The sequence below is a fragment of the Pipistrellus kuhlii genome, unplaced genomic scaffold, assembly GCF_014108245.1.
Source record: "Pipistrellus kuhlii isolate mPipKuh1 unplaced genomic scaffold, mPipKuh1.p scaffold_m20_p_9, whole genome shotgun sequence".
NCBI classification, from domain to species: domain Eukaryota; kingdom Metazoa; phylum Chordata; class Mammalia; order Chiroptera; family Vespertilionidae; genus Pipistrellus; species Pipistrellus kuhlii.
The window spans coordinates 14981826-15053914 of NW_023425595.1; positions in this window are offsets into that span (position 1 = coordinate 14981826).

Consider the following 72089-nt stretch of genomic DNA (forward strand, 5'->3'; position numbering starts at 1 on the left):
TCCCTCCCTGGCTGGCCAACCTCCTTGGCCTCAATCGTGCATTGGTGGGGTCCCTTGGCCTGGCCTGCACCCTCTCACAATCTGGGACCCCTCAGGGGATGTTGGAGAGCTGCTTTTGACCTGATCCTGCAGGCCAAGCCAAGGGATCCCACTAGTGCACCAATTTGTGCACTGAGCACTAGTGCACCACTAGTGCACCAATTTGTGCACTGGGCCACTAGTATTAATAATATTCCATCAAACTTTTATTTCATTTCTTTGTGTTTTCTTCCAATGTAGCAGGTGTTTTTGTTCATTTATTTGTTTTTTTGGTCTCTGCTTTTCTTTAGTAAGTTCTGTGTGAAGCTGATGAATTTACATTTGCATAAGGACCTCTTCCCTACCCCTGTTCCAGCTCCAAAGATTCTGAAGTGGGAGATCCCAGGACACAGACAGAGAAACACTATGCTTAGGGGAGAGGGTTATGCTGTTTCTCTAGCTGCATTTAATTGGAAAGTTGGGCTCAAGAGAAGTTGATGTTTTAAAGACATAAGGATTTTGTTTAAATCCTGACTCTCTCGCTTCTAGCTGCATAAATGTGGGCTGCTTTCTTGATTTCTGAAAGTGTCAGTTTCCTCATCTAGAAAACAGGAACACTAATAGCACCTGCTTTACAAAGTTGTTATGAGGGTATGATGACAGTTGGTGCCTGGTACAGAGGCAACCATTCAATACTTTTTTTTTTTTAATTTCTTCTAAACATTGTACTTCCTATATGATACCAGATAATTCTCTAGCAGAGCCAGTCAGAAAACACAGATTAAAAGTTAGAAATAGTTTTAAAAATACATGCATGGGTTATTCTTGAATTTAGAATGTCAGTCATCCCAGTAAGCATTTTTACCTGTCTACTTTCTGCTCTGCTCTAGGCTGTGCTAACCATGCCCATGTTTTTTGGACACATTTACACCTGGTGGCTGAATGCACTTCACTGGTTTCTTTTTTTGGAGATGAAAGAATGGATTGAGAAAACCATGATTCTGACCTAACCCGGACAGATTTGGGGATGCTTGTTCTATGTTTCTAAGGCATTAAAATGTGAGAAGACTATTACTAAATTAAAATATTTTTCATTTTCTCTAAGCAGAGAAATAACACAGCCCATGTAGGTTTGCCTAAATCCAGAACTCCAGGAAAATACAAACCTTCACCCTGAATATTCACTCTCCTCATTTTCTTTGGCCTGACTTCAACTCTCTGAGTTAAATGAAGCCAATTTATTTGGTGAGGATTTTAATAACATATTAATTACGATCAGATTGAAATCTAATCACTAGCTCCCTGAGACTGGCAGATATTGGACTATTTATATATACTCTCCACCCTCTCAGTCTGACCTACTTTGACCATTCAATTAAACCAATTGACTTCTGAAGTTTGTTTATGAAACTGCTGGGGCATGATGACTCTTCGCGGTGTTTGGCATTTGTACAACATACTATTTAACAATGCTCAGTGCATTTCTTGAGCCCAGAAAACTGTCACTTTCTAACCTGTTGAACAAATCACAGTTGAGTGACAAATGGAGAAACAAGGTGTGTTGGTCTGTGTTTGCATGTTCACTCGGAACATATATGTAGTGTCCAGGCATGATTTCCTCATAAAGAACAAAGAAATCTTTCTGCATGAAACTTGATTGCTATCAGTCTGTAGTTCTAAATTTCACATAACCTGAAAGGGATTCGTTTATGTGATTAATTGCTTAAGTATGTTTTTGTTTATTGTTCATTTATCCAACAAATATTTTTTGAGCACCTACTATGCCACTAGTGTTGTTGTAAACTCAGGAGATAAACAAAAAAACAACAAACACCCCTCCCCCAAACCTAGATGGAACTCTTTCTGGAAAAGCCCTAGATGGATGTTAAGTAAATCATCAAATGAATGATTTACTAAGTACAATAGTGATATGTGGGATAAAGGAAAAACACATTCATTTCTTTTATTTAGAAGTTTTAGCTATTACATCCTTATATTATTACAATTTCTCTATACTCCACTGTACATGTATCCCAAGATTATGTTGTTTGAGCTACACTGTTATGCCTAATACATATAAAAATATATGAAAAATGAATTTTCAAACTTTTAAAATTATTTTCAGGTGAATAATAATGTATTTGCAATGCTATATTGTTCAGAACTGTTATATAATTACTTACCTTTTCACTGCTAGCTGAAATGTCAATAGTTGTTAATCTTATCACCAATAGCTCTTCACAGTCTCTGATACCTCTTGTTGCCATCTTATGTTAACCTCTGCTTTCTGTATTGCCATCTCAGATCCATAATGAGACTCGAGGCCCTTCAGAGGCAGGGTTCATTTTTGTGCTGGAGGGCAGATCTTGGCTCCAAGTTGTGCTGGGCTAATATGTGTTGATTTGCTGACACATTTCTTCCTATTTATAGCTTATCAATGGCTGAACATTGATCAGTGGTCAGGACCATTGTCGCCCCATCAGTTAATCAATCAAAGTAACGTGTGTTAGTTAATTAGTTTTAATTCAAAGTTGCAAAAACTGAATGAAAATCTTAAAAGGTAGTAGAATCTGGTCTTTCTGGCTCTATGACTTTGCAGGTGAATTGCCAAAGTTAAAATTTGTTGAATAAGGCTACTAACCTCATACTGCTCAGTGTCAATACAAAGGCATATTGGCTTGAGACCTGCCCACTGCCAAGGGAAACAAAGAAAGACAGAAATGGCAGCCCTGGGTGTGGACAGACTTGACTCCTTTTGAGAGGGTGGCAAATCTCGGTAAATATGAAGACTTGGTATGTGGAAATGTGGTTGGAATATGATTCCTTATTTCTCAAAATAAAATATAAAATCTCTAAATCCAATTGAGAAAAGAAGCTATTATTACAATTACACATAGGCTATGATAATCTTGGCTTCCCTACTATCCATGTAAGATATTTGTTCTAATCTGTTATATACTCAAAGACATTTTCCTATTTCTTTCTATAAGTGGCTTTATACTTGCTTTATTTTTATTTAATTCAAATTTAACTAGTAAGAGGCTTATCTTAACTTTTTAATTTAGCCATAATAGTGAGGTGGGTTGGAGCAAATCAATTTCTGCATTTACCTCCTTTTTATAGGCACCTACTCAGAGGCAGTATATTAGAAAGGAAAAGAGCTGCCATAGCTGGTTTGGTTCAGTAGATAGAGTGCTGGCCTGTGGTCTGAAGGGTTCCATTCCAGTCAAGGGCACATGCTTGGGTTGTAGGCTCAAACCCCAGTAAGGGGCATGCAGGAGGCAGTCGATCAATGATTCTCTCTTATCATTGATGTTTCTCCCTCTGTCTCTCCTGCTCCTTTCCTTTCTGAAATCAATTAAAAAAAAATAAAAAAAGAAAGGATAAGAGCTGTCATTTGCTAATGTCAAAATTTCTGGATTTGCATTCCAGCTTTTTGCTTCTATTGGCTGGTTTACTGGGAAGGTGGTGAATTTACTTGTGCCTCAATACTTAGTTTATTGGATTTTCTTGAGGATTACATGAGCTAATACATCTAAAACATTTAGAAGAGATCATGAAGAGCTCAGGGCTAATACCACTGTTGTTATCACTAATATTGCTATTATTGTATAAGATATTCACGGGGTGAAATTTTGAGGATAGCATTTCAAAGAAGAAAGAAATAGCCAGATCCTGCCCTCCATTTACTTCATCTCCTGGTAAAATACTGGACTGAGAGACATGTATACATGGGACAAAAAGAAGAATGAATAATAATGAGTCAGTGCTCAATGTGCCCAAAATAGGGCTCTCTAGTTAAAGTTGTGTTGTACAGTTGTGACATAGGAAGGATAATTAGTTTTGCCTTTCTGAATCTTAATTTGTTCATTTTTAAATGCCAATTATAATTTTTTTAAATTATCATGAATATTAAATGACTAAATGTAATTACAAATATCTGTTAGAGCATCTGGAATATATGAACTTCTAAAAAAACACTTTTATTAGAGCTGATGTTGAGGCTGTGTAGTTAGAAATTTTAATTGAAGAGAAAGTCATCAGTCTGGTGGAAATTTAAAAGTATGGATGTGGATTAGAATCCATGTTATCTGTATGCATTTTTCAGGTTCCCCTTAGTAAAGAAAATAATTTCTCGTCAATGTATTGACAAGGAAGAAATTAGTTATAATCTTTTGTCTTTCTTGAGTGCTCTGTGGAAAGTACCTTACTAAAGGATGTGGTTTATGACTTCTTGTCTCAAAGTAGCATGGGCTAGAGTAGTGAAGGGTGTGAAAATGGTGTGAAAAATGAAAAACAGTTCATTCCACTCGAGAAAATTCAGAAAAAAAAGGAGTCACGTTTGACATGACAATTGAGTAGATATCTGCTGACACTGGGATGGGTGCATCAACTTGGTACAGACCAGAACAGTGCTGAAAATATATTATCCACCCCTACCTGGTCTTGTGCCTAACTGAATCCAATGATTTTCTTAGGGTCTAGAGCCTCCAGGCAAAGAACTTATGAATTTAAGCCCATTCATACGTGGGGGTCAGGGATACCTGAACATGTATGGAGACCTATGGGGGTGGAGAAATGAGGACACAAGTACAGAAGGCTCAGGAGAGTATTCATCCAGCCTAAGCAAATCAAAGATTTAGATCAGTGAGCCAGAGTTTGCAATAGAGCCTGAAGGTCCTGTGGGAAAAATTGTTTTAGGCATAAGTGCATTCTTTTTGTATTTTAGATCAGCCAGAATCAACCATCTGAGTAGTGTGTATGCTTTCTAGGAGAGGGAAGCAATGCATCTATAAATATTAAAATATTTGTAACACCTAGATGCTCAAGCCATCTGGCTGTGGGAAAATGAGCAGAGCAGTGAGATCCAGAGGAAAAAAAGGAGAGATGTGTGCTCAAGTAGATTGGAGAGAGGTGAGCATTGGATGTGTCAGAATTACAAGTGACATTGGTGCCAGCAGCAGCCAACGGGAATGAATGTTAGTGTCTTAGAAATGGAAATAGGTGCCATGATGATGAAGAATTTCTTTCCAAAGGAAGCCACACTGCAATGCTGCAAGAAAAGATGCAAGAAGAAGCCTGGGCAGAGCACTGGAAGCAGGGCGACTAAGCACAACAATTGCCCAGGTCTGAGAAGAGTTTCAGAGTCAGGGACTTTTGTCCTAAACTGGGAGAGTCCTGGACAAGTTGCTTGTCCTAACCAAAAGGATTTGTAAAAATATGTAATACCAGTGGAAGCTAAGATTTTATTGGAGGCAGATGACTTCAAATAATTGAGGGGCATGGATGTGGCTGAGAGGCAGCCATTCAGCATGTAGAAGATATCAACAATTTAGGCCAGATATACATGAAGTGTGACCTAATACTTATAGTGTAAAATCTAGGATTATTGAGGTTGTTTTCTTCTTCACAAATATAAAAGTTGGTCCAGTGACTGGGCTGAGGATGTACTTCTGTGGGACCAGAACTGATGAAAAGGTTTATTACCTGACTATGGAAAATGCTGGTCAAGAAACCAGGCCAAGTCAGAATTGGTCAGGAAGACTAGAATCCCAGTTGTTATGGGTAGGTGAGTCTGAGGTCAAATCTGAAGCTGCAAAACCATGGATTCAAGATTGAAGACACAGAGATATGACCTTGACCTAAGGGCACAAGATAAATAGCAAACAGGTAGAAACCAATTGTCATAGAAGGAAAGGAAACAGTGTTGATAAATTACAGACTACAAGTTTTTATTTAAGTCTCTCTTAATAGACCAACAGTGGGTGGTATGAATAGGCTACCTTGATATAAAGAGCCAGAGGAAAATTCTGCAAGTACTAGCACAATGTTGGGAATGTAACAGGCTCTTAGTAAGTAATGACTTTCTTTCTTCTTTCTTCCTAAATATGCGGGACAGCATAACATTTTATTGAATTAGATACCTTGCAACTAGTTGATCTGATTCTAATCCATTCTTCCTGCTGCTTCCAGAACTATCATGTTCCAAAAATAACATGTCACCTTTTAAAAATCACTAGGTATTAATTGGCATTTAAAGGCTAAGACTCAACTAAAAAAATCAAACTTGTAAAAAAAAAAAAAAGAGTAAAATGATGGTCATCAGGGATGAGAGATAAGAAGATTAATAGTATTTTTTAAGGGTACAAATGTAACAAGTGGTAAATAAGCCATAGAGTTTAAAGCAAGTATAAGAAATATAGACAATAATATTTTGTGCTATAATTATAATTACACTAGAGGGCTGGTGCACAAAATTCATGCATGGGTTTGGGAGAGTGTCCCTCAGTCCAGTCTGGACACCCTCCAATCTGGGACTCCTTGGGACTGAGCCTAAATGGGCAGTTGAACATCTCTCTCACAATCCAGGAATGCTGGCTCCAACCACTTGCCTGCCTACCAGCCGATCACCACCTAACCATTCCCCTGCCAGCCTAATCACCCCTAAATGCCTTTCCCTGCCAGCCTGGTTCTCCCCAACTGCCCTTCCCTGCAGGCCTGGTCACCCCCAACTTTCCTCCTCTTCTGGCCTGGTCACCACTAACTGCCCTCCCCTGCAGGCTTGATTGCCCCCCAGCTGCCCTCACCTGCTGGCCATCTTGTGGTGGCCATCTTGTGTCCACATAGAAGCAGGATTTTTGACCACATCGAGGCAGCCATCTTGTGTGTTGGAGTGACAGACAATTTGCATATTACTCTTTTATTATATAGGATAATGTGATAAATATCACTGCAATAGCAATCATATTATAATATATAGATATAGCAAAGTAATGCTATACACTTTAAATTTATACAGTGTTATATTTTAATAAAAATTAAATTTAATGTAATTTTAAAATGAGAAAAAAAATAAGATTCAAAATTCATAGCATTCAAGCTTTTTAAAACTTGACCCCAGCCATAAGGATTGAATCATGCACCAGACATACCAACTCTCTCCTTTAAAAATAAAAACTCCTGTCCCATATTTAAAACACCCCATTTTTGAGAAAGAACAAATAAGAAGGAAACAATGAAAAACAACCCAAATGAATAAACTTGAAAAATAATATGAAACTTCTACAGGAAGAAAACAGAAATACTACCAGGAAACCCAAAATACAAACAAATAAAATTAAATACCATACTCTTGGAAGAAATCAAATAATAATGCTAACAATTTATATATTATTTGGTCTATACATTTAATATGATAACAAAACCAATTTCATACATCATTTTCTTACTGGACAAATTTACAATAATCTGAAAAAAATAAACAATAATATCCAGGACACCACTGGCTTGATTATGGGAGGGCATAGTCCTACTACATATTAAAACACATTAGAAAGCTAGAATAATTAAAACAAAATAGTACATTTATACATTAGGCCAATAAATGGGATATCATAGAAATCCAGAAATAGTACCAACTATATATGAAATTTTAAGTATGTGGTAAATGTGACATTGGCGAGGAAATGATAGACTGATTATTCAATAAATTCTGGACTATCTGGGCAATCACCTATAAAATAATAAAATTGCATTCATAGTTCAAGCTAAATAAACTACAGATTTAAACATGAAATATCTGCTAAAAATATTGGTCAAATATATGGAGAATAATTTTAAAAATTCTTTTTTTAGTATGACACAAAGCCCAACCATAAAAGAAAAAAATAAATTCCATCAGAAAGATGGTTGAAATTTATGTTATAAAAGCACAATAAGTAAAGTCATAAGACAAACATGAAATTCTGGGAAGCATTTGCTAATCTCATCACTGAAAAATGGCTGCAAGCTCTATAAAACTGTAATAAATGGGCCAACTGTTCAATAAATAAACAGGAAAGGAAAGGAACAAATAGTTCATAGAAAAGGATATATAACTGGCTCTTAAACATATAAAAAACTGTTTGACATCACACATCATAAAAGTAATGTAAACTAAAACTATAGGACTCTTCATATTTACCTCTGGGATTGGCAAAGGTCAAAAAGTTTGACTTGTCTTCTCATAATTCGCCAGCAGAAGTATAACTTGGTATAACCTGTGCAAAGAAAAATAAAAAGGCAATCTGTATCAAATTCCATTGCTTTATATATACCTCCCAGGTTACTAAAAGGAAAACCTTTGCAACACTCTTTTGACTGTCACCCAAGTTAATAGATGTGATTTCCTTTGGCATCACTTAATAACATACTAACAGGAGAGTCCGAGGTAGGCCAGGCTGGAGAGTTAGCTACATGGAGAGCTCCAGGAGGTATAATTGATTAGTTGAATTTTTCTGTCTTAATTCTGACCACAGCATTTCATCAGCATCAACATATGGAGAATGCCTAATTTGTGTATCCTGACAATCAATGCCAAATGAGTAGGGGTCATTGTAGTAACATGTTCACTAACTATATATAGAAACAAATTAAGACTAGTTGCTTTGCATATAAAGTAATTACAAGATAAAAACAAAAGCAACCATAGGGAGGCAGTTCCTCACACGTGGACTTAAAAGCCCTCTGCTTCCATAGCTCAGTGCCATTTCCCCTGCTACAGGTGCATGCAGTTCCATTGCTCTTCTAAAGCTTGACATCTTTGACTGAAGGCTGTGAACATTGCTCTAGCAGGAGGCCATCTTAGAATTGATCTTCAGTGGTTGTCTATTCACTGGGGAAGGAAAGATTTCCTTGCTACATAGTTCAGAGATGTAATGGAACACATGGTTCTGTGGAGGAATATGTATTTGTTTTATTTATTAAGAGAAAAAGTTTCTTTAGATAAATTTAATGTTTTTAATTTAATTTTTAAATGTTGAATAATTCTATAATAATTACAAGCAATTTAGAATGACTACATTGTATTGAGTTTCAGTTATATATAAACCAGGGTAATAAATGGAAAGCAGAAGAGGACAGGGTAGTTTTAAAAAGACACAGAAATTGGATAGAGTCATAGGCACATACAAATCTCTGTCCCCCAAAGTTGGGAGCAATGATTCATGCTGGAGAAACAATATCAATGATCAAATTTGAAGGGTGGGTAGAGACCAAAAACATCAGCAGCCCAGTGAATGTGGAGAGAGGTTAACAAGGACTAAGGCAGAAGGCAGTGAGAACTGGGCCAAAATTTGACCAATTGGAGCTTTTTCTGTGGTTGGTGTTGGTAGAGAGGAAGATGTAGAATTGGAGCAGAGACCTTTGGCCTTGGGTCTTTCACTGTTCTCAAACATTTTACCATTCTATAAACTTCATCACTAACACCTGAAATAATGAAGTTACAAAGCCCTGATCAACTTTGAACAGCCATAATCTGTAAACTCATTCACACCATTGACCATGATCTATTCTGACTTTTTATTGCTTCATCTCATTCTGAAAGGCACTGTGGCAGACCCAACCAAGATCAGTCATTCCTCTTTTGTATCTGTTTGCCCTTTAAGAAGCATCTAGCATTTCCTAGAGAGTATAAACCCAAACAGGACTCCTACCACAGCATTAAGAACTAGACCTAGAACCCCTCAAGTGCTCTACAATATAGAGTATTAAAAAGTGGGAACTTTTAGAAACTTCTCCATCTTCAGGGAAACTTCTGAATATTGGAGCTCTTTATTGCTAATTGTAAATGTCCATTCTACCAACCCAGGCACTATACTTGATAGATCATCTATCTCTGTGTCCATTAACAGGGGAGGAACATGTTTATAGCCGTAAAGAATGTTTTTGTGCAGGCTGCCTATAAATCCCTGACAGAGATGAGTCCTGATGACTAGAATGGGAATGAGGAAGCACAGGGAGAAATTCTTCTGGTGAGAGAGACATGGAGCTCATAACCAAGTGACAATCAATGGTGAATGTACCAATGAGCATTTCTTGTTGCCTTAGCATGAATTATTCCTGCAGAGAGTGAAGGAAATGACACATGTGTCAAACACAAGGCCCGCGGGCCAAATCCGTCCCGCCAGGCCTTGCAATGTGGCCCGCACCGCGCTGTCATCACTGCACTCCGCTGCGTTTCCATCACAATGACAGTTTATGACTGTTCAGTAAACCATTCGGCCCGCGATTTAGGCTGGATTTTAGATTTTGGCCCCTTCTCTGATTGAGTTCGACACCCCTAATCTAGTACCATGTAGTATTACATTAAAAAGGACATCTGACATAATACAGACTTAGATGAATGAAGGTCCAACATGCCTGGCTCCACACATAGTTGATTATGATAGCCCCTGGCTCTAAGACTGTGTGCTTAGCACTATTTAATTCACACACTACATGTTGCATTCCAGAGGACAATGCCAGAAATTCTGTTTAATAGCTGACAATCAGTATTTCTCTTGGGGATGGAGGTGGGGGATAGAATCTATTCAAGCAAATTCATCTTCTTAACAAGCTATTAGCTGATGTCTGGGCCTTCGATTCTCTCTTGGAATTTAGACTTCCTAAAGTGAAATTGACAGTTGCCCAAGTGGGAGTCCTGATTCCTCCTTCCTCTGCCAAAGCCCTGTGGATCACTTTGAATTTCCTTACTGCTGGCTAGTTTCACATGATGTTCTAGGAAATGTATTTCCTGCCACATCTTGTTGCCCTGCTCACATTTTGTGGCCACATTCTTCAAAAATCAATATTTCCTGGGGAAATAAATTCATCACAAGCCTCTTGCAATATACCTCCAGTCCATGAGACATTTGGAATGGCATCTATTTATAGATTGATTATAAATAGACAGCAATTTACACCCAAATAGATGTAGAGGGAAATCTAGGGTTTTAAGAAAATTTCCATTCACTCAGTATGCAGTCTGTGTGTTGGCTGAGTAACTCACATAATGGCCCTTTGTTAAGGTCTCACCTTATGTATTTTCCACTCAGACACTCCTAATTTGTGTAGAGCCTGGGGACTGAGTTAAGACAGGGTAATTAATAGGAGCACAGCAGCTTTGTTGGGTGGGCGGGGGGAGGGGGGGGAGGTGGAAAGGCAAAACTATTTTACTTCTTTTCTTTAAAAAAAAAAAAAAAATGTCTGAATAGTGAGACCATACTTTTTTTCCTTGAACTTCCTCACCCCCCAAGATTGCAGTATTTTTAATAAATTAAAAACATTCAGGATATGTCTTTCCTACTAAGAAAATATTATCTAAATCACAAATTGCATGCATACTTTGGCCACCCCTAAAAATCATAAATTAGTTTCAACCTGGGCTGGTTAATATGAGCTTGTGGGCTTTGGGAATGGGAGAAAAGGCAGGTAATAATCAATGGGGGACTTTGATTATATAGAGTCTAATCACTTCTGTTCAAAAAAAAATCTCATCTAAAATGAGATTACTTCATTTTGAAGCTTCCACAGAAATTTACAGTGATTAGTTCAAATAAATCAAAATTACTGCTAAGAATTGACTATTATGAGAAGAAATCTGCAGAGAGTTTTATTAAATGAATAGAATGAGTGCTGATATTTAGCTCAAACAGAGGAGGGGAACATTTACTTAACCCAGTAGCTTCAGATAGAATTATGCACAAATATACAATGTGCATTTTTTTTGTGTTGGAAGAATTAAAATGAAAAAAGAGTTGCTCGAGTGGTACTGAACCTAGTATCATCATGCAAAAAACAGCCTGAGCTCTTGTAGAACAGTACTTTTCAAATTTTAATGTTCTATGAATCACCAGGGGATCTTGTTAAACTGAAGATTCCACTGGATTCAGATCTGCTGGTTTTGTGCCAATGATGCTTTTAGTACTGAAATTGTAGGGCATCTGGGTTATGATTACAAAAACTAATTGCCACTGTATGGAGATAAGCTAGTTAATACTCTGTGCTGATTTATGAAATGCCATATAACTAGTAATATAATATAATCACTTTAAAAAAAAAAAGAAAAGAAAATGGTTTAAAAAGGTAAAGAATGCCCAGCCAGTGTGGCTCAGTGGTTGAACACTGACCTATGAACCAAGAGGTCACAGTTCAATTCCTCATCAGTGTATATGCCTGGATTGTGGGCTCAATTCCCAGTGTGGTGCTTATAGGAGGCAGCCAATCAATGATTCTTTCTCCTTCTCTCTCTCTCTCTCTCTCTCTCTCTCTCTCTCTCTCTCTCTCTCTCTCTCTCCCTCTCTCTCTCTCTCTCCCTCCTTCCTCTCTGAAATAGATAAAAATATTTAAAAATGTTTTAATAAATAAAAGGTTAAAAAACTAGTATATAGTAGACTTGTGTTCTCAATTTGCTTCTACTACAAATAACAATTGCAAAAATGTGTGCAGTACTTTTCATTTTACAAAGTAATTTCCCATAGCTTATGTCACATAGTTTTATATTGTGTCACATAGTTTTAAATCTACAAACCTGTAAAGTCAAGTAGGCATTTTATTTTAATTTTTCTTATGAATATTCTGAAATTTAGAGTCTGTGTGATTTGTCCATTTCATACTATAACTCAGCAAGAAAAATTCATCTCAAACTGATATCTCTGATCATAAGTTGATTCTTCTTTCTACTAACAGTGATTTTGTGTGAATCACATAACTTCTCTAGTCCTCTCACTTATAAAATGGGTGATTCAGTTTCATCTAGATCAATGATTATCAGCCCTTGTGTGACCAGATTACCCTGAGAATACAATAATAGCAGTGACCAGTTCTATCCCAGAATAAGTAAACTAGTATCTCTAAGAGTGGAGCCAGGATACCATTTATTTTAATATTCTAGGCTGATTCTGATGCATAGTGAAGATTGGGGACCAATAATATTAGATATCCATTAAAGCACCTTTAATTGCAGGAATTGTACTGGCTGCAAAGATAGGTTTTGTCCCTAATGTTCTCCAGGCAAATCTCAATGGAACCTAGATAAGTAAATATGGATAAGCCAATTGTTAAAAACATTTAATTGTGATTTAGAAAGCTTTTACTATTTCTTATTGCACTGGCCTAGAAACTTTAGTTGATACTTAAAAAAAAAATCACTTTTACTTAAATGAATAGTTTAGTTTACTCCCTGTATCCACACTTTATGCAAATCAGCATTTCTGAGTTTCCTTTTTGTTATTAGATCTTGGCTCTGAATATTTAGGCTTTTTGAGGCTTTTAAAAATATTTTTTATTGATTTCAGAGAGGAAGGGAGGAGAGAGAGATAGAAACATCAATGATGAGAGAGAATCATTGATTGGCTGCCTCCAGCATGCCTTACTTTGGGGAATGAGCCCTGACCAGGAATCAAACCCATGATCTCCTGTTTCATTGGTCAACACTCAACCATTGAGCCATACCAGCTAGGCGTAAGGCTTTCTTTAGAGTGGATTTCCAAATGCTTCTAATTGCATTCTGGCATGACTCCTGCTTTCTCTTGTGTTTTTTGTGACCTCATGATGATTTGGACATAAAGTTTGATTCATTAGTTACTAGATTACATAAGATTTCTGTGTCAGAAATTGATCATGCAAAGTTTAACCCTTTTAACAGTTAAAATTTCAGCATTAAATTCACTAATGTTAATTTTGGGGAAAGTTCAGGTTGTTGGAAACAAATTATCCTGTTTCATTATACAAAATATTTTGCTTTTTTTATTATTGTCATAAGGTCAAAAAGACATGATTGGTCAATGGTTTATTGTAGTAGATTCTATTCTGCTGATTATTTTTCAAAGTTAAATATACAGGAGGAAAATAAAGGCTTTGAACTCTTAGACAGTGGTTCTTAACCTTTCTAATGCCGTGAGCCTTTATTACAGTTCCTCATGTTGTGGTGACCCCCAATCATAAAATTATTTTTCTTGCTACTTCATAGCTGTAATTTTCCTACTGTTAATGAATCATAATATAAATATCTTTGTTTTCCGATGGTCTTAGGTGACCCTGTTAGCAGATCTCAACCTGTGGGTTGTGACCCACAGGTTGAGAAGTGCTGCTTGTAGAACCTAAGACTATCAGAAAACACAGATATTTACATTACAATTCATTAACAGTAGCAAAATTAGTTATGAAGTAGCAACAAAAATAATTTTGTGGTTGCAGGTCACCACAACATGAGGAACTGTATTAAAGGGTCACGGCATTAGGAAGGTTGAGAACCACTGCCTTAGGAAGACCCAATGGGGATTTTGGCATTTCTGGGGTAATCCTTAACTTTTTGATCACCTGAAGCCTACCCCTTCTGGAAGCATCCTAATTCTACGTGATGTTGCTGGGTCAATGATGAACTCTCTAATGTCCTTTCAGAAGGGATCAGAGTTGGAAACCTAACAGAAATACAGCTCATTCAATGTTGGTAGAGGAAATTCAAATATATCATACCTTTGAATGAATATTTTATAATCCATGTCTTGATTCCCAGACTTTCTGACTTGAATTTTCTATAACTAGACAATTTATTCAGTAAGAAAATAAAATGGAGACTGCTCCAAGGAGAACACAATATTGACTTATTAGGGAAGCAGGTGCAGAAGTCTTTTTGACAGTAGATCATCAATACTAGTTCCTTGATTTTTAGACGGATCTCCTAGTCTTTATTATACCATATGTTTGAAAGTATTCATGGGGTCTAGAGATGCTTTTCTCATTCAGTTCTACTGTGAACTTTATAGACCCTGTGGAGAATTTCCTGGTTGTCATTATAAAATACATTTTTATTCACTCCCAGCAAAATGCTCCTGTAACACCCCATTGCCTTTGTTAATGTCTAGATTTCCCCACTCATTCTTACTGTGCCTTTAATAACATCACTCCTAGACTCCAGAGAGAATATTCTATTTTGTTTGGGAGATTCCAGGTGTATTTCCTTCATCTCCTTCCTCAATAAACAGCTTTGTCTAAATCCAACTGTGCCTGGCCTCCCAGAAATCATTTGTCTACCACTGTTCTTGGGAGATGGCTACTCTGTTCACAAGATATTAGAAATTTCTTCTGCTCCATTAACTCCCCTACTTGAATTTTGGAACTTTAGTTTCTAGTGGCATATTTATGTAATTTGTAAATGTTTCCCAACAGGGCAAAGTTTGGAGTAACCATCTGACATTAAATAATAAGTAACAGGAAAGCAATTAGTCTTATTTAAAATTAGTAATACTTTATTCAACTTTCAAATATACATTACAACAGTATTAACTAAAGTTAGCTTTTACATTATATCCCTATTACTTACTTATCTTATATGCTTTTGATAACCTTTGTTCAGTTCCTCCTCCCATCACCCCCTACTCTGGTATCTACAAATCTGATTTTTATGAGTTTTTTTAAATTCCACATATAAGTAAAGACCATATAGTGTTTTCTCTTTCTGACTTAATTCACCTAACATGATGCCACCAAGATCCATCTATATTGTTGCACTCATAAACTATTTCAGAGTATTTTCCTTTTTCAGGAAAAGTTCTTAATAGAAATTATACTGATAAGGATGAGGGTGTTGCTGTTAATAGGTGCCAGCATATGGCACTTTCTCATCCAATTAGTACAAGACTGTGTAATCATGTGCCAAGCAGTAACCTTTCCTGAGCTGACACCGTGTCACCAATAATTTTACATAATTAGGTTATAAATAGGCATCTAGTGGATAAGGACAATGAGTAAATTTTAAAAGTATAGCATATAATTCTTTCACTGAAATTAGTTCTAAACAAAAAGGAAGAAAGATAACTGGTTATCTATATATATAAAAGCCTAAGTGACCACTCAATCATTCGACTGTTTGACCAGTAACTATGATAAGCACTGAGCACCAGGTGGCAGATACTCAATGCACATGGAACAGAATGATGAATCTCAGAGTGAAGGGGGAGGAGAGAGGGCAGGAAAAGATTCACCACAGATCTTATATCCATACTAGAGGCCCGGTACATGGATCTGTGCACCAGTGGGGTCCCTCTGCCTGGCTTGTGGGATCAGGCCGAAACCAGCAGTATGACATCCTCCAGGGGTCCCAGATTGCAAGAGGGTGCAGGCCAGGCTGAGAGACCCCAACTGAATCAATGCACTGAGCCTCCAACATCCCCAGATTTTGAGAGTGTGCAGGCCAGGCTGAGGGACCCCGCTGTTGCATGGATTGTGCATGGAGCCTCTAGTAAATATATAAGAAATGTGATTCTCAGGAGAAAATTATCAAGTCTGTCTAGAATTCCTAATAATGAAGGGAAAGAATGCTAGACATGGAAAGTCATAGACTTTAGACTTCAGAGAACAGGTCCTGTCAATAAGAGTAACTTAATTTAGCCAAACTTTATGACCCCAACACATAAAGGAAACTAACCTGGAGAACAAGGCATGAAAGCTAAGGTCCACAGGTTTACTGTGAGAAAAATCAGGAAATAAATGTTCCTCCCCTTCATCTGCTGCACTTTTGCTGGGACTTTAGTTCTTGGCCAGGTTATAAAATGAATTCTTTAAAAGCATTCTAATTTAGAGTGTGTATCTTCTTTTTATTCTTTTTTTTTAATCTTCTTTCTATGGAAATGCAGAGAAAAGTAAGTCTTGGCACAGTGTTGCAAAATTCTACAGAGAGGTTATTTATCTGTTCCTATCTGCATCTCTAGGTAGCATAATAAACATCCAGACAAGATGTGAATTCTGTATGAAATTTAAAGTGCCTCTCTGCACTGAGGGGAAAGAGCTGTTCCAGGTAATCGCTGCTGCAGGTTACTGGGAAGCAGATCAGCCTCATGGAGCAATAGATGTGAGAGTGGTTTTTTTGTGACCAGGAATCAAACCTGTTCCAAATGCGGAACAGAGTTTTTCTTCATATATCAGCATGGCCTAGCCTCTTCCTCACAGTCCACCTACAATTCACTTAATTTTTCCATAATGTACAAATATCTTCTCTTGTATGAAAGTTACTTGTTTTACCTAAAAAGATTTTGTCCATTCCTGTCTGAGTTTGGGCTGCTATAGCCGAAAACCATAGACCAGGTGGCTTATAAACAACGGAAGTGTGTTTCTCTCAGTTCTGAAGATTGGGATATCCAAGATCGAGATCAAGGTGCCAGCAGGTTCTGGTTCAAAGATGGCCATCTTCTCCCTGTATCCTTAACAGAGCAGGGGGGCCAAGAGAGTTCTTTGGGGTCTTTTTTCTATAAGCATGAATCTCATTCATGAGGGCTTCACCCTCTTGACCTGATCATCTCCAAGAGACTCCACCTCCTAATACCATCACCTTGGGGGTTAGAATTTCAACATGTGAACTGTGGGTCCAAACATTTATTCTATAATAGTCCCCATTTCCTAAAAACACCTACTTGTCATGAAGATCTTAACTTCAAATGTTCCTGAGGAATCATCCTAAACAAAGTTAAGTTCTTTTTTGCATATAGTCATGTGTCTTACATTTCTGTTTTAAGCAATTTACTCGATTTGTAACTAAATAATTCTTCATATTACTTTTAATTTCTTGTATTTTGCTTCTGCCCAACAGTTAAGTGTCATAAGGGTAACATCTGGGTCTTAGTTAACACCTGAGCTATAATAAGTGCTCAATAAACATTTTGTAATGAAAATAGTTAAATGGCATTCACCAGCTTAGTGGCACACAGGGACCTGCTTCCTTGGCAGATGAACAGTGCAATAAATGGAAGTAGAAAGAGGATTTGGTCTGGAATTGAATATTTTGGGTTCAAGTTCTGGCTCTTCAACTGTAACATCAATACACTTTTTTTAAACAGACAATTCCTGTTTTTAAAAACTATTTAGATCTATTTAGATACTCTAAAATGTAAACAAGGGTTTTAAATTTTTAAAATAATTTTATTGAGGTATAATTGATAAATAGTTATATCTAGGTGTCCCAAAAATGTATACACACTTTGAATATTTATAAAGGCATTGTTTATTAAAATACATTTTATCAAAATGTAATAGAATCAGCTAGTGAAGTGTATTTGAGTGCACAGCATGAAGATTTGATGAACATAGATCTTGCAAAATGATTACCACAGTCAAGTTAACACATGTACCACCTCACATAGCTACCTTTCATTGCAAACTTTAATTTTAGAAAATGTCAAGTATATATAACAGTATTATTAACTCTAGTCATCATGCTGTAAATTAGATCATTCGAATTTATTCATATTGTGACTAAACATTTGTACCTTTTGACCAACATCTCTCTAGGTCTCTTATGCCCCATTCATGGCAATTATCATTCTAATCTCTGTTTTTGTGAGTTTGATTTTTTTAATTTAATTTTATTTTTTTAAGATTCAAGGATTTACAATGGAAAATAATAGTATATCATATAGTACAATATTGTCTATACAGGCAGTAATCTACACATTTTGGCAAATATTTTTTAATGTACCCATTGTCATTGACTAAAATTTAGGAAGAAATGATGAAAATGTGCTATCTTAAAAATTGACTGAAAAGCTTAACAAAGAGATCATAATAGCCACAAAACCTTCAAAATTCACAATAGCTTCTCATTGCGCTTACAGAATTTTAGAAAGAATGCTGCTTTTCTTTAGGGGGCTTTTGAGTTTCTTTTTCTTCTTGGCTTGTTGTACACAAAGCCAATGCGGAATCCAGAGATTAAAATTACGTTTTACCTGAGATAAAATGATAAGTTTAATCTATTTCAAAAAACAATTCTTCCGTATTGTACGCATTATTCTGTGTGAGATGGTAAAGAAGATAGTGAAGCCCTGGCCGGCGTGGCTCAGCGGTTGAGCATCGACCTATGAGCCAGGGGGTCACAGTTCAATTCCCAGTCAGGGAATAGGCCCAAGTTACAGGCTCGATCCCCAGTGTGGGGTGTGCAGGAGGCGGCCAATCAATGATTCTCTCTCACCATTGATGTTTCTATCTCTCCCTCCTTCTCCCTCTTTGAAATCAATATCTATCTATCTATACAGATATTTTTTAAGAAGATAGTGAAAACACATAACAGACAGTACTTGGAAAAGGGTCTACACTAATAAAAGAGAAAAATGCTAATTGACTGTACTTTCGCTACAGCCACAGTCAATTCAATCAGAGTGAGTATGCAAATTAACCCAACAAAGATGGTGGTTAATTTGCATATGCTGAGGGAGGAAGGAGTGAAGACTGAAGACAGCATAGGATAGGGGTGTCGAACTCAATCAGAGAAGGGGCCAAAATCTAAAATCCAGCCTAAATCGCGGGCCGAATGGTTTACTGAACAGTCATAAACTGTCATTGTGATGGAAACGCAGAGGAGTGCAGTGATGACAGCACGGTGCGGGCCACATTGCAAGGCCTGGCGGGACGGATTTGACCCGCGGGCCTTGTGTTTGACACATGTGGGAAGGAAGAGGGAGAAAAAGCGGAAAGCAAGGTGGCTGCCAGAGGGAAAGTGCGGGCGGGGCCGGCAGCAGCCAAGGCAGCATGCTCGGCAGTGGCAGCCCCTTGAAGGAATCTTCCTGCAACGGGCTCCTGGTCGACAGCCATGAACCCGATAGAGGCTCCTTTGCTCGGCAAGATAATGAGCCCAGCTCTGCCCACAGAGCAGCCTCAGAGAACTTTGCCGCCTCTGAGAGTGAAGACGTTGCAATGGCATTGGTGGAAACCAGAGGATATTGCACTCCCAGCTCTAGAGAGTAACCCTCTTTTTCTTTCCATCTGCTTTTCATTAGAACTTACTTGACAAATCTTGCTTCCTCACAGGATGCTATTTCAAGATAAGTTTATCAGTTCACCTGAAACAAGGTTTCAAAATGGTGGCTTTTGGGGAAAACACTTATCTGTTTGGTTTCATTCTGTGAGTGTCAAAAATAAAAGAATTTGGTGGTCAGAGAATACATTCTCAAATTCACATTTTCCATTGTTCTCTAATATTACTGCCCTTAGCTTTATGCATCTGCTACCTGCCTTGTTTCTCAGCCAAGTATTGCTTTTCCTGAGAAATATCCTCAATTTTAAATAACTTCTTTTTTCTTTTTTTATTAATCCTCACCCAAGGATACTTTGCATTTTTTTTTTTTTAAGTGGAACGAAGTGTGGGGGTGTGGGGGAGAGAGAGAGAAACAGCAATGTGAAAGAGACACATCAATTGGCTGCCTCCAGGACCAAGCCTGTAACTAAAATACATAAGTGCCCTTGACTGGAATTCAACCCGGGACCCTTCAATCCACAAGCTGACATTCTGTCCACTGAGCCAAACCGGCTGGAGCAACAGTGACTTTCTATTAAAGGAGGGGAAAGCTGTAATAAAAAGAGTGTAAATTGAAAGGCAGAAATAAATTTCAGTGGTTTATGGTTAGGTACGTATTTTTTACTTGAAATAACATTTTTTTATACTCAAACATCAATAATATGTCAGAGCTAAAGAAATACTTAATGAAAATCTGAATAGATAGGATGTAGGAAATCAAGCAACCATCTAAGCTTAGACTCATTGCTTTTTAAAATAATAATGGACACTTTATACTTATAAGCCACTTCAAAGATAATAAAACATATCAATATATTTTATGTTTTTATTTTATTTTATTTTTTAAAATATATTTTATTGATTTTTTTACAGAGAGGAGGAGAGAGGGATAGAGAGCTAGAAACGTCGATGAGAGAGAAACATCGACCAGCTGCCTCTTGCACACCCCCTACCGGAGATATGCCCGCAACCAATGTACATGCCCTTCACCGGAATTGAACCTGGGACCTTTCAGTCCGCAGGCCCACGCTCTACCACTGAGCCAAACCGGTTTTGGATATTTTATGTTTTAAAATATTTTATTTATTTAAAATATGTTACTTAATTTATATATTTTATTTTGACAAAAATTTATATGGCTTCAAAAGTAATTTAGAGGATGGTGAACACACACTACAATATACAGATGCTGTGTTATAGAATTCACTGTCTGAAATCTACATAATTTTTTTTCAACCAATATCACCTCCAAAAATTCAAGAAAACAAAAGGAAAAAAAAGAAACTTAGAAACATCTATATTCTGAGCCCAAAACTGACAAGGAATGCTATTTTGGTATATTTAATTCATTTTTATTACTAAATTAAATATTTTAGTATTTTAACAACAACCATTTAGAAATTAATTTGTAACATGATTCATATGAAGCAGGCATCACAAATATAGCAGTGTACTGAAGGACAGAGTTATTGTTGGATGAAAGCTCCCAGGGAAGACATGCTCCAAGTCATAGACTGGATTAGGTTTCCTTGGCAGATTTTAAGAGCTCCTGGAAGAGTTAGTAGTGGAGTTCTGATGAAGTCTGGGAGTATGAGCTATCTGGGTCTAGTCCATGGTGTGGGCTAAATATTGGACACTGGAAAGGAATCTGAAAAGGGAGAAAGGGCTCCTCAGTATTTTTTAACTTCTAGCCTTTCCTTGACCTACTTCAAAAATTGTTATGAAGATAAATACGTACAGGATAAGAAATACAGTCAATAGTATTGCAATAATTATTTATGGTGCCACCTGGGTACTAGACTTATCAGGGTAATCACTTTGTAATGCATATTAGTATCTAATCACTATGTTGTATACCTGACACTAATGTAATACTGTTTGTCAGCTATAATTGAAAAGCAAATTAAAAAAAAAAAAAAAAGAAAGAAAAGAAAGAAAGAAAGAAACAGTTCTTTTGGGTCAAAGGAGTGTCCACGACTGATCCAGGAAGGAGGGTCTAGACTAGACAGCAGGACCTTCATCCCCATGTGGTGAGTGTAGATAAGAATCTGTGTGAGGACCACATTGATATTCTGTCACCAAGTTTGAAAAATAATATGAGCCCATGCAAAAACCAGTGCCCGATGTTTATAACAGCTTTATTTATAATTGCCAAAACTTGGAAGCAGTCAAGATGTCCATTAGTATATGAGTGTATAACTAAACTGTGGTACATCCAAACAATGTAAAATGATTCAGTCCTAAAAAGAAACGGGCTATCAAGCCAGGAAAAGCCAGGGAGGAACCTTAAATGAAATAAGCCTATCTGAAAGGCTATGTACTTATGGATCCATTATACGATATTCTAGAAAGAGGAAAATTATGGAAATAGTAAAAAGATCAGTGGTTATTGGAAGGTGGAGAGAGAGAAGTGTGAAGAACTAGGCAGAATACAGAGGATTTTTAGGGCAGTGAAAATAATCTGTCTGATATTATAATTATAGATATATGTCATCATATATCTGCTCGTGCAACACCAGGAGTGAACCTTAAGGTAAATGATGGACTTGGAGTGATCATTGTGTCAATGTAGGTTCATCCTTGATAATAAATGTAGCATGTAGCACTCTGGTGAGTGATGTTGATCATGGGGAAGCTAGGCATGTGTGGGGCAGGGGGGGTATATGGGAAATCTCTATCTTTCTCTTATTTTTGTTGTAAATGTAAACATTCTCTCTCTCTTTTTTTTTTTTAAGTCTTTTTAAAAATTTGAATGATTAAAAAGAAAGAGAGAGAGAGAGTGATGACAACCCTCAGTATGCACCCGTACTTCATTCACTCTGCTGTGAGAGATATTGGTCAGAATTAATATCCCCACTTTTCATTGGAGAGACATGCTGTGGAGGGTTCAGTGGCTTCCCTGGCATCACGCACATGTTTGTGAATGCTGACTCCCTGACTGCCTTCCCAGGGCTCTGTATATCAGCGTGCACTGCAAATGCAGTTAGACACCACAGCCACTTCTCCGAGGCAAGTCCACGCCTGCAAATACTGTTTAAGATCATTGAATCACAGCCTTTTTTTTGGCATTTTGTTTTATTTAGTTATTTAGCAAGTCTTCGTTATTTAAAAAAAATATTTTTTAGTATTTAATTTTGTCTTTGCATCCTAAATAACCTATGTTGTAGCACGTTATGACATTGCGTCTTCTTCCTTGGATCAGTTGGGCTGTGGGTAGGTGGAGTGCTGATTTGCCTACGTGGGTCTTCATGTGCATAGTTCCAAGTTCACTCTGAGAACTGGGGCAATCAGAAAACACCCAAGTTGAGACTTGCGGTCAGGATGGCATTAAGATGAATGTAGGCGTGAACTTCACTATCAACTGTAAATACAACAGGAAAATAAAGTTTTTTAAAGAACAGAAACATGATTAAGATATGGAAAACTCAAGCCAAGGAAAATATATTAAGAGAACAGAAAGGCAATAGAAAATCGCAGCAGTAATTTAGTAATCAGAGGCTGGAGCCCGGGCCTGCTGGGCTCTGGGACTGGATGCAGCTAGGATTTGCCTCCTGCAGAGTAATGGGGACAGAAGAGCTCCATGCGCCTGCAGGAGACTAGTCAAGTAAATTGCATGAAACCCAGGACAGGTGCAGGGCTCACCAGCCTATAAACATGGTCCAAAGAAAGTTATGTGGACTGCCTGGGACAACAGTTTACGTAAATGTGCATACCTGAAATGTCAAAGGATGCAGACCAACTCTTATTCACAGGAACTAAAATGAAGCCACCCTACATTTAGTGAATGGTTTTGAGAAAAGCAAGAACTTGAGCCATGATCAAAACAGGTCCTAAGATGGAGTCCCCTTAGGAACCAGGTTTTGTCTCTGAAAGAAAGTGGGATCTCTGTGGCAACCAGAAAACAGGTTCCCCCAGATTGGGGAAGGAGGGATGGAAAGAGGCTTATCCAGATGTGAGGCTCCGTGCCTTTTCCCCAGGCAGAATCCTAGGGAGGCGGCATTCCCACATACAAATGAGTTGTTAGATAGGCTGTAGATATTTCCAGGTCTCCACCTGTGTTATAGACACAGCAGGGAAGATCTTCCAGACCCTCAGATGCCAGAAAGACAAAAGTGACCTTGAAACCAGTGGTTGATAATCATTTAGGTTGATAATCCAGGGATACTGATGAACACTTTTGTCTCCAGTCCCCTACACACCTCGCCTTGGAATGAGGCAAGCCCCTTAGACACATTCTAATACAAAAGGAAGAGTACAATTAGATTGACATTATTTCCTGCTGCTCTGAGAAATGGTGAGTTTAAAATATAAATTATGTTGGATTACAGAAAAATGTTGTCTCCCTGGCCTACTAAGAGTTATATCATATTCTAATCCAAACAATTCAACCAAGTAAAATATGAGGCTATATTACTATGAGGTCAGTGAAAGGAACAGAGAATCCTAATGAGCTAACCAAGCAGGAGCACCAGGGGTCCAGCTAAGCCATTCAAAGGCATTTCTGTCCTCGCTGGAGTTCTGCAACATTTATTGGTGGTTGTTACTCTGGCTTAGACTTTGGGGAGAGTACTCAGGTCTTTGGACTGGCCAAGATTTCCAGAGCAGCAGAAATTCTAGGTATGCCCTTTTCATGAGATCACTTTTTACTTTTTAGGGAACCACTTTTTTTTTCTTTTTTCATTGTATTTCCCAAGGATGCAGAGGCTTCCTTCAGATTAGCCCTTCTCTTATCGACTTTCCTGAGGTGGTATAAGAAGAATAAGCAACTTAAATACAAACTTGTGTTATTGTGGACACTTTCCTCAGTACCTAAGAAGCACTTTATTTCTGAAAGCTTCAACTCAGATGTAGCTGAGAGCTCCCTCTTCTAAATCCCTTTATCACCCTAGATATCAACATAAGAAGCTCAGTATGAAACCCTTAAAGGGCCAATGATTCCCTGGGGTGCCTTTCTTAAGTCATTTTAACAAAGAAGGAAGACACTGATTAAAGGCCACTAAGAAGTCTTCACACAGTTTTCTATTCCACCTTTCAACCTAACTCCAGAATCCCTCTGCCCATGTCCAAGTTTGCCGAAGAAAGACAAGGTTGTCCTCCTGAGGGGCATTGACAGTTGTAATTTAACAAACCAGCAAGCAAGATGAGGATCAAAGGCACTCAGTAAGATTTTTTAAAATCTTCAGTCAACTTATATTTTCATTTTCATAGCAGGATCTCAAATAATTAATTAGAAAACAATTTTTTTAGCAATTGTCAGAAGTTGAACTTTTAAGAAAAATAATTTCCATGTGCTTTTTACTTTTCCTTGTGCTGTTAAGTCACCAGGGCAAAGAGAAGCAGCCAATCAGACTCTCTAACCTCAGAGGGAAGGTAGAGGAGGGTGGGGGAAAAGGGGAGAGATCAACCAAAGGACTTGTATGCATGCATATGGGCCTAGCCAGTGGCCATGGACAACAGGGGGGTGGGGGCATATGTGGGGAGAGGTTTGGAATAGGAATGGGGGGATGAGGACAATTATATGATACCCTAATCAATAAAATTAAAAAAAAAAATCATCCCCACATTCTGAAAAAAAAATTTTTTTTTAAAAAGCAGTATATTTTTAAAGCCTGGGCAGGTATGCATATGGAAGAGGGGAGCAAAATATTTTGTGTTTCAGGCTCAAAGAATGAATGTTAGTTCAATTGATCACAAAGGTAGGGGGTAAAGGCTGTTGTTGGTGTTGGGGGCTACAGTGAAAGTTTTGCTTCCCAAGCTTGTCACTTAGGGAGAAGGGTATCAGGTGATTGAATGGGCCCTGTGAGCCAGGTCATGTCAGGGGTAAGCATGATGGACTGAAGGCCAGAGGTCAAGTTCCAAATGCTCAGGCAGCGTGAGCCCTAAGATGCCTTGGCAGTCCTGGCAATGGAGAGGTGTTCACCAAGAATGTCTGGTGTGAATGACTTGTCACCTTAAGCAAGCAGGGTCACAGAGCTGCATTTGGAAACGTAGATTTAGATATTGGAAAATAAAGAAACATAAATATCTGTGTGCAAATATATCTTCTATACGCAGAAAATAAAGTATTATGTGTACAGTTATGAATGTCTACTGATAAATTAATTTTTTCTACAAATAAGATTTCATAGTTATAATTTTTATTTCTATGAAATATTAATTTCTCAGCTTTCAGTTTCTTGGAAAAGTGAAGCTTTTTAGAGCTTAATATTTTATCTCTGCTTTAACCTCCTTCAGTCATACTTACTTTTATTTCTGTACTAATGTTTCTGTATGTACTTTAAAATCCTCATGTTTCTTAAAAATTTTTGAAGTCTTAAAATTTACTAATAAGCTATTCAAGGGAAACTGCATGATCATAGTGCCTTCCAGGCAAAAATCTTTATATTCAATACATGTTTTTTTGTTTTTGTTGTTGTTGTTAAACCTCACTGAGAATTTTTTCCATTGATTTTTTAGGGAGAGGGGAAAAGAGAGGGAGAGACAGTGAGGAACATTGAAGTGAGAGAAACCCATGGATTAGTTGCCTCCTGCATGAGCCCCAACCAGGGCCTAGGCCCAGAAGGAGCCTGCAACCAAGGTACGGCTGGCATCGAACCTGGAACCCTTCGATCCTCAGGCTGACGCTTTATCCATGGAGCCAAACTAGCTAGGGCTCTTTACATGTGTTTAAAAAAAAAAAAATTGATACCATCTCTCAAAATTGTAAAACTCTTAAAAGAAAACAAGGAAAAATCTTCATGCCATTAATCATAGCGATGATTTCTTGGGTATGACACCAAAAGCATTGACAGTAAAAGCAAAAGTAGATAGTGGGACTCCATCAAACTAAAAAGATTATGTACAACAAAGAAAACAACATGAAAAGGCGGTTTCTAAACAAATTTAATATGAAAGTATCATATGAACCAGCAATCTTATTTTTGAGTACTTTCCCTAAGAATTGAAAGCAGGATCTTGAAGAGTATTTATACTCTCATGTTCTTTGCAGAATTATTCACAATAGACAAGCTGCAGAAACAATGTAAAAGTCAATCAACAGAGGAATAGATAAAGAAAATGCAATATGTACAAATAACAAATATTATTAAGCCTTAAAAAAGAAGGAAATATTGTCATAGTTTACATGTATGACCTTGAAGACATTAGGCTAAATGAATGATGAGCACCCATAAATGACATTGTTACGTTATTTGTTATATTCTATAATATTAATTTGACCACTTATAAGCAGACTACTTTGATAAAATATGGTATCAATTCCTAACATCAATATATTTGGGACACAACCCCATCATTACAAGTAGTGGGCAGTCCTTCACTTTATAATTATTGCCAACCTCATACAAAGGTATTCAATTATTGCTTTATTTCTTTTTTTTTAACCACATTAATATTGAGCACTTTAGCCCATATTTTTTGGACACTTTTATTTCTTCTTCTGTACATTGCCTATTTTTCTACAAGGACAACTTTATTATAAGGTTGTTTGTCTTTTTTGACTCACTGGAAGTTTTTCAAAGAGTAAGCATAATAACTTTTTGTCATATATAATACTTTTACTATAAACCTTTTTTATGCCTTTTATTGTTCTTACAACAGTTATAAGACAGTCAAGGTATATTTCTAAACATCTACATATGTATTGGTTCTAGATGTACTGTCATAGTTAAAAAGAACTCCCACCAGAAAGTTATAATGTAATACAAAGTCTATTTACTGTAGACTATACCTTTCTTTTTTGGCTTTAATTATTTTAATTATGTATTTTCTCATTTCATAATCAATGTATGTGGTTTTCACATTTTCCATATGATGTGAAGAAGGAAGAAAAGCAAAATTTATTTTCTGTCCAGTGAAAAGTCATTTATTCTAGCAAAATTTATAAATCTTCCTTCTTCCAGTGATTTAAACTATCATCTTTGTCACATATTGTTTTTATATCTACTTGATTCTATGTGCTAATATAACAACCTATTAATCTCTTTCTGAGCCAATAGCACATGATTTTGAATTTAAGGCAATCATCTAGTACATGTGGCATCAAAAAGCACATCCTTTCTTAGTATTCTTTCTTTCCTTCAGTGTTCTTGGATACCTTTCCATGATACCTTTGAATCAACAATTCTAAAATAATTCGATTCTGTGCATTTATTTATATTTTTGAAACAATACATTTGAAAGACAGCCAGCTCTTACAGGGCCTTATAAAAACCTCAAGGACTTTGGATTTTTTTCTTGAGGTCAATGAGTATTAAGTGCATTTCTTGAGATCCGAAATGAAAACCTCTGAGAAACAGAGAAAAGACAGTCATCTATAAAATTTAGAAGCACAATTTTGTTTACAGGGTGAGGCCGGGTTGAAATAAAGGGGGCACAATCTGAGATAGAAAGCTCAGTAAAGCAGCTGTTGTTAATTTCAGGTAAAATAAAGGAAGAGAAAGTGGTCAAACAAGGGATACAGTTGTAAGTATAGATAAATGGTCAGATTTTTAAAACCGTGGATCTGAGTTGAGCAGGGAATAAATGAAGCATTAAGATTTATAAATGTCATGACTTGGTTACCACATCCTGTGATTAAAATGTAATGCAGCTTTGGCCAGGTAGCTCAGTTGGTTACAGAATTGTCCTGATATGCCAAGGTTGTGGATTCCATCCCTGGCCAGGACACATACAAGAATCAATCAATGAATACATAAATAAGTGGAACAATAACTTGATGCTTCTCTTCTCTCTTTCTTTCTAAAAATATCAATTAAAAATGTAATACAATATCCACAAAGCACAAAGTAATATGTCAATATGTTTTTGTCAGAATTAGACATTCAAAAGGCAGGAAGTCAAATATCATAAAAAAAATAAGTACAGTATGTAACCAAAATAATATAAAACAATATATAAAAATTAAGAAGATATATGAAAGGCTTCCATGAATGAAAGAAAAATGTTTCTAATATCTAGTCAATTGTTTTACAGGAAATAATGGAATATGACAATTTTAATATTTCCCATAATAATTTTTAAAAAACTGTTATTGAGCGGAAGAAAAAGAGACAGAGACACAGAGAGGGAGAGAGAGAAACATCAATGTGAGAGAGGAAAACAGCCATTGGTCGCCTCCTTTACACATACCAAACGGGGATTAAACCTGAAAATGAGTAGGTGCCTTGACCAGGAATTGAACTGCCACCTTTTGGTGTATGGGATGATGCTCCAACCAACTGAGCCACACTGGACAGGCCAGTAATACTTATTTTTTAAAAATATCATTTTAGGGCATTTTTTAATGTGGCTGCCTCTGTGTTTAACAACTACAAGTTTTCTTTCATTTACCCCTCACAGACATCCTTTTAAGTAAGATGGCTATTAGTCTCCTCTTTTTAATTTATTTTCTTATAAGTTGAGGAAGCTGCCTCTTGCAATATAAATTATCTGCTGAAAGTCATTTATGCACTAACAAGTGACAGAACCAGAACTAATGGGCAAGCTAACAGGGAATAACTTCGGCGTTTCTTTTTTCTTGTGTTCCTCACTGTGCTGTGTACCTATTCAGCACCAATGAATGTCAATTAATGAATGCCATTTCTTGGTGCCTCAGAAAAAGAGACCACAATTACTGAAGGATTAAAAAAAATATATTTTTAAAAATACACAAAAGCAAAATACATTCTTTAGAAACTTACAAAAGGAAAACATAACATTATTTACAAGGTGGTGCTCTTTAAAGATGTCATCATAACTGCTATCATTAACCAAAGCATATGAAAGCCAGTGGAGGTTCAAGGAAAATGTTATGATCATATACATATATAAAAATCTATGAACCTACACTGGTATTCATGTTTTAACTACCACTATCAGTAAAGATAATGCTCATTTTGGTCATAGAAAATTTAGTGATGAATGTGAATGTCTTACCTTCAGCCACAAACCCACCATTACCATTGCTCTTTTGTTTGGGCCATTGGGTTCTGTGGAGAATGGGAAGTCAAAGAAATCATAGCTCTTTCATTCATGATTTTTTGTCTAATTCTGAACGGCATTCAACAGGATGTTCTCCACTCTAAGTGAGCCTCCCAGTTTGATTCTAATATTATGTTTAGTGACCTCTTTCTCCCTTTTCAATAAACATGGATGGAATTGATTTTAGGCAACTGAGTTATTCAGGGAAGCAAACGTGTTGAATACAGCAAAGAGTACCATGCTAAGTCTGGGAAATAGAGACAATCATTCAGTTCAGACAAATTTACATGAAACAAGGCCCTATAGTCTGCCTTTGTATTAGAATGAGCTAAAAGCTGAAGTTGTGCAGAGTGCTGTCAACACAATTAACATTTGTATTTTCAATGGTCCAGGCCCCATGAGTAGTGCCAGCATCATTGAAGGTGAGCCTGCTAGTCTGTTGGTGCTAAAAATAGTTAACTGAAGAAGAGCAATTTCTTTTCTCTCTTTCTCTTCTCAGTCAGGTACCTTCTCATACAGGATGATGGGTTTTGGCCAGGATAGCAATAAGAGAAAAGAGCTCCATAGTGAGGCCCCTTCAATTGGGTGGAAGAAACGAAAAGGGGTTGCTACAATACAGAGGGAACCAGGTATGATGACAGAAGGATTCTAGACTCCAAAGAATGGTTCTATATTTCAATTTCAGTTCTGCCTCTTTTTAGCTTAAGAGCAAGTTTTTAAACCCATTTTAGATTCAGTTTCCCCAACAGAAGGTGGGGTTAAAATATGCCTCACAGAGTTATCGTGAAGAATATGCAAACATAATATCTGCACATGTGCCAATAGCATTGGCTTCCCTTTCTCTTCGTTCTTTTGCCACCCCCTCATTACCCTATTCTCACCAATTGATTATATTCTTGAAGCAAGAAAAACTACATTTAGAAGGTACTGTGTACATCATTTCTCTTTCTCTTGGTCTGTGGGCTGGCTTCTAGCTCTTTCTTTCTCAGTAAGTTCTGCTCACATTCTCCTCCTCCATCTACTCTGGCATTTGCTACCAATGAACATTTCCTAAAAACTGATCATTTCATGATAATCTACTTGCCTTGTTCTCTATTCTCAACTAATCCTTTTTCAGATAAATAATTCAGTGCCACAGTATAATAAAGAGTTTCCATTTTGACCAAGAGTTTCCATGGCCTTTAGGAAATAATTCCTTAAAAGCTCTGAAGAGTACTGTCCTCCTAGCTCTTGAAGTGTCAAGAGCATGCTTGTCAATTCCCAAATTCATAACACTGGGAAACTCCCAGCTGGAGAGGAAAGAACAGGAAGAGTGAATGGCATGTTTTCATGGCTGACAAATATTGAGGGTGCAAGATGGGAAAAGATCTAGAATAGTCATTAAGTGTTGGAAGCTCTAGCCCTCACTCTGCCCACATTTCACTGTGTGACCTGAGCAAGTTTTTTTCCAAGAGAAAAAAAAAAAGGAACATTCAGATTTAAGGATTCCTAAGAAAACAATTTATGTTTTTATGATTCCATAACTAATGTTCTCAGGGATTAAATTTATTTTATATAAAAACAAAACTAAACATTGTTCTAAATACTATAAATTATGAACTTAACCCTCAGAATAGCTCTATAAAGTAGGCGCTATAATTATCTTAGTACGGATGAAGAAACTGAGGCCCAGAGAAGTATAGTAACTTGACCTAAGTCACACAGCTTTTAGGAGGTATAGCCAGGATTAAAAAACACCAGATTGGCTCCAGCATTTAACCACTATATGTAGCTGCACTGAAAAGAATATATTTGTAAATAAGGTGTTTATATACATCTGTACTTGTTTCTAAGTATGTATTCTAATCACTTTGCTGTGTGAAAAGGACCTGCCTACTACTCTTGTGTCTGGAGCTGTGGCTGATTTTAGGTAATTCTCTACTCTGAAGAGGAACATTAGCAATCCTTTGCTGTTTTAGTCATTCCCTATCACTGAGCCTCATTCTTCTTTGCTCAAAAGTGGGAGGAAGCTTAACATATAAAACATATTTAGCCTGTCTTTTCCAAGATGATACAGGTCAACTTGGGCTGATAGTTAAATGCTTTTTTCAGCACGATCTTAGCGAGCAAAGCACATTTAAAAATGTCTCTGAAATTAATTTTAATGGCAGACATTTCTCCTTCAAAGAAACTCTTTTCTAAGGTTTTTTTCGTGAAGCAGACCTGCTGCTTGGCTTTTAACTCTTGGGAGAATACTTCCCTCTATATCAACTAGAAACAAAATTATCCTGCCATAGTCATGAAGTGGCTGTCAATCAAGAATTTAACTTTAATGTGATCTTTGAATCCCCATACAGTATCCAAAGGCATTCTCTTGCTCTGCTCGTAAACATCTTTGAAACATGACTATGAAGGAGAACAGAGAGCATAGCAGCATACAAGGATCTTGAGCTCAATATTATTACTTCAAGAACCTCTCTGACTCTCAATTCCTTGCCTTTTAAAATTCTGAATAATGACCCTGACAACTCAAAGAGTTGTTTTGAGGAAGAGAAGGGATTACGTATGTAAACAGTTTGGTGCAGAATCTGAAACATAGTCCAGTGGTTCAGTAAATACTAATTTCTCTCTACTATCATCTGGGGCTGACCCTGATTTGCATATATTGTTTATGCAATGATATACCATGATTGGACCCAGATTCTACATCTATAACTTGACTTTATTTTTCCCCATTTATTACAACAAGTTTATTATCAAGTTAAGTTTTATTATCAACCATCTACTATACTCTTCACTGTGCTATTTGCTGAAGATAATATTAAATTTGTAAAACCCACCCTAGCTGGTTTGGCTCTGTGGATAGAGCATTGGCCTGCAGACTGAAAGGCCCAGGGTTCGATTCCAGTCAGGAGCATGTACCTGGGTTGCAGGCTTGATCCCCGGCCCTGGTTGGGGCTTGTGTGGGAGGCAATTAATCAATGTACCTCACATTGATGTTTCTCTCTGTGTGTCTCTCTTCCTCCCTTCCTTTCTCTCCAAAAATCAAGGGGGGCGGGGATATTCTTAGGAGAGTAACAACAACAAAAATTGTAAAATCCATGTATTGATAATACCTACTTACCTAAAAAGAGTTAAGAATTCTATTGAATAACAAGCCTACCACCTTCTGTTCACTCCCCAGCCCTCACTGAAATGTATACAGACACACACACCATAAATATCACTGAAGGAGAAGAGAGAGTATACCATCATACAAGGACCTTGAGCTCATTATTACTTCAAGAACCTCTCTGACTCTCAATTTCCTGACTTTTAAAATTCTGAATAATGTCTCTGACAACTCAAAGGTGATTTAGGAACAAGAGTTGTACAATGAGATAACTTGGAGTAGTTGATCTTGATTCCAATGATTGGCAAGTGTTTTCAGGGGGAAAGTGGATTGTAACTTGAGCCTTGAAGGTTGGATTTAGATAGTCAAAGAGGAGCAAAGGGGAATCTTTAGATTAGAGAAACATCATCAGCTATAAATATGGAGACCAAAATAAGCAGGATAGTATATAATCAAGAGAGTGAGCAGAGTAAAAGGGTAAGAGTCATAACTGAAAGGCACAGGGTCAAAGGTGCAAGAGAGAAAAGTTAGAAATAGATCCACTGGGAGAGATGGTAGATCCCTTTGTTATGACATTCTTTGGATTTTTAGACTTTCATCCTGCAAATCTAGACTCAAATACAGAAGATTAATTTTGTAAATCACAACATGAAGACTACTTTTTGTGAAGTGATAATCATATTACTAGGATTCCTTTGAATATATTCTGAATTTGGGAGGCATAGAAGAGGTTCCATGGTGTAATGGTTAGTACTCTCGACTCTGAATTGGGAGGCAGTATTCTCATACTCCACTTGGCCATCCAGTTGGTCTCCATGACTCCTCCGTTTACTTATATAATCTTGTGGACACAACACTGTTTACACACTTAGTCTGGGAAAGTTGTTTTGGGTGGAATTGATTTCAGCAACATCTGAGAAAGTGGAGTCAACTGGGACATGGTCTTGGTTACATTCTCAAAAACTGAGGAGTCCCATGCTCTTCTTACAACAATAATTTCTATTCAGCAGAGCAAAAAGATGATGCCTGGCTTTTCCTACTACTAGGTGTGGAGACTATTTATTTCCTAGAATTTCCATAACAAAGCATGACAACCAGATGGCTTAACACAACAGCAGATTATTGTCTCATTGTTCTGGAAGCTACATGTCTGAGGTCAAGGTACTGACAGGGCCATGCCTCTTCTGAAATCTGTGGGGCAGCTCCCTGCCTTGTCTTTTTTTTTTTTTTTTTTTTTAACTTCTGATGTTTACCAGCAATCCTTGGTGTTCATTGGCTTGTAGATGTATCGCTCAAATCTCTGCCTCCATTGTCAGATGGCTCCTTTCTCCCTATATGCCTGTCTCTGTGATGCCTCTCTTATAAAGACACCATTCACATTAGTTGGAGGACCCACCCTACTCCAAGATGACTTCATCATAACTTGAATATATCTGCAAAGATCCTATTTAAAAAAAAATCACATTCACAGATACCAGGGGTAAGAACTTCAACAAAGCTATTCTGGGAGGCATAATCCAACTCTGAACAGAGATCATTACCGAGAGATGGGAATGAGGCCTTCATAGAAAAATGTTTTACCTAATGCTGAGGCATCCTGTAAGTGCCCACTGTTGCTTAAAAACTCTGAAGCCTCCATCCTTGCTCTCACTATTATTTCTATTTTAAAGAATGAGTTTTAATAGTAAAGTATATTGCTAGAATAAAAAATGTACACATTTATATGCAGATTTAAATTTGTGCAACAGTTCCACATTCAATACCACATTTGACTCTCCCAACAGAATTGTCCATCACAAAGTATTATTGTTAGGAGTTTAAGTAGAACTTTTCTTGCACACCAGAATATGAAATATTTAAAAATAAAAACTCAAAGCAGGTCTGTACACATTGCTTTATCATTTCATTATTGACCTTGGAGAATATTATCAAGAATATTATCACTGTCTTACTCACCTGCCTCTTTCACAAATCCTTCCTGAAAAGAAAAGAGGAGCTGAATAGGGCAGGTTCAGATTGTTCTCCATAAATTTACCAATCCATGAAGCAAAATAAATGAGGCAGAGAGAAGCCAGAATGGTTACATTCTGTTCCCTTCACCTGGAGGAAAATATCAGAAGCAGTAAAGAGACATTTGCTCACAACATTTATTGCCCGCATTTTTTTTTCAGATTGGGAAAATGAGGCTCAAGGAGATAATACAATTTATTTAAGTTTCTCTATCTATATGCACTGTAGTTGTCTTCTTTCTGTAATCATACTTTTTAAGCATAACCTGGTCTCTTTACACTTTTGATATAGATTCTAACAGATGCAATTCTTATACCAGCAAAACCTGGTATGTCAGATTGATATAATTAACTGTTGGAAATTATGCTTTGCCATATTTTCCCAGTCAAAATGTATTAGATTGGCATTCTGAACTGCATTTGAACTCTTTTGCACTAAAAATAACTCACTCAGGAAGACAAACCCTTTATCTGAAGAACAAAAGTTAAATTTACTCAGAAGAACTTAAGAATATTGAGTTGCCCCTTTAAAGTAGGAAACTAAATGTAGCCAATGATCAATACTGATCCTCTTGATACTACAGTGAATTAGTCTCACGGGTTAGTAAGTTAGCAGTGATCCGAGGATTGTTGGAACTTTGTGATGATCAAGGGCAAAGGCTCTCGTAGCAATTTCTAAGAATTCTGTTTCTTTGCATATGGATAGCTTCTTGGAAGGTAGCCTGCTGTCTTCTGTGGACCATTCCTCTAACAGCATCTGTGACCTCCCACCTTGCAGAAGACCCCTTGGATAGGGCACTGTTCTCCTTCCCATTTCAGCCCACCACCCACAAGCATTTGGCTGTACCACTTTCTGCAGGTACCCACTTTCCTTAAAATGACCTCTTATGTTGCTGTCCTTGGCAGTATATAAAAATTCACTGCCTGTTGAGGATTTAATCTTTGTGTTACACTGACAGCCCTGCCCACCAGACACGACATCATTATAAACTATCTTGCTGTCAAGAGGTAATATTTTATAGCTTCTTAAGTCTTTCCCAAAGTTCTATCTACCGCATTTGTTTGCCCTTGAAACTTTTAGTGAATGATAAATATTATCCTAGTATAACCAGTCAACATGCAAATATCCCACCAGGCAAAGAGAAAATATCAGTTCACTCACTCTGGGACCCATAATGTCAGGGGATCATTGGTTCCTAAGATCTAAAATATAAGAATGGGGAAGGTAAGTGCAGACCTCCTAGGCTGGGCCTGGGAGCTCTATACTGAATTTTGTCTCCTCTTTGTCTTTCCTCTTCTCCCTTCTTTTTCATTTTTACTATCTTTTTCCTCCCCTCTGGCTATAGTTGGAGGTGTTCACAGGATAAACATAAGCTAGGAACATAAATTCAGGTCTTCAGTAGCTGAATTTTAAAATCACAAGGAACAAGGAAGAATGCCAGTAGAGGAAGACCAAAGCAGAACTTGTGATTTCTAAAGGTTTTCAGTTATGTTCTTACCAGTCTTAGCAGTTTCATTCACTGCCCCTATTAGTTTGCTATTGGCTACTGGTAGGTTTGCAAGGCCATTTTTCTTATCATAATTTAAAAGGCTTTAAAGTGTAATCTCTTTGGCTCTGAAGATAATAATCCTAGTTGATGTTATAAAGAGCAGTACATTTTGTTTGCCTCATAGCATATTTAGATCCATTATCCCATTTGACCCTCACATGACCCTTTACGGTAGCCGGGACAGGAAATTTTGTTCCAGTGTTCCTAATGAGACTTGGAGAAGCTAAGTGACTCATGTAAGGCTACGGAGCTAACAAGGGCCACAGCTGCTCTTTGTTCAGTTCACATGCCATATGTTCTAGGGATACTCCAGGGACCCACGAAGCTCCATAAAGTACTGTTCATGTCCAGATAAGCATCAAGGGAGCCATGGTCTCATAGATTGGTCGGGGATTCTGTATGTGAGAGTCTGGAAGAGTCTTATACTTTGGGTAAAGCATGGTAGCATTGCTCATTTTTATAACCCTGCAACACCAGGTGATATCTGCATCTGGTCCACCCACACAATGGATTACTACAAAGCTACAACAGACAGTGGGAAATTCAATAATGTGATTTTTTTTTATATTTCTTGTTAAATATAAAAACAAAATGAAAAAAGCAATCTGTCACATATATTTAATGTTAGCTATTTTGTAAGAAAGAAGAGGATATTAAAATATATATTTTTTTCGAAACAAAAAACACCATCACAAGCACATACATGGAAGATAAACCAGAAAGTAGTCTTTTATTATCTTTACAGCATGTTTGAAAGCTAAGTAGAAGTGATTAGAGCAGAGGCCTGACACTCTTCTATCTTTTTGTATAATTCTAATTTCAGTGTCCTGTTATTATTTTATATTCTCAAAATATCACTAGATCAACAAAGATGTAGGGAAAACTTAAATGGGATAGAAACAAACTCATAAACTTCATCATGCTTCAAATGAATAACATAACTACACTTAATGAGAGTGTGACAGTTAACTCAAAACTTAACCTTTGAACATTGGCCCTGATTGCTCCTCCAGTCACCCCACAGATCAGCCCTGATCACCAGCCAGGCCTAGGGACCCTACCCATGCACAAGTTTCGTGCACCGGGCCTCTAATAGTCAATAATATAGTATGTACTAGAGGCCCAGTGCATGAAAATTTGTATACTCAGGGAGGAGGGGGTCCCTCAGCCCAACCTGGGCCCTCTTGAAGTCCAGGAGTCATCAGGGGATGTCCAACTGATGATGGCTTAGGCCTGCTGCCAGATCAGACCCAAGCCTCTGTCTGGCCGAGCAGCTAGCCCCACCCCCTGCTGCCACAGCAGCTGCCACCATTGGCCTCCCTCTGTGGGAGGAAACTGGGTGGGCCAATCAGGGAATGGCACTGGCCACCGAGTGGCCAGCTCTGCCATTCTCCCCATCACCTATCTGCCTCAGCTAGTCGCCGTCTTCCCCCCATCACCATCCCCTCTTTCTGCTCATTGGCACATGCCTTGGCTGGCCTGGTGCCACCTACTCGCCCGACCCCCACCAACTGGTCATTCCACCTTTCAGTCTATTTGCATATCACACTTTTTTATTATATAGGATGGTGCCAGGGGACAACTTGAAATAACAGAGGGATCACTTTTAAAGTGTATGATTGTCTAACCACTATGCTTTAGACATGAAATTTATACAAAATAATGTTGATGTCAACTGTAATTGAAAAAAATAAAATTTTAAAAATAATGAAATTAGATACACAAAAAATAGAGTACTAAGGGTTTGATATGTATTTAATTTTCCCACAATTATGTTATATATATGTTGCTATTTCAGATTTATAAACCTAAGTCCCATGACTAAAACTTGTTTATATACTTACTTCTACTAAACTGTACACTTAAAAATGGTAAAGATGATAAATGTTATGTGTATTTCACTATAGTAAAAAAAAAGAATATTACAATTTGTCAATGATCACAGTAAGAATTGAGTTAGGCAAAAATCTCCGACCTACTGGGTAATATTTGCTATGGAACAGGATTTACATATACTCAAAGTATCTTCTCAAAGTTTACTTATTCATTAAAAGGGGAAAATCCAATAACTTTGCCATGGAGTTCTGGCCGACATCCCCTTAGCCAATGCATTTATCAGCATTAATGGGACAAACAAAAATTATGTGACTCCAGATATGATACACTAAAAAGGTCACTTCACCATTTTTATAATATTCCTGCCAAAAATGAGTCACCTAAATCTTATCACAAGGAAGCATCAGCCAAGCCCAAACTTGAGAGACATTCTAAAAAATAATTGTCCTGTACTTTTCAAAAATGTTAATTTATATAAGGCAAAGAGATTCTGAAAAACAATGTCTGCTCCTGGGTTGGGTCCTAGAACAGCAATAAAGGACATTAATTCTAGAGATTGGTAAAATCTGAGTAAGATCTGTTAGTTATATCAGAGATTGTGCTACTACTGGTTACATTATTTAGCCAGTTGTGCTTTGGTTATATAAGAGAAGATCTTGTTCTTAGAGAATGCATACCAAATATTTAGCAGGAAAACAGAATTATGACTGCAACATCCTGCCAAATTATTCAGGAAAAAATATTACCCACAAACAAACACACACAATGATGAAGAAGTGTTACAAAATGCTAACAACTGCAAACGCTGGATGATAGCACTACACAGTTTGTTGCCCTATCCTTACAGCTTTTCTGTAAAACAAATTATTTGAATGCAAGAAGTTACAAGAACACACCAAACAGAACAGATTAAGATGATATTGAAGTCTTCCAAGAAAATAATACTTTTCTTTCACTCCAGGTTTCTAAAACTTGAGTTTTAGCCTCAAATACGATAACCAGAAGTGAAAGGAAAACACACGCACAAATGCCTGGTGTGATGAGAAGGCTGATATCTTTGTCCTGCCTCCTTAATCACTGCCTTTCTTTGGATGCTATTTAAATAGGCCAACGAGAGAGCCTCCTCTCAGTTAGAGGTCTATTAAAGGCAGGCTGGATCTCAGAATTGCTTGCTCGTCAGCCTACCACATCATGGTGGCCATGGCTCATGACGGAGTTGGAAGCTGTATCAGCTGAAGGAGGATCCGATTGTTGTCTAATCACCCTAAGTAATATTTACCGTGCCCTTCATTTGGTGCTCACTCGGGAGCCACCTGTTTATAATCACACAGTACAAACTGGGAAAGGTTGAGTCATGGTTTTCTATGAGGAATCTCAATAGGCCAGCAATCTCAGAAATCTCAGAGGGCTATGTGTCTAGGGCTCTGTGTACATTTTTTAAAAATTTTATTATTGAAAGTATTACATATGTCCCATTTTTCCCCCCATTGACCTCTCCCATCCTGCCCCTGCTCCCTCAGGCCTTTACAACCCTATTGTCTGTATCCATGGGTTATGCATAAATGCATATGAGTTCATCAGTTGATCTTTTCCCCCTCACCGCTACCTTCCCTTTGAGGTTTGACAGTCTGTTCCATGCTTCTATGTTTCTGGGCCTATTTTTGTTCATTTTTAAAGGAGCCCCAGAATTATCATATTTCTAATACACAGAGACCACCTAAATAGGATCTTGCCCCAGGCTGAGTTTGGGACCCAAACCAGGATAAGATTAAAAGCTTTACCACTTTAAATATTAAAGCTATAAAAGTATCCCTGCCACCTGCCACCTGAGTGGATTTCAAAATGAAGACAAAATTATACTGTGAAATTAGACATCAAACTGAGTCCTAATGTTTTAAAGATTACCATGTTAATGCTTTTCATGTTAGTTATCAATCATTACATAGTTAATTTCATTTCTTTATTCGTGTGCCCATGCTCATCATTCGCCTAAATTTTGGGTTATTCTGCCTGTTCATCAGATAGCATGTACCACCTGGGAGCACAGAGCTCCAGAGAAAAGATCCTCCACAGGGAGCTGGGGAGGGAAGAATGCTGCTCATTTCTCTAAGATGTACAAGGATCATCTGGAGTGCTGCTTCCAGCCAAGCATGCCTTTCAGAGACCCTGATGCACACCAGCCAGCCAGTAGACTAGCTCCAGCCTGCCCACACTCTGTTAAGACTGCAAACTTGAAGCACTCTCACCAATGGGTTTACATGTGATTCCTCAGCTGTGTAGATGCTGAAGGATAGGATGGATTGGGGGAAAGGTTTAGATGTGTTATTTTAAAGACACTTCTTTAATACCAGGGAGCGTGTAGCCATGCGTTTTTATAGAATAATTTCCTTGTGTGACTTCCAGTCAAGTCATAAAATACGATAATGCAGGTGATACCTGAGTGCTTTCAAAGACCCTGTATATAGAATAAAAGAAGGTGAGTCAGGATGCTGGGAAACAAAAGAGTATGGTCATGGCTCAGTGGTTGAGTAACAGCCTATGAACCAGGAGGTCACGTGGCATGGCCCGTGCCCAGGTTGCAAGCTCGAGACAGCCAATCAATGATTCTCTCTCATCATTGATGTTGTTTTATCTCTCTCCTTCTCCCTTCCTCTCAGAAATCAATAAAAGTATTTTCTAAAGAAGCTATAGTTTCTCTCAGTCAGTCACAAGGCCCACCAATTCCCACAAGTGAACCTAATAATTTCTGGAGGATAGATGCCTACTTCGTAACATTATGAGTAAGTGGTGCTAATTAACTTTACAGTTAACATATAGTAATGTGTTGCTTTCCTTCCAGCCAATCTTTATCCCCTCATGTGATATCCTCAAAGCCCCCCATTGATGTGCACATAGTAGTTGTACAATAAATATTTTTTTCCATAATCATCAACCCACAAACAAGGACTTTTTTCACTTTTACTCTCTGTCTCTTCCAGTCCCTTCTCTCAGGTGAAATTGTTAATTAGCAGGGAAATGTCCAAAGCGGGGATTCGGAGAAGAGAAGCCCAGGGTTTGGGCTAAGACGTTACAGAGGAGACATCCCCAAGTGGTTCACAACTGAACTTGTTTCTAATATGACTCAGCTTCTATTTTATTTATTGCCTGAGCTAGGGTAAAATTCTACCTCGGGAGAAATATTTTCAACTTTTAAAGATATAGTGGTAGTATATATTTTTCCTTCAGCCTCAATATTAGACCTAAGTGGTAAATTTTATTTTCCACTGAGAAGACAACAGAAACTCTGCTCACATGTCATTGATCATGGGCAATGCTTTTGCAAGTCTAGCATCCATAGTCAGAGGTGGAGGTTCAATTAGGAAATAAACACGCCAAAAAGAAGTGTCTGAGAATTTTTGTTTGAATTAAACTGCCATGTCATTGCTACCAAAAGAAATTTAAATTCATGTTTTAAAAGTCACCTAGTTAGATTTTTACTTAAAAGGAGGCAGAGAGAGATAGTGTTAAAGGCAGTTTGGCAACCTGCTATTTTTCTTCTATAAAGTCATAAAGCTTAATTCAAAAATTTCCTGGAATTTATAGTGCTGGAGGCTAAGCTAAAAATAATTTTCCCTCATTAGATCTGTAGCTTAACCTCCAAAGTGGAAGGTTTCTAACAGCTGCATCAAGACTCCAACTCTCAAAAGCACCATTCAAAGAGGAGAATAGCGGCACCACTTCTATTAAATGATCCAGAGAAAATTGAGGAGACAAAGAAGCCTATTTCTGCATCTTTCTGGGCCCAAGCATAGGGTTGCTGGGCTGCTCCAGGTGGATCACTTCTGTCAGTTCCAAAGGTGTCCTGTGCTAAATGAGCATGAAATTCTATCTGGGAGAAAAGCATTGGAAGTTCAAGTTGACTAGACAATGACAGAAATGGGAGAGGAAAGAAAGAAGCAGAAGGTGTGTTCAGTAACCCCAGTAAAAATGAATCATCAGTTATTGTCTCCACATCATCTTTTCCAAACCCTGAACAAAGCTTTTATATTATGCCGGTAGAATAGAGAAAAACGAAGCTACAAAAATTTAAGCCATAAGCGTCTTGAAATCTGAGACTAAGGTAGAGGTTTGGGTTTAATTCTTGAAATCAAGACTTCTGGATTTAAATTATATTTTTTCCTTATTGCATTTGTCTTGAATAATGAAATCATTTCACTTAATGATTAGTTCTTATATTTCCCTTTATTAATATTATACTATCCACAATTAAATCCTTTTTTACACTCTGTATCAGTTAGGGTTGCAACAGGAAGCACATGGTACACTTGTCTTGGGTCATTAAAGAGAGTTCATTAGAGGAACCAAGTAGAACTATTTGCCAGTAGAGATTAGAGAAATGAGTGAAGGATTGTAAATTCCCTGGTACTAGCAATGGCAGAAAGCCATTGCAAATACTAAATCTGAAAATGGAAGGACAGGAAGCAGTTACAGCTACCTGAAGGGGTAGCAGTGTGGAGAAGGCTCCCAAACAGGAGCTGGAGCCTTTGATAAAAGGAAACAGCTAAGCTGTGGTGCTTAGAAAGAAGGGAACAGAGAGAAAAATACCTTGACCCCACTTTCTTTTCAGCCTTCTTTTTCCTGTGCTATCCATTCACTGACCTCTATTCTCTCAATCCAACCGGAAACCAATGAGCTAAGAAATCCTTTTATGCAATCAACAGAAATCAGTATTCTGGGGGATGGATAGATCATGTTGGAGAAGGGTGAAGATTGTTCCAGAGGAACAACTGGAACAAATGTAACATAACATTGATTATTCCAAGAATAAAGCATTGGTAATGATTTTAGGAAAATATTTTGCTTTTACTCAGACTCATAAACTCCATCAAAATATTTTTCAAAATAATGCCTACACTTTTCTTAGTTACTATCTACTAAACATTTTTATACTTTTCATCATGGACTGTTTTTTAAATTTTGAATATACAATGAGCTGGTGAAAAGACCCAAAATAAGGACAAACCTTCACCAGAGTTTCAGCTTCTAGTCGGGATGGTTGGCAAGGGGTGTGGGCAAATTGTCTGTGATCTCTGGGACCATGAGTAGATCTTCAAATAACTTGCATCTATATTAAAACACCAAAGTGTGCTGCATGAGTATGGCATTTCTAAGACTAAAACTAAAGTGAACTTGATTGTAGGCTGGGGAGGAGCCTGCAACCAATGTACATGCCCTTCACTGGAATCAAAATAGGGACCTTTTGGTCCACAAGCCAACACTCTATCCACTGAGTCAAACTGGCTTGGGCAGGAAACTGAAGCTTTTAAGCCTGAGTCCAGTATTTACTAGCTGAACAACTTTGGGAAAATTGTTGAACTTATTAAAACTTTTTTTAAAACAATGAAAAGTGAATGTTTCATAAAAATTCTATGAAGTGATAGAATTTGTTATTCTATGAAAAATGATGGCTGTAAGTGCCTACATTATTAAATATGAAAGATTAAAAATAAATGACTTTAATTCTTTCTTAAGAAATTAGACAATGACACATGATTATGATATGACAAATGGTTATAAACCAAAGTTAAGAAGAATTAATTGTTAGAAACAAAATCTGAAGTTAATGAAATGGGGGGCGTTATTCCTTGGGGAGTCTACTCATCTTTTTTTCAGTCAGATGCTCTATTTGTAGAATCTGACCCTGTTGGAGAGATTTGAATATGAAATTGGGGGTAACTTTAACTTATTGAGCAATGGCAAACCCAAACCCTTTGACTGAATGGATCTAAGGGATGTTATTGTATTATGGGCTGAATATTTTTTTTCATGAGTTTATAATGTTTATCAGAGAGGAATGCAGGCTAGGATTTTGTGCCAAAGAGACTACATTTATGTAGTATAACAAAATTAATATAAGCTTTAGCTCAAACTACTTAAGGCCAGAAATAAATATGCCTTTCTAGATTAGTTGATTCAAATTCTGTTCTTCCTATTTGATGTTTTGAAAAGTCTTCAGGGATAGATGGGGAAACTGCACGGGCCTTATGCTTGATGAATCTCTGTAATATGTACCTGTGTGCGTGTGTGTGTATGTTTAGGCTTTAGCAAATGTGCCTTCAAGACTCAACAAGCATATGTAGTGTAGAGACAATGAGTTAGATGACTTAATTCATTGCAAAGGAGTGGAAGCCCCACCTATTATAAATTTGGTATATAGAGTTGAGGATAGGAAACAACCCTATGAAGTCATTAAATACTCAAGGTAGATAGTCAAAAAAGGCCTATGCCAATAGTGCTATCTTTGGAAATCATACTTCTTCAGAACTTAACAGATCTAGAGGGTTTTGAAAAACTTGCTTTAATTTTATTTCAGAGTAGAAGCAGTGAATGCTAGAAAGTAAAAACAAATAAAACCAAAAGAAGATAATTCCTTAAAAATGGAAGTATTATAAGCCAAACTAATGCTATATGAAAGGGAAAATGAATCTTATAGTTCAGGACAGACAGACATTAAAAGGGAAGAAGGAAGGAAAACGTTAGTTCAGACTTGAAAAGGGCAGACAAAAGATTGACATGAACTATCAAAGCAATATTAGATGGATTCTATAACATGGTTACTATAAATGGAGGTTGAATAATTGTCTCTCCCTAAGGGAACACACTCATGAAAGTTACAGAATTAGAGCACTAAGGAAATTCATAGCAAATCAGAAATATATCAAAGGAGAGCTAAACAGTGCAGTTCTAGAGCTGATGTTGGAACCCTCCAGAATAAGGTTATCCAAATAAGGGAGTAAAGAAGGACCTGATTTCTTTGAACAGTATTCATTGGTTTCATAGACTTTACTATGGGAGATTATAGAATTCAAATTTAAAAGGATATTTTAAAAACATACACCTGATCCAAAAGAACAAATCCACAAAAAAAGGGGGGACGAAGGGAGTAAAGAAACAAAAGGGCCCTGGGTTTTAGCAAACAGTTTTGAGTTGTAGCTATGTTTGAAGAGGAATGGAACCAAAGGAAGAAGTATATTAAGCTGCTAAAATTGAATTAGGACCTCTCAGAAAGAAACAGGAGAATAGATTGTCCTCTTGCCAAATGGGATATAGCAGAACAAATGCCACTGCAGGCACATGACATCAATAGCTTAGGTAAGCAATTGAAGTAAGTGTCTTTGCGAGTTCGTGCCAGATGCATTACTCTTCAGGAGGTGACTGAAATACAGATTTTGGGGAGTAACTGCAGCTTTGGTTCAAGAATCTGTGAAGGGTGAGTCTCTAGTTGTAACAAATGAAGAGGTGATGATAAGGTCCTCTAATAAGCTAGTTTTGTAGGCCTAACAATTACAAATTAAGTGATAGTGTCAGTAGGTACTGTAGCAACCAAACAAATATTCTTGCTCACTGGGGAGGGAAGAAGCCATCTGTATTAGTCAGGATGAGCTAGATTGTGCAGTGCTAACGAATTAACTCCTGCATCTTGATGCCCTAAAAATAAAACACTCAGCTGTATTAACAATATACTGGCTGGTGCGTTTCAGTGGTTGAGCATTGACTCATGAACCAGGAGGCTATGGTTCAATTCCCAGTCAGAGCACATTCCAGGCCTGGGTTGCAGGCTTGATCCCCAGTAGGGGATTATGCAAGAGGCAGCTGATTTATGATACTCTCTCAAAATTGATGTTTTATATCTCTCTCCCTTCTTCTCTGAAATCAATAAAAATGTATTTTAAAATAATAATAATAAATATACCATGGAAAGGGCTTTCTTTTCTTTTTTTTATATTTTATTGATTTTTGTACAGAGTGGAAGGGAGAGAGATAGAGAGTTTGAAACATCAATGAGCGAGAGTCATCGATCAGCTGCCTCCTGCACACCCCCTACTGGGGATATGCCCACAACCAAAGTACATGCCCTTGACCGGAATCAAACCTGGAGCCCTTTAGTCCCCAAGCTGACGCTCTATCCATTGAGCCAAACCGGTCCCGGCTGGAAAGGGCTTTCTTTTTGACATAGCCATTCAAGAAGCCTATCTGTTGCTAGAGTTTTGGTGATATTGCACTGTGTAAGCCTTTGGAAGAACTCACATCACTTTTGGGAAGGACCATTGTCCACATTTCATTGGTCAGATCTAGTCACATGACTTCTCTTAACTACAAGGTAACTAGAAAGTCTTAGTATCCATGTCTTCAGGAAGGAGAGGAAAGTTTTGGTGAACACCAGAAACATTTGGCACACCATATTGTTAGAGTTATCCCATACCAATAAAGCACTGGTGAGCAAAAATCATAGAACTTAAAGGGGAATGACAATTAAGGAGCTTTGAATATGGTAGATGGAAAATAAAAGACACATTAATAAATAATCCTAGTGACAAAGTCTATCCTCACTACAAATCCTCAAAAGGTACCCTCTGAGAAAGGAAAAAGATCCCATCCACTCCCAACAGCCAAACAGGTAAACATATTCTGCCACAATGAACTCTTGACCAATTTAATTTAAATTTAGGTGATGGACTCTACCCAACTATCATAGATGACAAACATCATGGGAAGGTGAAAATTAAGACCAGTCTCTGATTTTTCCTCTTCACCCATAATGAACCACTTCTCTAGCCTTTGTGAACATCATGGATAGGGCTCCAAAAAGTAATTTTGCCTGGGATCAGGGATTGATTCATTTTAAATAGTTTTATTTATTTTAATATGTTACATTTTTATCAGTAATATTTTGTAAGAGTAGTTGACTTCAGCCCAGCCACATGGCTTAATGGTTGAGTGTCAACCCATGAACCAGGAGGTCACAGTTCAATTCTTGATCAGGATTGCAAACTAGGTCCCCATTGGTGTGCAGGAGGCAGCCAATTAATAATAATTCTCATCATTGATGTTTCCATCTCTCTCTCCCCCTTCCTTCTTCTCAGAAATCAATCATATATATATATATATACATACACACACACACACACATATATATATGATGAGAGTGGTTGACGTCATATTATATCACAGCAGGTGGAACATGTACTAACAAGTATTTTAATAATTAGTGATGCTAAACATGGTCACTTGTTTAAGGGGTGACAACCAAATTTCTTCATTATAAAAGTATTTTCCCCCATTGCAATTATTAAAGTAATCTGTGTGGTGATATTTTGGCAGTATGCAAATATCCTGGCACATCATTTTTTTATTTTTTTTTGCTTCTTTTTAGCATCCACTTTTTCTGACAATTACTTTATTTCACATCCAAAATGGTATTTGAAAAATACTATCATAGTTTATTAGCTTTCATAAACTAGTTTTTAAAAATATTTTCAGCTGTCAATTAACTGTATTTCCTCATAAAAAGGCAGGGTTAATTTTTTTTCAAAACATATTAACATTTCTTTTAATTTTTATTTTTAGAGAGAGAAAGGGTGGGAGAGAAACATCGATGTGAGAAACATCAATTTCCTGTCCCCTACATGTCCCCTACCAGGGATCGAGTCCACAACCTAGGTATGTGCCCTGATCTGGAATCGAACTGGCAGTCTTTCAGTGCACAGGGCTATTCACATATATTTTAGAAAGCTAAAAAAAGATAAGCATCTTATAAAAATTACCCATAATCTATGGATAATTTCTGTAAATTTTTTATTTATCTTTCCAAGATGTTCCACTATGTATGTATGAGATATGCGTGTACGTGTGTAATCTCATATTTTCATGTGTACTTTGGTCCCTGTAATTGAGGTTTCATAGCTGCTGTATCTCCAGTAGAGTTTTCTCTGTTGACTTGTGCCTTTCTAAAGAGAAGGCCTCCAAAGGTCAAGGATTAATTCAGCTAATGAGCTATGAATATTGGTAGATTGACATTTCAAAGGGTGATGGCATTCAGCAATGCTCTAAAACTCACCATCTCTATGAATTAATATGTGTATGGAAAAATATAAATATTTCCTTTATGCTAAACTACATTGGAACTTACTGATTTTCCTCATTTGCCTCTTCTCTCTCTCTTTACCTCTTAGAGTCTTTTTTCTTTAACAAATGAGGAATGAAACTGGTGCTTTATTACCCTGTTTCCTCGAAAATTAGACAGTGTCTTATATTAATTTTTTCTCCCAAAGTTGCGCTCGGTCTTATTTTCAGGGGATGTCTTATCTTTCCATGTGCTAGGTCTTATTTTTGGAGGATGTCTTATTTTCAGGGAAACACGGTAGATTTGGTTAATAGATGCATTTCTAAATGTAAAAAATAGATGCTTTATCATTTAAAGTACTTTACAATGTACAAAAATGTATAATTTTTAAGCTATGTATAAGTAGTCATATACAGATTGATATTTATCACCCTTCCTCAAAGCATATCCAGCATGTTAAATTTACTACCAGCTAAATTCGCTTTTCCATATTTGTGTGGTCTTCATGTGTTGGTCTCTGTGCTCTGACAATAGTCTTAATCTTCCTTGGTTTTGGGATTCTTGCTATAAGGCACCTTCTCTATAAATGGTTCAAACAGTTTATGCAGTAGCTTCTTGCCTAATAGAGAAAAAATAAATGGTAGGTGTTAAAAGAAATGGTATATTTGAAATACTAAGTAACAAAGCAAATTTAGGTAGTGTGTTTTTATCAGGCAGACACATCACATGTGACTGGAAGCTTTTTAGCAGAAGGCATGTTAGAGAACAGCTTTCAGTCCTCCATTTGATAAATGAGAAAATTAAAACTCAACAAGATAAACTAAATACCTCTTGTTACTAATATTGCTAATAATAAGACAGAACTGTAATCTTGTTTTCTTAATCCCCAGTTCAATAATATTTCCACTATACCACATTGGCAGCTCTAATTACAGTATCAACGATCTGCATTCTATTCTGTTTGCACCACTGAAAAATTTGGGCTATAAAACCAATTATAGCCATTCATTTAACAACAAACTATTATCAAATGGATTTGAAATTCTACCAAAGAAGACAGAAGAAAGAGGAGGGAGAGAGTTAAGTTTATGTAGTAGATGGCTGAAGAAGCAATCATTTGTACATTGTCTATGCATCTTTCCTGAGAAATCTCAGTAGCTAATGATTTGATGACCAAAAAACAGCAGTGTTCTCAGTACTAGATGCAAATAACCAAAATGAAAAATGGAATGATAACAAAGTAGTATTTTTAGAAGACATATTCACTAGAGGAGATTCTGCAGTATGTTATCTATGGGGATTGCCCTAAAACTAAATTTCAGGATAGTACCTAGTAGATTCTGAGTTAAGGCATGTAACCAGATTCTGCTTAATTTATCAATGAGACAACATCAAGACACATAATCTACACTAATAAAAGAATAACATGCTAATAAACTGTACCTTCACGACTCCCACCAGCCAATCAGGAGTGAGTATGCAAACTAACCCAACAAAGATGATGGGCTAATTTGCATGTTTAGGCACTGAGTGGCCAGAGGCAAGACAGGATGCTTACATCATCGCCATGGCAATGACACAGGTGTTCTGCACCACCCCAGCCTCTCCAGGCCCCTGGGCAGTGTGGGAAGGCAGAAAGGCAACTCCAGGCCAGAGCGAAGGCAGTGCTGGCAGCCAGGGGAAGGAAGACGCATTCTTGCACGATTCTGAGGCCTCTAGTTCATAGGTAATTTCTTTAACCCAAATTGTGAATGCTATTTGCTGCAACTTTATTCAAATTTAGTTTCTTCAAAAATGCTACCATCAAAATTAATGTTTTAAAGCCAAAACATCCAAACTTTATTACTGTTCATTAAACTACAATTTTTCTTGAAACAAGGGGGTGTTATGATTATAATGTTATACTGCAATAGTCATTATGATTGGAGAGCAAGTATGAACTAACTAATGATCCTTTACAGACTGAATAAAATAAAAGATTCAATCCTGAAAATCATAAACGAGAAAAAAAAATGAAAGTTACCACCGAGGGGGAAAGTGTTAAAGTGTGCTCCATATGGTGCTGAAACACCTGGAATACAAAGTACTAACTCTGGTTGAACATCTGGATCCTGGACCTGTTCTGTGCCAAACATCTGTACACGTCCCATTCATGCAGCTGTTTTGGCATGTTCTGACAAGGAACTAGTGTCTTCTCAAAGTATTGCATTACAGATTCTTTTTTTTAACCTCTTCTTCTTCTTCTTCTAATTTTACCATAGAATGGAGAGATGATTGCTGTACACCCAAAATGTTCTATTTGGCTGTCCTGCCATGTTCCTCAACTGTGATGTGAGTGTTTGCAAGATGTGATGAACATGTGGGGATTGTCTTTGTGCCTTAATTCAGCAGGAAAGGGAACACATCCCAGTTTTCCCACTGGATGTATGGCTAAAATGAAGCTCAAGCAACAGTAAGCAACCTCTAATGTGGTCTTTAGCTATCCTCAATGATCACTCATTTTGTCTGGGAGGAGGAAAATGAGGACAAGGAGAAGAGGAGGAAGACAGAAGAGGAGAGGAGAGGTAATGGATCCCATGACAGGGTTGTTGTTGGAGCTCAACCTAGAGAAGAATAATGAGTAAGAGTGCATTGCCTGAAAGTCAGATTTTCAGAAAGAAATGTTGGTTAGAGCAAAGACCTTGGAATCAAGAATCTCAAGGTTTACTTGATGTCCATCAGTGACTCATGACACTCAAGTGCAGGGTGTGTACTAAAGAATAGGAACAGTGGGGCTCGTATTAGGCCAGATCATGCAGGAAATAGAGCCCTCTCCAGTTCTGTAAGCAACAAAGGACCTAATGTAGATAAATATGTGCTTACAAAATTATTGAAAGGGGTGAAGTAGTAGGAATCTTGGGTAGTATACACAATGTTCAAGAACACACCCACTTTTGGAAAACTGTGATCTGAAATGCTGCCACCACTGTGGGTACCACCTCATGACTGCCTTTGAACCTCTAGACTTTGTGAATGGACCTTACACGGAAGAGTCTGTGCTCTGCAATTTCCTCTGAGCATTCATTCTCAGCCACCTCAATTGCCTGCACAACCAGCAGCAGCAGGATGACATCCTTTGCATTAATCTGCATTCCGAATCTCGAACATGTGCATCTCATCAGTTGAAACTGTTTTGCAGCCAGAATAGTAGTTACAATAAGTCTAGGAAATGTGTTGATAGCCGGTCAGCCTCCGCATTAATGGGACGTATCCTGAAAGGCAGATGGAAGAGGGGCTGCCTGAGCCAGCAGATAGCATCTACCTCAGAGCTCTAAGTATTTAAAGTTATATTTAAAGGTATAGGGCTTGAATGTCAAACAAAAGGTGATAAGTAATATCACCATTCCTATACATCTGAGCAGCTGACAACCCCACCAGGACACAGCTTAGAGGCTGCCATCCTTTGTCCTTTGGTTTATCATTGAGTTTAGTCAATGAGGTACAAGCAGGAGATTGGAGGGCGGGGAAATAGAAAAGTGGGGGTATTTATTCTTTTGGCTTCCTTCCTGCCCTGGTTCAGGCTGACACAGGCTGCCTTCCTTTAAGAGAGGGACATAGCTTCCGTCGAGCAACCCTTCCTTAGAGCAGAAGGCTCCACCTTCTTCAGCTCTCCCCCCTTGCATAGAGTAGTATTGACTTCCAGATGCTGTTAAACTGCCACCATCTGTTACCCTTGATTTGATTTCCTTTGCCCTGCCCACACCTTTGTAAATAATCCTTTCTCTTCAGTCATCTGATTTCTGCCTGTGCTCTGACCTCCATAATGTGCCTAATTGTTTCCCATAGCATTGTATGCTTTTTAATTAAATGCTTATCTATAATAATAACAAAAAGGGTAATATGGTAATTAGACCAGACAGCTGAATGACCTTTCAGATGTCTCAATGTCCTTCCTGACAAAGCCAGGGCCCAAGGGAAGTAAGCCAGGGTCCCAGGTACCTGCTAGCAGCCAGAGGAGGGAAGCAGCCTGGGTCCTGATGCCTGAGGGAAGCCAGAAGCCAGTGCTGGCAGCCTGGGTAAGGAAGGCCTACTCTTGCATAAATTTTCATGCACTGGGCCTCCAGTAAAACATAAGCATGTAACTGAGAGAAACAAAATGTAATCTCATTTCTGTACCAAGCTGGGGACAGTCAAAAGTCCTGGGTGAAGCAGCACACTTCTTTCTTCCTTTTGTTCTGCCAGTGGCTTTATGCAGCTCTTTGGGTGCCATTCTCCACCCTCAACATTCACCCCACCACAATGATTACCCCCCATGGCCCAGAGAGCCAAGCAGTCGGGGCCCATGGGCCCCAGCCTGGCGGACACAGCGAACACAGGCCAGAGACACACCCCTAGCCCAGTGAACACAATGCAGGGGATCCTCTGTGCTTGGGCTGCAGAGGAAACACCTTTTCTTTTCTTTTTTTAAAAATATATATTTTATTGATTTTTTTACGCAGAAGAGAGAAGGATAGACTGTCAGAAACATCGATGAGAGAGAAACATCAATCAGCTACCTCCTGCACACTCCCCATTGGGGATGTGCCCGCAACCAAGGTACATGCCTTTAACAGGAATCAAACCTGGGACCCTTCAGTCTGCAGGCCAATGCTTTATCCACTGAGCCAAACCAGTTCGAGCGTAAATACCTTTTCTGACTGCTCATTGGATAAGCTCCCTGTACGCTGCTACTTGCAGTGATCTTGGTAACTTGGATAATAAGAATCCAATAAGGTGATCTAGGGTTTTACCACCCTCACTCTTGGAGAAAAAATACAAAGGTCTACTGCTGGAGGGGCTAAGAAATGTCATATTCTGCCCTTGCCGGTTTGGCTCAGTGGATAGAGCCTTTGTTTGCCAACTGCAGGGTCCAGGTTCGATTCTGATCAAGGGCATGTACCTACGTTACAGGCTACTCCCTGGCTGGGGCCCAGGTCAGGGGCTCATGAAGGAGGCAACCAATCAAAGTGGACCTCTCACACTGATGTTTTTCTCTGTTTCTCCCTCTCTCTCTCTCTTCCACACTCTCTAAAAATCAATGGAAACATATCCTCAAGTGAGGATAGAAAGAAATGTCATATCCTATGAAATACACATCTTGAAAATGCCTAAAGAAATTTTTTTTATGGTGAGGGGCCTGGAGTCCATGTTGATGAAAATACCTTGGCGGCTATAGTAGGTGACTGGCAGTGGCTGGAGAAGTGGGGTGATAGGACTGGTGTCTTCCTCTGATCAGCCCGGTTGCCTCCCACAGAGGGAGGCCAGGCCTGCTTTCCATGTGGAACGGGCCTAAGCTGTCGGTATAACATCCTCTGAGGGCTCCCAGTCTGTGAGAGGGTGCAGGTTGGGCTGAGGGGACCTCCCCACTGCCCCTAGTGCATAAGTTTTGTGCACTAGGCCCCTAGTTATTTTAATAATACCATTTGCATTTTTATGATAAGACAATTTTTTGGATCATGAAGACATACCCAGGATACCACTCATTGTATTGTGAAAAGTTGTTTAAATTGTTGAAAAACTACATTCTTGTAGAAACTGGCTATAAAAGTTAGCTCTACAAACACAAGTCAACTGAAAACAAATGCTTTTATAATATTTGAGCACTTCTGCATTCTAAAATGCCCTTACAGTATGTGTCTTATTCTATACAGAATGTATGCAGTTGGAAATCTCAAAATTAATAGGTGTAATCTTATAAACAAAGTGTCTCCTTAGAAACGGCTGATGTACTTGTCACTCATATTCGTGAGGAGAGTTTCTGACAAATGAGCATCATCTCCTTACCTGAAATACTGTTATGGAATGTTACTTGCCTGCTTGTTTCAAAGCATTTATGAATTAGTCTTTTCCCCAGACCTTCTGAACTGTGGCTGTCAGTAAGTGATCACAATTCACTAGCAAAAACTGCCAGCTCTCAGTTCAATACTTGTCAGCCCTCTCACCAGTGAATGGATCACTGCAGCAATCCATTTTTTAGAGAACAATTTCTTTTTTTGTTGTCTTTCCAGAATCAGTCTCCCATGCCCCATTTTCTTTAGGGAGCAACGTCTGCCCTCACACCTAAAGAGTTCCCTGGTAGGTTTAGCAATCTCCATGTATCATCCCCCGTCACCATAGAGATCTGTCTAATTTTGGGTACATGTCCAAAACAAGCCAGTGTAGTCTCCCTTTGGGATTGGCCCTAAGTTCCCTTTTCTCTCTGGAGATGGAAATATATGAATAGGGCCTGTAAGTGAATAAATACATAACAGAGGGAGAAAGAGGAATCAGAGGAGGAGAAAGAGGTATGGTGAATCCACTTCTAATTCAGATGACCCTTAAGGGTGCATTGCTTCTTCCTGTGATTATACTAATCCAGACCTAGTTTTCAAGAAACTAATTCTTACCTCTTAAAGTATTCATTCATTCATTCATTCATTCAGTAAGTCAGTCAGTCAGTCAGTCAGTCAGTCAGTCAGTCAGTCAGTCACTGTTACAGTTGAGAGCTATTATTCTGTGTGTAACTGGTTTATTGAATGGGCTAGATCTAACAGGATAGATTCACATTAAATTTTACTTTTTTTTAATTTTCTCTCACCATTAAACTTATTCTATGGACTTGTTCTTCTCTATATCCAGACAAAGAGTTGGCCAGTTCCAAAAGCCTTCCCAGTGACAATTAGATAATGAAGTATCCAGTCTAATCTTACTTAATCCAAATTTAAAGTGGCTCTATGTTTGAGCCAATTCAGGTATGGGCGAGTGGAGAGTAATTTGTTTTATTTTTTTCCCCATGCTTCATGTCTAACTGCCCATCTTTCTAACAGCTATTTCTGATACTCTCAGTGTTGGGTTGGAGAGGGATATGATTAAAGGGGAAAGTTGTTTTTTTTAATGTTTTATTGGTTTCAAAGAAGAAGGAAGAGAGAGAAATAGTAACATCTATGATGAGAGAGAATCCTCAATCAGTTGCCTCCTTCTACACCCCTTACTGGGGATCTAGCCGGAAACCTGGGCATGGGCATGTGCCGTGAATCAAATCGTGACCTGTTTCATAGGTCGATGCTCTACCACTGAGCCACTCTGCTGGGCCAACTACCACCAATTTTAGAACATTTTTATCACCCCAGAAAGGAATCCATACCCCTTAAGCAATCGTTCCCCATGTCTCCCTACCTCAGGCTCTGGAAACCACTAATCTACTTTGTCTATGAATTTGCCTATTCTGAAAGTTTCATATAAATGGGATGTAGCATTTAGCAGTACTTTATTCCTTTTTATAAATGAATATCAACAATGTGTGGATAATATCACATGTTGTTTATCCGTTGATCTGTTAATGGATGTTTTGATTGTTTCCACCTTTTTTTTATTTTTTTTTAAATATATTTTATTGATTTTTTTGCCCCCTTCCCTCCCTCCCATACATACCCTCCCTCCCCAGAGTTTTATGTCCATTGGTTGAACTTATATGCATGTATACAAGTCCTTCGGTTGATCTATTAAAGGGAAAGTTGTGGTCTTTACCTGGCCATGCTTTAGACATATGATGCTGGTATTTTCTGAAGATGAAAGCAACACAGTCAATACTTTTTTAATGTTGTTGTTCAAGCTGCTTATATAGGTCTTTTTAGAGCTGCTCTTTAGACTTGAGGTACTTCCACCTACATTTGCCTTCTTCTAGATTATGCTTCCTCAGCCTCCCCGATTTTGATTTTCTCATCAGCTTCTGTAAGTGCGTACATGTTCCCATTGAGGTCCCTCTGCTTTTCCAGAACATTGTCTTGAGAGGTTCATTTTAAGACAAGTCCTGGCTGGTGTTGCTAAGTGGTTAGAGTGATGGCCCATGCACCAAAGGGTCACAAGTTCTATACCCAGTCAAGAGCTTGTGCCTTGGTTGGGGTTTAGTCCCCACATTGTGTGTGTGTGTGTGTGTGTGTGTGTGTGTGTGTGTGTGTGTGTGACAACCAATCGATATGTCTCACATTGATGTTTGTCTCTCTTCCCTCACCTATTCCCTCCCTTCCATTCTCTCTGAAAAGCAGAAGAAAAAAAAATATCCTTAAGTGAAGATTAACAACAACAAAAAGACAAAAGCAGCCATTCCCTTACACACACACACACACACACACACACACACACACACACACAGCCTTTGGTGGCAGTATAGTTACCACTCTGCTAAATTGCCAGCAGGGACTGGTCTAGTCACACCCTCTTACTTTTAGGTATTTTCAGGCAATTTTATATTTGGGCAAGGCTGCTCCCTAAACATCAAGGAATAACATAATAAGAGGAGGCAAATGAAGCCCAACAACACTGCTGCATAGACCCTTGCTTAGCCACCTCACTGCGCTCCTGAAATCCATGCACAGCAATGTACAAGAATAATGCTGTTTTGTTCAAAGTCATTGCATTCTAAAGTTGATGAGAAGAAAGTTATTGCTGGCAAGGACCACTGTCTATGTGGAGTATGCTCATTCTCCTGATGTCTGCGTGGGCTTTCTCTGGGATCTTCAGTTTCCTCCCACATCCCAAAGATGTGCTCGTGAGGCGAATTACGTGTCTCAGTCTGAGTGATGGTGAGTGGATGCTGAGGTGTAAGGTAGGAGCCTGTTTTTTGCCCTGAGCTGCTGGAACAGGCTCTAGCCACATAGGACTGGAATAACCAGGTTAGGGAATACTGACCTTACCTTACTTGTTTTATTCATCTTTCTTAAATATATGTATCGCTCACTTGTGTTTAAATGATTAATATTAAAACTGTTTGGGGCCTTCGTTTAGGAGTTTGGCAATATTTTTGTGACCAAAACATATGCTGCAGGAACTTAACTCATATTTATATCAATTAACCTCTGGTAAAATTGATAATTCATTACCTGTCATTTCTCCTAGTGTCACAGTTTCTAAGAACCTGTCAATGACATTAAGTGAGGACTTACTATGTGATACTTCCACAACCTTTAACATTATTTCACAAATGTCTGGTGTTGCTCATATTAGGGGTGCTAAGCCAATAATTTGTTTAAAAGCTTCTCCACAAAATTAAAAAACCCCACATAATACATTTTTATGTGCCTTTTGGCCTTCCTTCTGTCTTATGCATGATGTTCTCCACATAATACATCACCTAAATGCATGATTTTCAATTAGGTGTTTAGCACAAGCCTCTTTGACTACTAAGGACTGCTTATGTCCCCCTGCTTCTCTCTTCTATTTTAATCCAAAAGCAGTGTCAGGACATGCCTTATTGTACCTGAATGAACTGATCAAATGAAATTCCATTAGAATAAAGATTATTTCCCCAGATTGTTCAAATTAACCAAAGACAAAGCATATAAGAATAAAGGCCTCGATCTTTAAAGAGGTAAGCTGCTATTATGCTTTGGTCCAACCTAATCATCTGAGGAATGAAAGCACTTGGCAATTAAAGTGGCTTACAACAGGTACCTAGGTCAAGCTGATCAATTGAATTCTGCCCCAGATTCAGCCACTAAGGCATGTCAGTATGGGATGACTGTACCACACTGGAGAATTGTGAGAAAGCTGTTTTTCAAACTGGAAGATTGAATTAAAAAACAAAAACAAACAACTTTTCCAATTGATTGCTTTTAACAGAGATGGCCTAATTTATGTAGAGGAAGTCTGCATTGAAATCCACTGTTTCCCAAGAATACCCATGTTTGTATATTTTCATATGCAAATATCTCACTAACAGCTCCATGGCTGCTATCAACTTGATAAACCCATGGCTACTTTCTACTGGTAGTAAATGGCTTCTCATTTCAAAGTGCAAGTCTCATTTCAACCTCACTGTTCATGAAACATTTCAGGAACAAATGATAGAATAGAAAAAACATTAAGCTTCAAACTGTTAATCCTCCCAACCATGCCTGGTGTAGGAAAGATTGACTAATAATCCTTATGGTGCTTCTGGTGGAATTATTGAATAATTCAAATAAGAGATTATTTAATAATTCAAATATATTATTTAAAGCAATCTGCTGAAAGGGGGAGGCTGATGAGTGACTTGTTGATTTATGAGCCTGTAGTTTCCCCTTGTTGCATATGAAAATGGTGAAGCAAGAATGATGCTATTTTATAATCTCTGGAGGAGAGGTTCTTTTTCAGGAGGTGTCACCCAAAGATGTTAACAAGTGGAGTTCTTTGCCTTGTTGTTAGATTGCCTTATGACAATTTCATTGTTAAAGAAGCAAGTAATCACTCAAGATTTTATCAGAGGAATGGCATAAAAGTTTCTGAAACTTTTGTCATCTCAACTATAGGAAGCCTCAGAGATGCCATTTGCTGTTCCCATGTTCTCTACAAGGTTACCATCCTACTAATAATAGTGATTATCTTCTTCACATGCAAAGTGTTTGCCATTTTTAAGGAACCTTCCTGAGCATTATTCTATTTAGCCTGCCTGCCTCCTTTTCAAAAGGGACCTCTGGCTCTAACTTCCAGGTACCCTTACCTAGTAGAGTTCAGGCACTTCCAACACTTTTCTACAGCTAGTTAAAAGGTAAAGGTGGTCTTTACTCTTTGCATGATCATGGCAGAACTGTTAATAGACATAGAGTGAGCTGTGCTTATTATGAAAACTCTTGCTGTGGTAGGGCTCTCTTTTTATGACAAGTCAAGCAATAGCATAAACACTATTAAATGTAAGGGCATTCGAGTTTTAAAAAAATATTTCCTAAGTTTCTACTTATAGTAGGCACTGTGTTAAATCCTTTGAAAGCATTATTTTATTAAGCTTCTCAAAAACCACACGAGGAAGATACTATCATCATTCCCATTTTTAAATGAGAAAACTAAAGATCACAACAAAGTAAGTCGGGTCTTCATTTAGATGTGATTCAAGAATTATGTAAATAAGAAAAAGGAAATTGATTTCTGATATTTGTAGTGTAAAACCAGCATACTATGAATGAGAGCTGAGGATGTCTTTTCAAGAAAGAGTTGCTCTTGCCCTGGCTGGTTGTTCAGTGGTTAGAGCATTGGACTGCAGAACGAAGAGTCTCACTCAGATTCTGTTCCAGTCACGGGCATATACCTTAGTTGCAGGTTTGATCCCTGGCCTGTTCAGGACTCATGCAGGAGGCAATCAATCAATGTGTCACTCTCACGTGGATGTTTTTCTCTCTCCCTTCCATTCTCTCTAAAAATCAATGGAAAACATATCCTTGGGTGAGGATCTTTTTAAAAAAGAGTTGCTCTTAGCAAGCAAGAACTGACTACTGACTGAAAACACCAACATTTGTGAAGGGAAGGAGATCAATCTGCCAGAAGGCTGCCCATAAAAGTTTAGTGATAGAAATAGATAAATGCAATATTTATAGTAACTCATCAACATTTTGAGGAAATGGAAAATTAGACAATGAAATGTAAGCATTCTAGTGTTTTTAACCAGACCACCCATGTTGTGGAGATGACTTTATTAAACTACATAAAACTCATGGTAATTACAATTCAGATTTTACAGAGCATTCTAATTATGATTTTTTGTTTCCCATGATGTCTGCCAACAGAGATAAAATAAAAAGCAATCACATGCTTCAAACTGCAATTATGTTTTAAGCAGAAAATTAAGAAATTAGCATTCTGATTTTACCTGCCAGCATCATACATTTTGTTAATGTGATTTTCCCTGAGAAAATTATTTGCTCTCCCAGTTTAGTTTATTGTGCTAGTATGCTTGAGGGGTAAATGTTAAGCACTGGAAAGCTTGCAAAGGTGATAAATTAATGACTACCAAATAAAATTTTCACTAAAAACTATACAGAAGACATCCTGAAATTATCTTCCCTATCTGAATTTCTTTAAGTAATAATATTTGAGTACCTAATATGTTCCAGGAATTGTGCCAGATACTCAACATGCATTATTACTCATCTAAATTCCAGATGAGCCCTGATTGAAATGTGTTATGCTCTTATTTTATAGATAAAGAAATTCAATATTAGAAACATCAGGATGATTTAATTTCTTATGTCTTAAAGTACATCTGAGTTATGGTGCCTCAGTCGTACACTTGAAATCAATTATAGTTTCATTCTAACACTCAAGCTTTTCTCTGCTCTTCCAAACCACTTCGTTCTCAAATCCATGAATCTGTCATTAAAATTTAGCCTTTGGTAAAAAATAAGAGAAAAAGAAAGTGGAGAAAATGATTAAAAATTATGCACCAATTATAAGTAAATTAGAAAAGTCATTTTATTTTTTTTTCTCTTTTACATTTTTTTATTAAATTATTATCTGTTACATATTTTAACATTGCCCCCCCTCCCATACATACCCTCTCTCCCCAGAGTTTTGTGTCCATTGGTTGTATTTATATGCATGCATACAAGTCCTTCGGTTAATCTATTATCTCCCCCAGATCTCTCTACCCTCCCCGCTGTAATTCGACAGTCTGCTTGTTGTTTTACTGTCTCTATATCTATCTTTTGGTTCATCAGTCTATAATGTTCTTTACTATCCATAAATGAGTGAGGTCATGTGGTGTTCCTCTTTCATTGACTGGCTTATTTCATTAAGCATGATGTTCTCCAATTCCATCCAGGTTGCTGCAAATGATGAGAATTCCTTCTTTTTTATGGCAGCATAGTATTCCATTGTGTAGATGTACCAAAGTTTTTGGATCCAATCATCTGCTGATGGGCACCTAGGCTGTTTCCAAATTCTGGCTATTGTAGATTGTGCTGCTATGAACATAGGGATGCATATATCTTTTCTGATTGGTGTTTCTAGTTTCTTGGGATATATTCCTAGGAGTGGGATTACTGGGTCAAATGGAAGTTCCATTTTCAGTTTTTTGAGGAAACTCCACACTGTTCTCCACAGTGGTTGCACCAGTCTGCATTCCCACCAGCAGTGCAGGAGGGTTCCTTTTTCTCTGCAACCTCGCCAACACTTGACGTTTGTTGATGTTGGCCATTCTGACAGGTGTGAGATGGTACCGCATTGTTATTTTGATTTGCATCTTTCAGATAATTAGTGACTTTGAGCATGTTTTTATGTGCCTTTTGGCCTTCCTTCTGTCTTCTTTTGAGAATATTCTATTTAGGTCCATTGCCCATTTTTTAATTGGATCATTCATCTTCCTTTTATTTAGTTGTATAAGCTGTCTGTAGATGTTGGAGATTAAACCTTTATCAGTGGTAACATTTGCAAATATGTTCTCCCACACAGTGGGCTTTCTTGTTGTTTTGTTGATGGTTTCTTTTGCTGTAGAAAAGCTTTTTATTTTGATGTAGTCCCATTTGTTTATTTTCTCTTTAGCTTCCATTGCCCTCAGGGCAGTATCAGTGAAGAAGTTCTTTTGGCATATGTCTGAGATTTTGCTGCCTGTGGATGCTTCTAGTATTTTTATGGTTTCCCGTCTTATGTTTAAGTCCTGTATCCATTTTGAGTTTATTTTTGTGTATGGTGTAAGTTGATGATCTAATTTCATTCTTTTGCATGTATCTGTCCAATTTTCCCAACACCATTTATTGAAGACACTGTCTTGACTCCATTGTATATTCGTGCCTCCTTTGTCAAATATTAATTGAGCATAGTGATTTGGGTTGATATCTGGGTTCTCAATTCTATTCCATTGATCTATATGTCTGTTCTTGTGCCAGTACCAGGCCATTTTGAGAACAGTGGCTTTGTAATACAGCTTGAAGTCTGGTATTGAGATCCCTCCTATTTTACTTTTCTTTCTCAGGATTGCTGTGGCTATTCGGGGTCTTTTATTGTTCCAAATGAACTTTTGGAGAGTTCTTTCTAGGTCAGTGAAATATGCCATTGGTATTTTAATGGTGAGTGCATTGAACCTATAAATTGCTTTAGAAGTATGGACATTTTGATGATGTTGATTCTACCAATCCATGAACATGGTATGTTCTTCTATCAGTTTACATCTTCCTCTATCTCTTTTTTCAGTGTCATGTAGTTTTCTGCAAATAGATCCTTTACTTCCTTAGTTAAATTTATTCCTAGGTATCTTAATTTTTTTGGTGCAATGGTAAATGGAATTGCTTTTTTAGTCTCTGTTTCTGTAATTTCACTGTTGGTGTATAGAAATGCCATGGATTTCTTGGCGTTAATTTTGTATCCTGCTACATTGCCAAATTCATTTATTAATTCATTTAGTTTTTTAATGGAGTCTTTTGGGTTTTTGATGTACAATATCATGTCGTCTGCAAATAAGGATAACTTTACTTCTTCTTTTCCAATTTGGATGCCTTTTATTTCCTCTTCTTGTCTAATTGCAATGGCTAGTACTTCCAGTACTATGTCAAACAGGAATGGCGAGAGTGGGCATCCCTGTCTTGTTCCTGTTCTTAGAGGGAATGTTTTTAGTTTTTGCCCATTGAGTATGATGTTGGCTGAGGGTTTATCATATATAGCTTTTATTATGTTGAGGTATGATCCTTGTACTCCCAACTTGTTGAGAGTTTTTATCAGGAAAGGGTGTTGGATTTTATCAAATGCTTTTTCTGCATTAATTGATATGACTATATGATTTTTATCTTTCATTTTGTTTATGTGATGTATCACATTTATTGATTTGCGGATATTGTACCATCCTTGCATTCCCAGAATAAATTCTACTTGGTCATGGTGTATGATCTTTGTGATGTTCTGCTGGAGCTGATTCTAAAATTTTGTTAAGAATTTTGGCATCTATGTTCATGAGGGATATTGGCCTGTAATTCTCTTTCATTGAGTTGTCTTTTTCTGGTTTTGGTATTAGGGTGATGCTGGCTTCATAGAAGGAGTTTGGAAGTGCTCCTTCCTCTTGAATTTTTTGGAATAGTCTGAGGAGGATAGGTTTTAGTTCTTCCTTGAATGTTTGGTAAAACTCTCCTGTGAAGCCATCTGGCCCTGGGCTTTTGTTTGCTGGAAGCTTTCTGATGACTGTTTCAATTTCTTCCCATGTTACTGCTCTATTGAGAGTTTTAGATTCTTCCTGATTGAGTTTTGGAAGTTTGTATTTTTCTAGGAATATGTCCATTTCCTCCAGGTTGTTCAGTTTGTTGGAATAGAGTTGTTCGTAGTATTTTGTAACAATCCCGCTTCTGGGGAAGATTATGCCAAACCCAGCACTGGGTATAGCAGGGCAGGATTCTTTCTGCAGCAGTAGCCTTCTTTCAGCACAGCTCTGTGTGGGAGCTGCTCGGGAGCTCTGCGGCTATAGTCACTGCCTGCGCTGCGGAGGGACCCAGAACCCTCACGTTTTCCCCGCAAACTCTGACCTTTCCATGGGTGATTGAAGGATTCCCTTGAATCCACGTATTTGCGCCATTTGGTCTCCTCTGCTGTGGGTTTTCCAGGCCTCAGAGAAGATCCTCCTTTCCTGGTAAGATGGCGCAGCCTTCCCTCTGAGCCCGTAGCTCCGGGAGAGGTCACCGCAGCTGCAGCGCTGGCTGCTTGGTCAGGAAATCCTGTCCAGCAGACCCTTCATTACCTTTCTTTAGAGTTCTCCCGCCCCATAACAGTCAATCAATATTCCCTGAGCAACTCAGACATTGCTTTTCTCTGTTCTGGGACCAGGGTCAGAACAAGTCCGTCTGTTCGGCCGCCATCTTGTCGCCTCTCTCTAGAAAAGTCATTTTAAATGTCAATAGCTGATGTAGGCAAGGAAGGATAGAGCTGATGTAGGATAGGCATGTGCAATTCATTGAGTCAGAGAGTCTTGGAACTGGTTAGTTTAGAGCCAAGAGAGATTAGTATAAATGGAATAACATAATTACAACTTCAAGGTTGTAAGTGATAAGATAGGGAGTGATAAGTGAGCCATGAGCCCAGGAGATGACATTCTACCAAGGCCACCAATATCACTTGAAGACTGGAGACACTGTTTTATGTGTATGAATCACTCAAAATTTCTTGTTTTAAGATTTCAAAAGCTGACCCTAAACCTTGGCATTCAAACTTGAAAGCTTATATAGTTGCAAAAATTTGTGAGAATAATATTATGCTACCAAGGGGATTGAAGTGCACATTTAAAAAAAAAAAAATAAGATTTTGGTGTTTTTGTGTGACACATCATTAATAGAGCTAGTTATCCTATATAATAAAAGCCTAATGTGCTAAGTGTCTGGTCATCCAGTCAGCCATTCACCCAATCAAAGCGTAATATGATAATGATATGCTAAGGTCACTCAACCACTCATTATGATGTGCACTTACCACCAGGAGGCAGATGCTTAATGCAGAAGTTGTCCCCTGGTGGTCAGTGCACTCTCACAGGAGGAGTGCTACTCAGCTGGAAGCCCTGAGCCAGGCTCACAGCTGGTGAGCACAGTGGTGGCAGCACTAAAAATGTTTGACTGCTGGCTTGGCGAGCAGGCCTAAGCCTTCAGTTGGACATTCCCTGAGGGTTCCCAGGCTGCAAGAGGGTGCAGGCCAGGCTGAGGGACCCCATCACTACCAAGTGCAATGTACCCACTATATAATTTAAGTTTAAAACAGTTGGCTCTCAAAAGAAATTTCAATTGTTGTACTGTTGATATTTGGCTCTGTTGACTAATGAGTTTGCTGACCACTGTCTCAGCTCAGTATCTCCTCACATGCTATCAGAGCAGCTACTGTTGTATTGTGTGTGGCCATGGCAATGGAAGAGACAGCAAGGAAAATTATCCTCTGGCTTTTAAAATATTTCAGTTCTAATGATACATGCCTCCTTTGCTTACATTTCCTTGGCTAAAACAAGTCGTGTGGACATATTCAACCACAGTGGAACATGGAAGTTCAATTCTACATTAAGAAAGCTTGGAGCCAAGGAACAGAATTAATGACTGTAATACTGGCTGTAGTTTTAATTTTATTGTAATGAATAGTATGTGCTCTAAAATTTAAGAAGATTCATGACTCCCATAAATGATCATTTGTTGGGTATTTATCACTGAGGTTTCTATGGAACAATAGGCCCAGTCTCCAGAGCATTCACAATGTGTGATTCACTGACATGCTAAGCTGGATTCGCTGAATCTTCCAGTAGTCCCAGTGGTTTGGCGAGAAATAACATGTGGAAGAATGTCATTAGCACAGCAGATAGAACATTTTGCTAATGAGACGTGGACTTGAAAGCTGAGAGGTCACACGCACTGCTCAGGAAGATTCTCACATTCAGGCTGACAGGTGAAAATGGGGCAGGGGAAGCAGCAAGTTCACTAGTTAGGATTCCTCTGATCTGATAGACATCTCACTGAGAGAAAGTCCCTATGTGGAGACCTCCAAATTCTAAAAAGCATCTTTATTAGGAGTTGGAGAGGCAACAAGTAGCTGTATCTGTTGTGCCCTTAATTTTCCATATATCCATTTTGTTTCTTACTGAATGAAGGAAGAGTAAGCCCCAAGGAAAGTGAGCTTAGTGTTTGTTGTCATTTCCAATAATTTTTGTATTTGGACCAATCTTTCTGGTCTGGCTGAGCTTACCATGTTTCCCCTTGAAACTATCCTGATTTAGTTTCTACACTCTGCTCAAAAATGAACTTTTCTTGCATTTTCTTTTACTCTTGATTTTTCATTCAGTTATAAGCAATTTATTTTTGCTTTTCAGCTTTATTGAGGTGTAGTTAACAAAATTATAATGTATTTAAAGTATACATCACAGTGATTTAATATATGTATAATTTGTGAAAAGATTCCCTCCATCTAGTTAATTAACAAATCCATCACCTCACACTTACCTTTAAAAAAAAAAAAATTATTGGTTTCAGAGAGGAAGGGAGAGGGAGAGATAGAAACATCCATGATGAAAGAGAATCATTGATCAGCTGTCCACTGCACACCCCACACTGGGGAATCCAGCCTTCAACCCGGGCATGTGTCCTGACCGGGAATCAAACCATGATCTTCTGGTTCACCACTGATCCATGCCAACCAGGCCTTTTTTCCTCTCATTTTTATTTTTATTTATTTATTTATTTTTGGTGAGAACATGTAAGTTCTACTCTATTGGCAAATTTAAATTATACAATACAGTATTATCAACTATAGTCAACATATTTTACATTAGATCCTTGGATCTTATCTTACAGCTGAAAGTTTGTACATTTTTATTAATCTCTCTTTCCCCCATTCCCAGTCTACTTTTCTACTATGTTTCTATGATTTTGAATTTCTTCTTTTTAAAATCCACATATAAGTGATATTATGCAGTAATTTTCTTTCTCTGTCTGGCTTGTTCCACTTAAGTTAATACCCTCAAGTCCCATCCATGCTGTCACAAATGGCAGAATTCCCTTTTTTCACCACTGAATAATATTTCATTCTATATATTCTATACAATAAAAGCCTAATATGCTAAATGTCTGGTCCACTGGTTGGCCTTTCAACCAATCAAAGCATAATATGCTGATGATATGCTAAGGGGGCTCAACTGCTCATGATGATATGCATTGACCACCAGGGGGCAGACACACCAACCAGAAGGTTAGCTTGCTGCTGGGGTCTGGCTAATCTGGATGGAGTGAGACAGGCTGGGCATGCCTTGGAGCCCTCTTGCAGTCCCTCCCTGGTTGGCCAACCTCCCATGTCTCTCCCCAGCTCCAATCATGCACAGGTGGGATCTCTTGGCCTGGCTTGCGTTCTCTGACAATCGAGAACCCCTTGGGGGATGTCAGAGATCCAGTTACAGCCCAATCCTATAGGAGGAGTGCTGCTCAGCCAGAAGGTGGGCTCATAACTGGCAAGCACAGCAGCAGTGGGGGAATCTTCTCCCGCCTCCACGGCATTGTTAAGTATATCTGACTGCCAGCTTAGGTTCACTCCTCCTGGGGAGTGGGCCATGCCATCAGTCGAACATACCCTGAGGACTCCTGGACTGCAAGAGGGCACAAGCCAGGCTGAGGGACCCCTCAAGTGTATGAATTTTGTGCACCATGCTTACAGTATATACTATATATACTATAAATACATATACTATATTTATACTAGAGGCCCAATGCTCAAAATTAGTGCAAGGGGCTCGGCCATTGCAGCCCTGGCTGCCTCAGCCCAAGGCAACCCTGGCTGCTTCGTGGCCCCAGTTGCCTCATGGCCCCACAGTCTGGCCCACTGGTCATTCCAGAAAGTCACCTGGAAGGTAATTCTGGAAGGATGTTCTGCTTTACAGTCTAATTGGCATATTAGCTCTTTAGTATATAGGGTTTTCTATACCTATACTTTTCAGAGAAAAATTTTAATATACCTTCCAAAGACAGTAATATGTTTTTCACAGAAGGTTAAAACTAAGGAAAAAATCTTAGCAATCTTAGGAAGCTGGGTAAACATTATTGATATATCTATTGGATTGGAGCTGGGGCAATGCAAAGAGCCCTCCTGGGAAACTATATATGGATTTTTTGCCATTTTTTAAAAAGGGTTCACTGTGGTAACTATACATGGATTCTTATAAACTTTCTTAATTAAAATGGTGTGCTTAGTTAATTGTAAGGGGTTTTGTTTTGCTGTATGAAAAGATAAATTCAAAGCTGAATTTCTTAACATTTTAACCCTCCAAATTATAACTTTACACTGTTATTAGAATTTATTTCCTTGAGCAAAAAATTAAACATTGTCACACTTCTGCTCAAAAACTGCAGTCCATGTTTGTTAGAAAATAATCTATGCTGCATAAAATTCAAATCCCTCCAATATCTGACAAATCACTGACCGGCTGCCTCTTGCATGCCCCCACCAGGGATGGAGCCTGTAAGCCGAGCATGTGCCCTGACCAGGAAGCAAACCATGATCCCCTGGATCATAGGCCGGGCCATGCTCACCAGGCGACAATTTAATTTTTATTTCATTCTTAATTTAGCTAGATGTCATTGCACCATTAAAATTTGGTTCTATTATCACTAATCTATGTATTCTCTCCCTTCATTGTACTGGGCTTCTTTGCTCTGAACCTCAGCTTATGCCAGTGCTTCTTAAAGTGTGAGACAATGACTACTGGATATCCCTCAGACACTTCCCTCAAGATAATAATAATAGATATCACTTGCCTTTTTAAATGGGTATACTCACATGGGTATAAAGGGGACTTTCTAGAGGCATATAACAAGTTTATTATTTTATTTTAAACATAAATCAGTAAATGAATGTTTTATAATCTTAGCCATTTCAATTTATAATATGGAAATATTAATAAATATGATGCATGTTTTTTAAAAAGCCCCTTTGGGTGCTAGATAATTTTTCTAAGTGTGAAGGGCTTCCAGAACCTAAAAGTTTGAGGCCAGCTGACTGAGTCTGTTTCCTCTCATTAAAATGTTTTTCCTTCTTTTTCTTGTTGCTGGAATTCTATATGCCCTTTAAGGATAAAATAAAATACTACTTCTCAACACTCTGATAAAATTCTCTCCTACCCTTGACTATCTATTTGCTTTATTTTTCAGTTCTAGAACACGTACATAGTGATTTCAGAATTGTTTACCCATTTCTCTCTGGGAAACAACACTATCAATTGCAGCATAGAGTGTGTGTACAGTGGCTTCTGCCTTTAGTATGGCAGAGCCATTCATTCCAAACTTACTACAGCTCAGCACTTTTACTGTCTCTTCTCTCAGTGAGGTGATCTCATACATCTGTAACAATTAGATTCTTTTGCCATAGTCCGCATTCCTTCCTGCAATCCCTTAGCCTTCAAATAAATTGTTGTATGGATTAAAGTTTGTCAGTAGTATTGTAATATTTTATCAATTTTAACAAATGCATAATGTCTTATACCTACTGTTACAGCATCATCTATAATAATAAAAGCATAATATGCTAATTAGTCCAGATGTTCTTCCGAACAACCTTCAGGACAAAGCCAGGGCTGCAAGGGAAGCCGGGTCCTGGGTGCCACAGGGAAGCCGCTGCTGGCAGCCGGGGGAAGGAAGGCCTACACTTGCACAAAGTTCATGCATCAGGCCTCTAGTACAGAATAATTTCACAGTGCTAAATATCATCCCTGTGTTTCCACTATTCAACCCTCCCCCACAAACATACCCCTTGAACTCCTGGTGATCACAGAACTGTTTATCATCTCTATAGTTCTGCTTTTCCTAGAATGTCATATAGACAAGATCAGAATTCCCCTGTGTGGCTGTGCCACAATTTTTGTTTGTTTGTTTTGTTCATCTATTGAAGAAGGTCTTGGGTCCCCCTGTTTCTCAGAAAATTGTTAATAAAACTACTATAACCATTTTCATGCAAGCTTTTGTGTAGACACAGATTTTAAAACTAAGAGAATACTTGCTGGGTGGTATAGTTAGACTATACTTAGTTTTGTAAGAAACTGTCAAACTATCTTCCACAATGGCTGCACCATTTGTATTTCTAACTACAATGAATTAGAGTTCCTGTTGTTCCAAATCCTTACTAGCAATTAATATTGTCATTTTTTTCCTGTTTTATCTTTTTTAATAGGTGTGTAGTGGTATCTCCATACATTTTTAATATATGTTCATTTTTTAATCTCCATACATTTTAATATATGTTCATTTTATTTTCATTTTAAAACTTTACCTTTTTGTTATTCTAGTCTCTCTTTGGTCTCTAAATTCCTCTTATGAATAACATGGGAAATAGTAACAATATGCAATTATATGATCTTCTGAAAAGAATGAGTATATATCTATTTGTGTGATGTTGATATTAAGCTTTTTTTTTTTTTATCATATTCAGTTAACTCCAATAGTAGGTATATGGATTTAATTAAAAATCAATAAGATGATTTGAGTTTGCTTTATTTTTGTCTGACATCTATCTGGCAGAAGAGGTGACAGTGAAGATTAATTCACTAAATCATTGGTATTGACTTGTTTTATTTTCTTACAAAGTCTTAAAATAGTACATGCTCTACAAAATTACTGAAGTTGATGTGGTAAGTTGCTGCTGGATCTGAGATACTTGACAGTAAAAGAATAAAGAGAAAACTCAGTGTGCTATGTGATTTGTGCTGAGATAAGTTCACTTATTTCCATATCCCTCTCATTTCAGTTGCTATTTCAGATACCTATAATTTGATAAAACGCTGTTGAGGGATTATAGATTCACTTGAAATACATATAGTTTAATTTATGGTGAAAATCATCAAGATATTATAGGCATATAAGAAGTTTTCAGGCTGATAACTATAGAATTAGGATCATAGGGATTCAAATGGAGAGTGATTAGAGTACAAATGTTATTGAGGAAAGCAAGGAAAAGCCATTATGAGATTTAGGCAAAGCTCTCTATCCTTTGATTAATGTTTCACTATTCCCTTATGAGCTTGAGCACTAAGATACCAATAAAGTAATTCTATAATTTTTTTTCCACCAGAAGAGTCTGGGATGTATTTAATAAAATAAGCACAGCTTCAAGCTGCATTTGTTATAAACACACTTTTTTAAAAAGTTAACCCATTCTTTTTTTTTTTTAATATATATATTTTATTGATTTTTTTTACAGAGAGGAAGAGGGATAGAGAGTTAGAAACATCAATGAGAGAGGATCATCAATCAGCTGCCTTTTGCACCCCCCCCATTGGGGATGTGCCCGCAACCAAAGTACATGCCCTTGACCGGAATCGAACCCAGGACCTTTCAGTCCAGAGGCAGATGCTCTATCCACTGAGCCAAACCGGTTTTAGCGGTTAACCCATTCTTAAGGAATTAGTTCATTATGATGCTCAGTAGGAGATGGCAGAGTGGTTATACTAGAGAGCCACTCTGTATGAGGCCAATCTGGCCAACATGTCCCAGTAAGACCAGCAAAGGCTGGCTCCATTTCCACCTCAAAGCACTCAATGCCTTGATGGTCTCTGCCTCCTTTCCCTCTTGTTTGATGAGCAGATTACACTTGAGTTGTTATGTAAGCTGTTGAGTATCTATTTGGTTTTAAACATCTTAATAATATGATAGTTATACTTTATAATTTATACATTATACCTCACATTCTCCAAAGCTGAAAAGAGAAACAAACAAATCAATCTATAATGTTTGGGCTTTGTGGTCCCAGAGACAAGAGTTTGAATCATATTTGGCTGCTCATTTTCCTTGAGAAAGTTGCATAACTCCTTAAAACTTAATTTTGATCACCTGTAAAATGGAGATGGTAATATTTATCTAATTGAGATTTCCTCAGAATTAAAATGGAAGGGCTAGATCTTTATAATCAGTTAAAATAGATTTATTTCTTCTCCTTTTTGGTAATTAATTACTCAGATTGATCATCTTAGTAGGTAGTAGTAATCATGAAACAAAGTTATTACAAATTGAATGTAATTAGAATTAGTGCTTTGGTGAAGCATCAGTTTTTTTGTTTGTTTTTTTAAATAAATTTCTTTATTGATTAAGGTATCACATATTTGACCTCAACCCCCCATTCCAATCTCCCACCCCACCCACTTTATTCCCCCACCCCCCTATTGTCTTTGACCACTGGTTAGGGTCATATGTGTGCACATAAGTCCTTTGGTTGATTTCTCCCTTTTATCCCCACCCTCCCTTTGAGGTCCAACAGTCTGACCCATGGCTCCTTATCTCTGGGTCTGTTCTTGTTCATCAGTCTATGTTGTTCACCATTTCCCCTAGATGAGTGAGATCATGTCCTACTGGAAATATACTTATAAGAATAAAAAATGAGACAAGCAATAATCATTATGCTGAAAGGCATATGAATCAGTCTGTATTGAGCTTCTTTCTGGGCCACCAGTTCTTTTGAGACCCAATTTCAATGTCAAACTGTTCCTTATGTGTACATGTCAGCAATGATATTTCAGTTCTGGATGGTGGGCAAATGGTGGTATTGCAGATCCAACCATTTCTGGTTTAGTCCTGGGCAACCTGCAGTGATACACAGCTGCTGACTACTATTATGGTAAGGTGTCATCAGCGACTTCCATCTCTGGACTGCTTCTCTTCTGTCTTCAAGATTGGAGTAGTCCTGTCAATTCCTCTCTGTTGCCAGAATCCAGAGGCATCAGTTTTTCTGATGATGGGGAAAAGCACAACAATGCAGCTCTACCCTCTTCATTCTGACTTTGAATATGGATGTGATGCCTGGAGCTTCATAGACATATTTCAACCATGAGAGAAAGGCAAAGAGAATTCCAGAGGTACTGGTATTGATATTGTTGATTTTCTGAGTAAATGCAAGGAAAACCAGCAAAGACTAGCTCCATTTTTTCCTACTACCTACCATTCTACAT